This window comes from Lemur catta, chromosome 5, assembly GCF_020740605.2.
Source record: "Lemur catta isolate mLemCat1 chromosome 5, mLemCat1.pri, whole genome shotgun sequence".
Classification (NCBI taxonomy): domain Eukaryota; kingdom Metazoa; phylum Chordata; class Mammalia; order Primates; family Lemuridae; genus Lemur; species Lemur catta.
Genome location: NC_059132.1, coordinates 90,339,709 through 90,411,797, shown reverse-complemented (window position 1 = coordinate 90,411,797; position 72,089 = coordinate 90,339,709).

The window sequence follows — 72,089 nt, the reverse complement described above, 5'->3', positions numbered from 1 at the left end:
CCTCACCAAGGAAACAATTCTATCTCACAAGTGCTGCAGCTGGTTTCTTCCAGTGCTCCTTCATTCATAGCAAGGAAAGGAGTGGCCGACTCATGCAAGGTTAGTTTAAAAGGAGGATCAATACTGCTCTCTCACCTCCATGAAGTCTTGAGCTAGACTGGCCAGGGTCCAAAGAGGAAAGACGCAAGAAGAAAAAACTTGGTTGTCAATGAGAATGATACTTAAAGATATCAGGTTATTTGGAGGTTTGCCAATGAGTGCATCACTAGAAGTTGGAGTTAGCATGGTTTTCCTCCAACATTATAGTTTGACTAAAAAACATACATATTGGAAAACAATAAACCAAAGATTTCTTTCCATTATCCATGTATAATCATCACCTACTCATGGATTGAATTATGCTCTTCCAATGTTGAAAGTTTTCTTGAAAATATGTGTACATTTAATATAAGAAACAAAAATAAATCATGTTTATTATGGTATATTATAAACTAATAGTGAATTTTATCAAAATTTTATTAATGTGAATAATTTAGATTCATCTCAACACTGTTTTTTTATTTTTTCACTGACTCCTATTAGAAAATCATAAAAACCAAAATTCAAACCCAGAAATTCTTTTAATTTATACAAATATATATTATTTTAAAAATATATTTGGTTAACCATTCTAAATAAAAAATGTTGAGTGCCAAAGACAATCTAAAAAATGTAAAATTCCATCATAATGTTAAGTGAAAACTTGACTGATACATGTATGTTTTTCTCAACTCATTAATTTTGTATTCCATAAATAATGTCCATTATGTGCTTGATGCTTTTTAAAACAATGACTATAAAAATAATGAACAAGATAAGCATGATTCCATCTCTCACGGGGCTTTGGCAAAATAGAGACTAAAGTTAACCACATAAATAAATCATTAAAATGAATAAAAATATTGTACAGGGTTTTCAATACTAATACATTTCTTTCTCAACTAACGTAATTCCCCACCAATTTGAGAATTACATGAAGATAATCTTAAAATATGTTACACATGTATTTTTTGGATATGTTGACATACATGATGTCTTCTTACTATCCTGTGTAAGGGTACACACGAGCTCCTGATATACTCTGCAGTTTATTGTAACAAAGAAAGCAGAAAATACGTAGATATGTGATATAAAACAACCTGGGTTGTTCAGTTAGGGATTAAGATAACTGAAATTCTGCATGATATAATCAGTTGATGATAATCTAATAAATATTTGACATTTTAATACAAGCTATTTAAACATCACCTTCAGGATTCTAAATATAAATTGTAGTAATTTTAAATTAAAATATCAGAGTACAAAAAATGCTTAATATCAAAATCATTTCTAGATGAAATGTTATATCATTATTTCGTTTGTTTTTTGTGACTAAAAAAAATTTATTTAGTCTCTATTATGCACCAGTCACTCTGTTAATCCCTAGCGGTAGAAATAAAACATTATCACTACCCACAAAGTGAGGATATACAATTAACTGAGAACTACAGAGGTTAAAAGACTTCTCAAATTTATGCAGCTGTGTCAGAAACTAATTTTAAAATACAGAAGTAGCGCATTTTCCTCTCTAATGCTTATTACTTATTACACATCATATATTTACCCCATCTTGTACCGCCTCTAAATAGTACATAAAATTAGAAAAAAATAGGAAGTAGAAAAATGAAACTTCCATTAAGCAGCAAAATTCCATTACCACTAGAACAGAAAAATGACTAGCAAGAAAAAAATAAATGCATAAAACCATAAAGTGATCAAAGATGTTATCAGTTTGGCAAGGCTGCCATAATAAAGTACCACAAAGTGGTTGGCTTAAACAACAGAAATGTGTTTTCTCACAGTTCTGAAGACTTGAAGCCCAAGATTAAAGATATAAACAGGGTTGGTTTCTTCTGAATCTCATTGTTTTGCTAATGGACTCTTTTTCCCTTTGTCCTTAACATGGTCTTTTCCTGTGTGTGTCTGTGTCCTAATCTCTTCTGTTTTTAAGGACATCCATCATATTGGATTAAGGCCCACACCAATGACTTCATTTCATTTTAATCACCTCTTTAAAAGCCCTATCTCCAAATACAGCTACATTTTGAGGCATTGAGGTTTCAACTTCAAGGTATGAATTTTGGGGGAACCACAATTCAGCTCATAACAAAAGATAAGCTATCTACTCTAGTTTGGATGTTTGTCCCCCCAAACCTCACACTGAAAAGTGATCCCCTGTTGGAGGTGGAGCCTATAGGAGGTATTTGGGTCATGGAAGCAGATCCCTCATGAATGGCTTGGTGTCTCCCTTGTGGTAATGAGTGAGTTCTCATTTTATCAGTCCTCACAGAGAGCTGGTTGATAAAAAGAGCCTCACACCTTCTCTCTCTCTCCCTCTCTTGCCATGTGATCCCCGCACACACTGGCTCTCATTCACCTTTTGCCATAAGTAGGAACAGCCTGAGATTCCCACTAGAAGCAAATGCTGGTGCCATACTTCTTGTACAGTCTGTAGATTTGTGAGCCATATAAACCTCCTATCTTTTTAAATTATCCAGCCTTAGGTATTCCTTTATAGCATTACAACAGGACTAAGACTGCCTGGCTTTTAAAATTAAAACTTGTCCCTATTAATAGAATTAAAAATATAAATAAAGATCATTGCATGTGTTTTTAAATCTTTATATACATACAAACCATGGTCACAGTAGACTCTACATAATGACAACAATATCTTAAGTTTTATGTTCCACCTTTATGTCCTAGGCATTTTGCCATGTTACACATGCTAACGATTTTATTGCTCAAAACAATTTTGTGAGTTTGGTTCTGCTATTATTCAGAATTTTTGACATGTAAAGTATACAGATTTTTTGTAACTTTCACAAAGTAATATAAATAATATGAAATGCAGCCAAGCTGTATATAGGCTGCTATGTCTGAATCCAAGCCCCAGTGTGTATTTACTACAAAATAAGGCTTCCTGGTAACTCATTATGCTGTATCTTGGTTGTGTTTGGAGTATGGAAAATAAAGTATAATGTAACACATAATGTTTTATACATCTAGTTTATGAAAATATTTTCAAATATTCTCACAAAATAAAAAAATATTTTATTTTCCTCTATCATGGAAATATTTGCTTTCACCATTACTTGTGCAACATGATAGCAATGATGAATTCACTAAGTCATATTCTGCATAAACCACTACAATATTTGGTTCTCCTGGAATCAGCTCGACTACTACAAATATACAGCCTAAGCAAAGATAAAACTTTTTACATACATATACATTTCATCTAATTTTCTTACATGTTTATAAAAAACCCTCAAATACTTGCAAAATTGGAAAATTCTTTTGAGATAAATCATTTAAATGCTGGCTCCATTTTTTCCCCACATAATTCTTTAGAGTAATTGTGTCAATCACGCCACAAAAAATGCAAAATGATTCTTAGGACCATGGACTTGTGGGTTTTTTTTCCAAGGCCTATAGGAATTAAAAAGACAGGCTTGAAAATTAAATTTTCTGATTCTTTTTGGAAAGCAATATAGAGTAAGTGTATCAGAGAGGATATTCCCCCTTTGTCCAATAATCTTAATTTTTAAGATCCAGACAAATACTCTGATGGTTGACTTGTTTAGTGGGGGTATTTTTCATATTTATCTTGTCTTAAAGTTTTGAACAAATATAAAACACAGAACATTGCCTTTTAAAATGGAAAACAATTTTAATTTTTCATACTCCAGGCCACTTTGCAAACCTGAATAGTGCTACGTGATATAGAATATTTTAAATAAATCATAATTCTTTGAATTTAGAAATATGAAGAGCAATTTTAGTAACCAAATTAGATGTCACATTGTGCTAAATATGCAAGAAAAAAATCTATGTACAGATGGTGAAAATCAGATCCATTCCCCACTTCACAAGCCATATCTATATGATGAAAAATATCGGTTCAACAAACTATCCATCTGCCATATTCAAACATCTTAAACCAAATAAATCAAATGTAAATATCTTGTGCTTAATTATAAGGAAATGTTTGACTTTTTAAAAATTATAAACCATATATATAACTCCATACTATAATTCTTTGTTGTGACCATTGTTGTAGTCATTATGAAGATCAATATATCCTTTTTAATTGATCATTCTAAAGCCATTAATTAAAAATGAAGGAAAGCAGTGCAATGAAATAAATAAATAAATATCTAATTTTTTCTCATTTTGCATTAATTTTATAAAATAAAAATTAAACAAAAGACTCAGTATTTAATTTTAGTATATAAAATACATGCAATAACTTTTATAAAGTTACTATAATGGTGTTTTTGTTACACATTTTTTAACCCATGTATGTGAAATGATTCACCAATACAAAATTGAGAAAAATAAAGTTTTTGTGTAATTAAATCATTTGGGGTAAAATAATATACTAGTATTTACTAAGTATTTTAGAATTTGCATGTTCATGTGTCTATCATTAGAATTAGACTCAAATCTAAAGGTAAGTTGCTGGATGATCTTGGGCAAATCAACTGAAATCTCAATGTTTCAGTCATTTCCCTTCATAAGTAAAAGAATTGGACATACTCATCTAAAGGCCTCTTCTTGTTTCAAAAGTTTTTTATCCTGTAATACTGTATATGATATGTTAGACCTATGTTTAATTGAAATAGATAGTTGCAAGTTTATAGCAAATATAATAATGTCATGCAATTTATTTAAATATGTTTCCTATTTTAAAAAGCATGCTTATTTATCTCTTTGTATACATGTATGATTGTTTCATTCTGAGTTACAAACTAATTGTATTACAGTTCAATGTTTGTTTTACTAATGCTTTAAGTATAACTGATGAAGCTCCATATTCAAATTAAAGCAAAGAAAAAGTTTTATAGTGCTAGTAATAATTTATATCAGGTGGCATAATAATGTTATCCTTAGCTGAAGTGGCAGCTCTAAATGACCATGATAAAATTTTCAAATTCAGTTGTAATTTAGTTTCCTCCTTCTTGCTCATAACGTAACTAAAAATGCCAACCACTTAAACATTTTAGAATCTTCTCTGTAACAAGGCAATACTTATAAGTGTCAATATTTGATGTGATAATCAATTTAAACATGCCAAACTAGGTAGATATTAAATATAATGTTAACCAGGAATGTATGTGATTACATACAATCAAATTCATATAATAGAATTTAACCATATTACCTTTTCAAAAATAAATATTTAAGCATCTTCAAATAATGAAACAATGGCTTGTTTTCTTACTTAGAGAAAAGTAGAAAAAATGTTTGCAAATAGTGATTCTCTCACAGATACACAGTTGACTGAATGAGGATCAATAGCAGCTATTTTCGGTAGAGATTCGATGTCGTTATGAAGAAATGGAACTTACAAAGAAAGCATAGCAGAACTACCAGAAAGGAGTAATGTACAAAAAGCAAATTTAATATTGTAATACTCTTTTGAATACAAACTAAAATAATCCAATTTTTTAAAATACAAAGTAAAGCTTGATTTTTCATTGTTGTTGTTTACCAGATAGTAACATGGAGAAAATAAAGTAAGAAACATCCTGGAAGGAGTACTAGAACTAAGAGGTCTTCCCCCTAAATATGGCATAATTTAAAATATCCTTATGATTTATTAATCATTATCATAAGTGTAGTTTCTGTTTTGAGTTTTTTTAATTAAAATAACTTTTTTATTGTATGGTTCTTAAAATATGATGACAAAATTGTAGCCTTATAACTTGAAGAGATAAATTTGATCTCATTTTCTTTAATCCTTCATGGGTGTCAATGTGCATCATTATTCCTTATGACAGAAGTCAAAACTGAAAGTAACACCATTTAAATTTGACTTCAGATACCAGTAAATAGTTAAGTCATCAGACAATATTATATATGGAAATAAATAGATTTTTGTTTTTTAGAACTTAGGTATGACAATTAACCAAAAAGCCACTTATCACCCATTGATTACATTCAGTATTCATGACTAATTAACTAAAAATAATATGTTCTAGATTTCTTCATTTCAAATTTTTTATTTGTATTTGAATTTTTATTTGTTTGCCTTTTGTACATTAAACACACATGTGTGTGTGAGAAGGGGGGAGAGGGAGAGAGAGACTGACAGTACCAACAGAGCAACTGGAATGCTAATACATTTAAACATTGCTGGTGGGAGAATAAAATGCTTCAGCCACTTCAAAAAATATGAAATTTTGTTTTATGAACTTAATATTTAATATATAAATGGACAATACTAACCTTAGGTATTTGTCCGAGAGAAATAAAAACATATTTCCATAAAAATATCTTCATACAAATGTTCACAACATTTATTCATAATAGTCCTAAATCAGAAACAACCCAAATATCTATTAATAGGTAAATGAATAACGTGTGGTTATATAAATAAAATGGATAAAACTAATTTTACACTCATCCACGCATATGAATTAAATAGAAATTATTCTGAATGAAAAAAGTCACACAAACCATATTGTATGAGTCCATTTTTAAGAAATGCTGGAACAGGAAAAATTATACTGAATCAAATCAGATTAATTGTTTCTTGGGTTAGATATTAGGTAATTGTGGCACAGTTGGAGTACAAAAAGGAACATAATGAACTTTTCTGTATAGGTGTAAGTTTTCTACATCTTGATTGAGGTGGTAGTTATGCACATGTATGCATTTTTCAGAAATAATCTGCTGCACATTGATTTTCAGGGAAAAGTCTTAGATGTTTGAAAAATCCTGTAATATAGCAATACATTTTTATATTTTCTGGAAAAACACCATTTTGAATCATGTGACTGTGACTTTAAATTTCTTTTTTAGTTAAAATAAAAAATCAAATTAAATGTCTTTAAGGAGTATTGTGGGATGGCAAATGTCACCTGAGCATTAATGAGATCTTCACCTTATTATAGTATATCACTTACCACCGTTAAAAGATTTTCCTCAGAGAAACATTTTACCAATTAGGAAAGAAAGATACATGTATTCCAAATCATATTTAACTCAAAATATTTGAATACTAAAATATTGATGTATCTACAAATATGTGCATATTTATCTCTTTTCAAACCTCATATGAAATTAATTCTCAGGGCTTATAATCTATTTTGGAGCTAGCCATTTAAATATTTTTGGATTTGAAACAATCATAAAATATTATATTAAATATTGGTTCTGACTTTCTACCAGGTAGACAATATGTCATGTTGCATCTGTGGCTTGATACATATTTTTTAAATATTTTTATGTATACATATAGTGCAATCCCTGCCCTCTAGTATTTTACAACTTGAATTGTCTGCCATACACAGCCAACCTTTATTCTAGGCCAGGAGAGTGTGCACAAAGCATATTTTTGTAACTGTGTACCCCATTGTTTACCTAACCACGCAATCATCCTGTGCCATTGGAAAGTATGGCACAAGTGGTGATGAGAATCTTTTTAACGGTCATGGCCAGTTTGAAAGACTGTGTGGAACATACTATAAGTTTATACAATAAAAAGGAGCAGTTAATAAAAAAGAAAAAAGTACTATGTAGACTAATCTAATGGAAAATATGCAAATCTAACAAGAGTGGTGGCTTTGAAGTTTCATGAAGAAAGCCACAGATAAATTCTCCACCCTTAACTATGCAATCTAAATACTAGAAAGTAACAATATATTGACCCAGAAATTTTATGTTAAGGCATAATTTCAGGTTATATTTGACAGAAAAAAATGAGGAAGACAAGTGAATCCTGAGGCAATCTAAATCAAGAAGCAGCAGTATTTATGGTTGAAATAGATAGGAAAGTAGGGTGAGAGATCAAAAGAGAATTCTAAGATTCCTTGCCTGTTAGAACAGGATGCTGGCAATATATTCTGCAGATATCAAAGTTTGGCAATGGAAAAGTACAGAGATGCCTCACTATCTTGTATTTAAAGAGATGAGGTTACAACAAGATTTTAAATCTATATTTAACTTTCCTTATTATGCATTGGTATTTCATATGATGATCACTTAAATGGAGGAAAATTTTAAAAATATTAATAAACTACATTATTAGTCATGTATAAAAATACAAAAATGTATGCTATTTAATAGGCAGATACATCTTATGTATTCAAATGTTTAAATGTTTTTAAGAAAAAATTTGCATGTGAGTTTTCAGGTAGAAAACTCACTCTCATATTTAGCAATTTTAAGAGAAAAACTAATTTTATGTTAGATTTAAAAATTTTAAATTCTATTTCTGAAATATTTTAAGTACATAGTAATATTTAATAATGATATCTAAGTGACAATATTATTGAACAATTACTATATGATACACTCTACATAATGAAATGTACATGGATTATCATATTTAATACTCATCAAGATTTTCGAATTGATAATCTCAATCTTTGTCATTCAACCCTTTTGAAGATACCCTTGATTTAGAGTTTGTTATTTTGATGGTGAGGGCATGCTGTATTTAAATAGTAACTTAAACAAATCTATAATTTGGAAAGATAAATTTGACAACATTACAGAAGATGTAATACATGAAACATGTTGTGACTATCTTCTCTATGGTTCCTGTCACTACTGCCAGTTTCATCATTTTCAGATTTCACAGTGCCTCATTCAAAATTAACAAATTATAATTTTATTGAATGTTTACTACGCAAGGCACTTTGGAAAGATGAAGAAAGATAGAAACGTGCATATGGCAGCTAACTTCATGCAGTTTAACCTGAATTTAAGGAGAAGACCCACTAACACATGAAAAACACAATTAATAGCACAAATGATGATTGATGGTTAGTGGCTCAATATGCCAGGTAAGCAGTCACTGAGTAACTGACATGAAGATTGTCTTCAAGGATAGCAAGACTTTGGAGAAATGAAGAGGAGATTGGAAATTGTGAGGAAAATTGTGTGGCTATAGATGATAGATACAGAGATAATCATCAATTGCCAAAGGAATGTAGGGAAAAGATATCCTAAATCAGTGCATTTTGTGATTCAAGAAATCAAATTTTAAAAAATAAGCAAAATGAAACTATCAGAGAAGAAAAAGGACATATTTTGTGACAAAAATGATCCTTTTGTGTAACCAAGAGCCCGGGGTATTCATTACTTAGAGACCTTATATGCTAAACGTGGGCAGAGTGTATCCAAATGTGTCGAGAAAGCATGTGAGCAATGGCATTCGTGGTTAACAACTTGCCAAACGTCACACACATAGTAAGTGACAGGAGCTGTGACTTGAACTCAGGTGGTTTGGCCTATTCTTTCTTCCACTCATCAGCAAAGCCTTATTTATTAATTTAACACTGTGAAACTTTAGACTTTTAAAGCTGGTATTGAATGTATGATATTATCTTTACTCACAGATATCTAAGAGTGTAATAAAATAGACTTGACTTTGTATCTCTTGAATTTGCTGTTATGGTTACAGTGTATTCCCTATCTGGATAGTAACTTTCAGATTTTGTTTCTTTTTAAGATTTTTAATCACCAGTTCTATCTGAAAATTATTTGAGGAATGAGGGAGTTGGAAGCGATTTATAAAAGTGGATGAAGGAGAAAATGCACAAGTAGAGATGAAGCTCACTATATACCCACAAGAAGTTGCGTGATGTGATCTCTGTACTGTTTCAGAGTCAGCCACTGTTTCAGAATCAGGTCCATGTTTGAAAAGAATATGCAAACTGGCATTATGGAAGATATTCATTAAGAAACTTCTAAATCCCATGATACAAATGAGGTTGTGCTTCATTCTTTTGGGACAGAAGTTTTTTGATATTTTCATAGCTTTCAGAAAAATAAATCTGTCAGTATGTAGAAATACATGGTCTTGTCAATGTGTTCTTTGCAAAACAGAAATATACTGAGTCTATTTGAAAACTGTATGGTTGAAGATTAAGAAAAATAATTCTATCTCTATAATTTAGTTTATGCTAAATTGCATACTTATATATGTGTTCATATGTAATCTAGATACTGCAGAACAACTTTTTGAAGTGTTCTTGTTCTTTTAGTTAGTTTTGATAATATATATGGTTAAAAAACTAGGTAGAAGTTCTCAGTCTAAACAGAACCAGAGTAAGAAACATATTCATTAGCTAGAGTTATGTAATTATGTCAGTGAGACGGGTAATATATTTTTAAACATGTGGTCATCTATGGAAATAGAATGGAATAGACAACTGTTTATTATCTGAGGCTGAAGATAAAATTCATGGTACTGGCCAGAGATTTTTTCTAAATATCAGAAAAAATAAGTCTTCAGGTTTGTTCGAATGGGAAGAAGGAGAAAGAGCAAAGTTACCCTCTGCTAGGTTCCTATTAACTTTTACTTGTTTAATGTAACTATTGCATTTAGTTTAGATTAGTATAAGAAAAACTCATATTTTTATTGATACTGATTCTTTCTAACCATAAGAATGGTATGTTTTTTTTATTTGACTTGTAAGGGTGACCTCTTTTTAATTCTCTTAATTAGTTACTATTGTTCTCTGCTATTATTTTCATGTGTTATATTACCTAGCCACTTATCCTTGTATGAATATGAGGGTCATCCGTAAAGTATCCAACCATGTAAACCGTTCTCCTTATATTCCCAATGGCTGGATACTTTCTTGATGGCCTTTGTATATTGACTTTTAAATGTTATTTTTTTAACCAACCATTTTACTAAATTCTATTATCTTTGGTAATGTTTTTTCAATAGGTTCTTCTGAGCCTTTCTGGTAAGAAATATATCATTTTTTATAACACTTTCCATACTACATTTAGTTGTAATTCCTCTTTTTTTTCTTATCTAATTTTATTGGTTAATACTTTCAAAGTCAGAATTGTTCCAGAATAAGAAGACATTTATCCAGGTCACATTTTTCACACTCCTAATTCTGTTTCATGCTGATGGATTCCCTGCCTGTTCTCAATATGGAAGGCATTTGGATATACATGACTTGAGAAAAATTTTGTTTGTCTTTAAAATAGTGTCATTCTATTTGACTTATGTGAGATTTCCACCGATTTTCCCTGTTTGGTACACTGAAGCATGTTATGAGACTTCTTGTTTCTAGAATATTGCCTAAAAGGAAAAAATGATCTTTACTGCTCTTTTCCTTTCAAAGTTGGCCAAATTGTATACTGTTAAGACAAGAGCAAGGGAGAGGGAATGGTCTGAGTTAAATCAATACAGGGATGGGTTGCAGGGGTATGAGGGGAAGGCTACAGTAGTATCAAAGGTGTTTGCTATGATTTAAATAAGCAGGAGATTTTCAGCCACTTAACTGACATGGATTAAATCTCTTCTTTTTGTCGGAACTTGCTCTGATTCAAAGATGAAAAAAAATCGTTGTGTCTAATAGCTTTTAGTCATGTCACTGTGGTTAGTGGGCTATGTTAATTCTTTCCAAAACCTATAAAGTTATTGAATGAATATATTTAGTTTATTATATTGTGTTTTTAAAGAAAGCTTTTGCCTTCATTGTTGTTTCAATGACATGTTTATTGAGGGAAAAGCATTTGTTCATGTTCCCCCATTATAACTAGGAATTATTGGTTCCTAAACTTTTGAATGCCTTCTTCAAGAATACAATGAGCAGTATTAATAGGGATAATGAAAAGCTGGCAATAAACAAATATCTAATAATAGAAAACATATTGTGTTCTTTATCTGCACATAATATTGGATTATATTGTGATTAAAATTTTTTATGAAGAGTTTATATTAAAAGTTAAAAATTCCCAGGTATGTTATTATGCACAAAAGAATCAGGATGCGGAAGTTTAACTTAAATATTTTACAAACTTTAAAATGTCTAAAAATATTAGAAATAAAAAGACAGTATATTGTTCTTTGCTTTTCTATTTTAAAAATTATATATAATGACATATTCCTCATATTAGAAAATAAAAAATAAACTTTTCACTTAAGTACAATGAGTAATTTCTACCTAGTTCTTTAACCATATATGTTATTAAAACTGACTAAAGAAACAGGAACATTTCAAAAAGCTATTCTGCAGCAGGATCTAGATTATACATGAACACCTGAGCCTATTACCAGAGGCTCCAGTGGGTGTGGGTCCTCTCTGGTCCCTAGGTAGTCTGGACTGCCTCCGGGACCTCAGTCAGTAGGGCTGGGCCTAGGATGAGGCTCCCTTTCAGGGTCTGCAGACTGAAGGCCTGTTACGATGTGTGCAGTTAAGTTTGACTTCATTAGGGTCTCTGGGACAATGCATGGTGTATACCTGGGTGGGTTTCTTGGCAGCCAGCACTGGCCCTGGACAATGACTGAGAGGGGCTAGAGCCAAACTACAGGGCCGCTTCAGGGTCCACAGCCAAGACTGAGGTTGGCAGGCTTGCCTGTAGGGTCGCAGATAGGCACGTCTCCTGGCTGATCTGTGGGCTGGTAGGACTGCTCTCAGGCTGCAGCTCAGAGGGGCTGGTGCCAACTTACAGTGCTGCTTCAACATCCACAATGGGATCTAGGTGAGCGGGTCTACCCCTGGGGTCACTGATAGGCATGTATCCCTCGGGGCGCCTGCGTGGTCAAGACTGTTCTCAAATTGCCCAGAGAGTGGCTGCAGCCGAGTTTCAGGATTTACTATGGGATTCACCTGCTGCATGCATCAAATTTTAATTTTAAGTTGTGACCCCACAATACCTACTGACTTACCACATATCTCATTGTCCTCTCATTTCCCTACACTTAAACTTAGAAAAGAAGCAAAAAGGGAAAATATATCAAATAGTTTTTAAAGATCTCTCCTCACCAAACCCCACTGTATTCTAGAATTAATCAAAAATGGCAAGGGTTTGCTAACACTTTTAAGATTTGATTTTGAGTTAGTTTTCTGAATATACTGAATATATTCAGAAAGAGTTGAAAAGGAATTGTGAAAGATAAAACTGAACAGTTTAAGTTGTTTAGATATAGAAAAGGTCTATGCAACTTCATTATGTTAGAACACGGTGTGCTCATATTCTGCAATTTAAAATGTACACTTCCAAACAAAGCAAAAATGCCTGAATTACTGAAAGTTTTGATCATTTATGCATCTAATTTACTCCAGCATCATACATACTTATGATTTTTTTTAAACTTCATATTTCAATGTAGTGCAAAAGTTCTGTATGTAAGACAGCTTTGTTTACTAAACCTACTAAATTGCCACCACAATCTTTGATTACTTAGTATCTTTGTAAACGGTATCAGCCCTTAACACTTGTCATAATATTGAAGATTCTATTTTATTGCTTTTTTTCTTTAGAAAAGCCTTTAAATAATGCTGGAAAACTTTTATGCTGTTAACCAATGCAAGAGAACTTATAAGGATAAATGTCTTTGTTTTGAAAATCAGTACACATGCTTTTATGATCCCTTTTTCAAGTTTAATAAAAGTACTCAAAAACTGTAAATAACAGAAGACAAGAAGTTCTGAACATTTTTAGGTGATATATGGATGTGGCTGAAGTATTTCAAAGATTGTTTTAGAACTTTATTTTTAGAGAAGAGATAACAGCTACACCAAGGAACTAAATGAACATCTTATTGAAAAGCAAAAAAAGGAAAAACAATTTCATAATTAATATATGGGTTTGCAGTATAACAATGGTGATTTACATATTGAAGTATAATAGCATTTGCTTATTTTTTTCAGAACCAAGGTACTAACTCATCATAAAATATGGTTTGACTTCTGGATATAATATACCTTCTTCATAAAATAATGTCCTGAATTTTATATGAGAATTTTGCATTATAAATGTGCTGTGTAAAGCATTCTGACAAAGATTACAATAAATCTTCCTTCAAATTTTACTCTGATGTATAATATATAACAATGAAGAATAGAGCCACATGAGTACAAAAGAAAAAAAGAAATATTCATCTTGTGTGGTTCTTTCACTTAATCTCTTTTAACATCTAAAGATGCAGATTTCCTATCTCCAATCAAATATATTAGGTATGCAATTATTGCATTTACTACTACAGTTTGACTATTTAGAAAAGACAAGTCCACTCTCTATTAAATATATGAGGAAAATACCTTTAATACACACTAAATGTATTATTCTTAATAGAAAAAGTCATATTTCAAGGTTTATATTTTTTATGAAATGTCAAAATCTCAGTACCTGCTAAAAGCAGAAATAGAAACGTATAAAATAAACTCTCCTGTATTATGAAAAATTACAAAAACTATCAATTGTTTTGTACAAATTTAGAAGTGGCAAATTTAAATTCAAATTATTTATACCAAAACTAATAAGTAATAAAAGGATGTACACACACATAATTTTTTTGAAATGTGTACACATCTATTTTATATTTAAGGTTACAACAATAAATATTAAATTATTCTGAATTATTAAAACATGTCATTAGGGCATACTTTATGTTTTAATATGTTATCATTTACTATAAAATTATATTTTGTTTGATTATTAATGAAACAATTTGATATAAACTTGCAAACAATTTACTAAAACAAGAAACTATGCCTACATAAGAAGACATGTGGATGGACTATGAGGTAAAACTCAACCTTTGTTTATAATTTTTCACAAGTAGCAATTAAAAGATTTAAGGAAAATTATCTGAAGTGAAATATTTTATCTATAATTTACATATATAATTTATATGCAATCAGCAAAAATGTTTCAATTTATTGCTAGTTATTTTCTAAAATGAAATAACATTCAAAATTCACTATTTTAAGATAATTTTAATGAAACTTTTTGGTAATTTTAAACAATCCACTATAGATTTTGAAATTTTAAAAAGTGAAATAAAACTTAAGCAATATACAGTAATGGAAAATTGTGTTCATTCTTTCCTTTTGTTCAGAATATTTTTCAAAGAAGTAATAGATAAATATATTCCTAGTTATTTTTTTTTGTTGTTGCTATTGTGAAAGATATTGAGTCTTTGATTCCTCTATAGGGAGAACGATGAAACACTGAGGAAGGAAATAGCGGAGGACATAAACAAATGGAAAATTGTACCACGCTCACGGATCAGCAAAATCAATATTGTTAAAATGTCCACACTACCCAAAGTGACCTACAGATTCAATGCGATCCCTATTAAAATACCAGCATCATTTTTGGCAGATCTAGAAAAAATAATTCTACACTTTGTGTGGAACCAGAGGAGAGCCCGTATAATCAAAGCAACCTTAAGCAAATAAATAAATAAACAAACAAAAAATTGGGAAGCATCAATTCACCAGACTTCAAGTTATACTACAAGGCCATACTAACCAAAACAGCATGGTACTGGCACAAGAACAGAGACATAGGCCAATGGAACAGGACTGAGAACCCAGATATAAAACCATCCTCAGATTGCCATCTGATCTTTGACAAAGCAGACAAAAATGTACATGGGGGGAAAGAATCCCTATTCAGTAAATGGTGCTGGGAAAATTGGATAGCTACATGCAGAAGACTAAAATAGGATCTGTACCTCTCACCTCTCACAAAAATCAACTCACAATGGATAACAAACTTAAACTTAAGGCACGAAACAATAAGAATTCTAGAAGAAAATGTTGGATAGACATTGGCCTAGGCAAAGAATTTATGAAGACCCCAAAAGCAATCACAGCAACAACAAAAATAAATAAATGAGACCTGATCAAATTAAAAAGCTTCTGCACAGCCAAGGAAACAATCATTAGAGTAAATAGACAACCTACAGAATGGGAGAAAATATCTGGATGCTATACATCCAACAAAGGGCTGATAACTAGAATCTATATAGAACTCAGGAAAATCAGCAAGAAAAAAATCAAACAACCCCATTAAAAACTGAACAAAAGACATGAACAGAAACTCTTCAAAAGATGATAGACTAATGGCCAACAAACATATGAAAAAATGCTCAACATCTCTAATCATGAGGGAATGCAAATCAAAATCACAAAGAGATATCACTTAACTCCAGTGAGAATGGCTTTTATCAAAAAGTTCCAAAGCAACAAATGATAACATGTATGCAGAGAGATAGGAACACTCATACACTGTTGGTGGGACTGCAAACTAGTACTACCTCTATTGAAAGTAGTATGGAGATACCTCAAGGAGCTAAAAGTAGAACTAACATTTGATCCAGAAATCCCACTACTGGGTATTTACACAAAGGAAAAAAAGACATTCTATGAAAACAACATCTGTACTTGAATGTTTATAGCAGCACAATTCGCAATTGCAAAGATGTGGAAGCAATCCAAGTGCCCATCAATACATGAGTGGATTAATAAAATGTGGTATATGCATAACATGAAGTACTACTCAGCCATAAAAAAATAGTGAATTCTTGTATTAACCTCTTAGATTATCCCGGATGGAGCTGGAGCCCATTCTTCTAAGTACAGTATCACAAGAATGGAAGAGCAAACACCATATGTATTCACCATCATATTGATACTAATTGATCAACACTTACGTGCACATATGAAAGTAACATTCATCGGGGATCAGGCAGGTGGGAGAGGGGAGGAGGTGATGGGTAGGTTCACGCCTAGTGGGGCAGTGTGCACTGTCTGGGGGATGGGCATGCTTGTAGCTTTAACTTGGGTGGTGTAAAGGCAATTTATGTGACCAAAAAAATAAAAGCTCACAATTTAGTAAACTTAACAACAATAAAAATAAATAAAAATTAATAAAGAAGTAATAGACAAATTCTTAACTAGCAATGATGAGAGATTTGGGATCTCCCATTATTTTTATACAACTTTAGAAAAGATTTAGTTATTTGAAACAAACAAAAAAACAAAGTAAACAAAACAACAGCATGTAAAGAACAAATTTACTCTCCTAAGTGTAAATATCTGGAAATATTAAATTTTGAAGATAATATGTTGAAAATGTTTAAATAAATTTAAATATAAATAACTAAAATTTATTAAACTGCTATCATGTTTCAAGGACAAACGATTCTTGCATGGATTATCTCTTTGATGCTTCACAGTCCAGTAAGTTTATTTGTACCTTATTTACAATTGAAAACTCTTACCTGTCTCTCTCTCTATATATGTCTCTGTGTCTGTGTCTCTCTGTGCCTCTCTCTCTCTCTGTGTATATATATGGATATATACATACAGATAGATAGATACATAGAAGAGCTATATTTGCTTTCAAAACCCATGTTTTTACCTACTGCAAGATATTTCCTCCTCTCACATTCTATGCTGGTCTAACGTTCCTGTGGCTTTTGATGCTATATCCTTGCATATCCATCTCAGTGTGACAAAAACCACCAAGAGAAAGCCTCTTAAGAGATCTTCCTACTTTCAATGTCATTTCCACTCACATCATCCTCTTCGTTACCAGCACACTGTTCTTTTCAAAATATAAATGTGAACATGTTCTTCCCCTTTTTAGACTCTGTCCGTGGCACTTCATCTTGTCTTCACCTTTTATTATTCCAAACTTGCATTTTCTAACATAAATATCTTAAAATGTTTCAAACCCCAGTATTCTCTTCCTTTCTCCCCTGCCTTTTCCTTCCATCTTCACTCTCACCACCCAATAAACAGACACATGACATGCACATGCTCACCATATTCTCCATGCTGTCATGGCAACACACATCTGTTTCTACTGCTCTCACTCCATGGATGTCTGGCTCATCCTCCACATTATCTTTTGAAGTATAATAGTTTCATTATTTTAAAAACCTGAAGAAGCATGTCTCCACAAGGATCTCTTGCTAGATAACCTATATATGATTAAGTGCCTATCTTTTCTTTATCTTTGATTTTCTGTGATTTGGATACAATATGCCTAGATGTAGTTTGGTTTTGGTTTTTGTTGTTATTTTTTTCTTGACATCTTTCCTACTTGCTGGCCTCAGAGCTTCCTGGATCTGTGGTTGGGTGTCTGATATTAATTTGGAGAATTCTCAGTCATTATTGCTTCAAATATTTCTTCTGTTTCTTTCTCTCTTTTTTTCTCCTTCTGCTATTCTCATTACAGATGTGTTATACCTTTTGCAGTTATTTCAAAGTTCTTGGATACTCTGTTCCATTTCCTTATTGCATCTTTTTTCTTCTTGCTTTTTAGTTTTGACGGTTTCTGTCATCATATCCTCAAGCACGTAGATTCTTGCCTTAGCTGTGTCCAGTCTACTAATGAGCCCATCAAAAACATTTTTCATTTCTATTGCAGTTTTTTGATCACTAGCATTTCTTTTTGATTCTTTCTTAGAATTCCATCTTTTTGCTTACATTACTTGTCTGTTCTTGCTGGTATCTGCTTTTTCCATTAGCGCCCTTAGCATATTAATCATAGTTATCTCAAATTGCTCATCGCATAATTCAATACTTCTGGCATCTGACTCTGGTTCTTATACTTACTCCATCTCTTCAAATTGTGTTTTTTGACTTTTAGCATGCCCTGCAATTTTTGTGCAAACTAGACATAATGTACAGGAATAAAAGGACCCAGGAATAGATCTTGTGAAGTTTTCTCCTTGTGCATCTCTGCTCTGGTAAGTTGTGATTCTCTTCATTTGCCTGTCTCTTAATAGTGCCTGACACTATTAAGTCACAATGGACTAATTTAAATTATACAATCAAGCGACCCCAAATTCAATATCTTGAACCATTTAAGGTTTATTCTTGTTCACACCCATTGGTAGTTGTCTGAGATTTCTCTTGCATTTAAGTTTTATTTATATTCACAGGGTGACAGACTCAAACATCTGGGGTATCACTCGTAAATCATGCACCAGCTTATAAAACATCTGTCTGGAATTGTCACACTTGTCAATCACTCGTATTTCTTTGGCCAAAAAGTCACATGACCATACTTAAATATAAAAGGAACAAGGAAGGGCCAGCCTACCATGTACTGGGAAGGAAAATCACACCTTCACTTTTTCCAATTTTGAAAATTTATCTATTAGTGTTGTAGGGGATAAAAAAGTAATATCTTTTCCTCACTCTTTGCAAGGTTCATAGTTGAGACACCTATAACCAAAAAGAGATTAATAAGAGAAAAACATAAATTTACTTTACCAAAATTTTGCATGATATGAGAGCTTTCAGAAAGGAAGCTCCAAAGACCCAGAGAAAACTGTATTTTTGTGGACACTTATGCAAAGTGTGATTAAAGAACAAAAGGGTATGATCTCATGGTAATAAACTGGGGCAGGGGTACTTAGCAAGACCTGTCTGTTCAGCTTCTTCTTGGAGTCCTTATTTGGCATTTCTTCCCTCTGGGTACAGGGCAGGACACCTGTCACACCAGAGTCTTCAGGGCAGAAGGCAGGAGAAGGTCAAAGAGTGACTTTTCTACTTCTGTGGTTTTCTCAGTTTTCTTCAACTTAAAATATTCAGTGTGCCAAGGTACCATATTTTTGGGGTATTATGTTCAGAAACCCAACAGTTTGCATCTTTAAAGTGACTCTATACCACAGTTTGCCTCTCTGCTTTGCTGTTAAGTGTAAACACCAAAACACAGTTTTTCAGACATTTGAGATCATTCCTTATTACTAACATTTATGTTCTCATTTTTAATTTTATTTTTAAATTTCCCCACGTTATTGTTTGATAATAGGGAATATTGAAAAAAATCTTAAATTATCATTTGAGTATGTACTTTTAGGTGTATTTGTCACCTCATTGTATTTTAACCTAAATCTGAAGAAATAGCAGTTGCCTCCAAGAATTTGATTAAAACTAATTTCAAAATGATTGATTAAGATACAGAGATAATATGCTACCATAGAAAAGGACACGACGAAAGAAGTAAGTAGATGGAAATGAACCATTACACCTAATAATGGAGGGCCCTTGGGCACTTATTTAACCTTTCAGGATGTCATATCATGATCTTTATAATAAGACAGTTGGATTAAATGATACCTATGGTGCCCTAACTCTAAAATTCTGATTTATGAGAAATGGTAATGAAGACATATCATATCATTGCAAATTGCTCTTACCTGCTTTGTTTATAAATTACTCATACATTGAATTCTCAGTGTCCCCAAGCCTACTCTCTTAACTTTTAACTCTTTTTTGACTAATTAGGCAAATAAAACTAAAATGGATTAGCATAACTGTGCAATTTTATGGTACACAGTTGCCTGGGAAACAGTATCTGAGACTATTAACTCTTCACATATTTTCTTTTAAAATATCTATCAGTTAAGAGAATGAGCACTGGATAGAGCATTTTAGAAATATTATTCAACAAGTACATTTTTAAATAATTCCTGCTAATTTTAAGTAGTCATAAGTTCCTGTTTCTAATAAGAATTAATTATACTAAATGTGTGAATTAGATTTTCAGTGATAGTTAAGTACATAATTTCTTTTCCAATTTTTCTTTCCAATCTTATCTAAATAATAATTGAAGGGAATTTGATAGATTAATTTTAGTATCAAGTGTTGGGGGAAATAATAGAAGAAATCATGTATTTAATTTTTTTATAAGTGATGTAAGTTTAATCAAGCAAAAGGAAATTGAGTTTTATCATTATCATTTAGCAAAGGAGTTTGAAAAGCATATACCAAAATTTAATTTTAAGATATTTCTTACAAATTTCACATTGACAAAGTATATTTCTGAGTATTTTTTCTTTTAGAATTAATCCCTGAGTCAATGTTTCATGTTATTTTGTTTATAGTTATTCTATATCTTCACATTAAAATTATATTTTTAAAATCTAAATATTAAATGCATTTATCAATGTGTATAAGCTTACATATTTGGGATTATATATTTTTCCTAGATAATTTTCCTCTCATATTCAGTATATTAAGAAGTTAAGCAGCTTCCCTTCCAAAGGTCCTACTCTATTAATTTATCTTCCTTAACTTCCATGCCCTCCATATTTCATAACATCAGAAGATCGTTATTCTATCCAAAATTCAAATAGACGCTGGGATTATGTGTTAAAATTTTTGTGACCTAAAATGTAACACTGTTTTAATTACTTTGTCTGTTTTGTTTGTAGGATTATACATGTAATTGCCTTGTTTTTTAAAGTTACAATTTAAAATTTAAAATAAACCTTAGATAATATGTTGATGAAGACTGAACTCTGGAACCATATTATGCAGGAAATCTTCCATAATGTCCAGATTGGAGTAAATGACCTTTCTTTTACTAAAATGTAGCTTTTTAATCATTACATATGTACTTATATACAGATACACACACAAATAACGAATATATATATATGTGTGTGTGTGTGTATGTGTACATATATATATATGAAAGGGTAGGGAAAGTAAGAATTATAATTCTGATGCTTTCATTCTTCAATATGTGTGTGCTGAGAGAGTCTTGATAAAATCTGAAAAAAGTGAACAATGGAAGAATTAAAAAATATGAACAATGACATTTGGAATATAAAATAAAATTGTGAAAACAAAGGGAATTAGTTTAACTGGATACTGAAATATGGTATAGTTTCATTAATTAAAATGATTCAGTAGTAAAGAATGTTTAGGAAAAAAGCGAGAAATACAACTGAAAAACAGAATCTGTATTTACTCTCTTGCTTAAAATTGTGTTAATTCTCCTGTTCTCTAACACATTCTAGTCCATAGGGATCTCAATTTATTTTTTTAATATTCTGTAGAGCATCATGCTGGTCTGCTGTCATGATGTTATCATGCTAATTGACTTGGTGGTCAGGAATTTCAAAGTTACTCTAGGTATTTTGGAAGATATATACAGGCAGAAAGGCAGGACTTAAACTGCGTGAGGATTTAGAAATCTGTTCCATTAGCAAAGCTGTTAAGGATTTAATGCTCTGGCACATGCTAGCACATCTCCTCTATGATAAAAAATAAGTTGCTGAAACTTGCACCCCTTTTATAAAATGAGAAGCATCGTGCTTACTGTGCCATTTTGACTTGGAGTCCTCCTGTGCTGCTTTGAGTAAAACTGCTCCATCCTTTTATGATGCTACTAATTTCTCATTGGACCCACAACAAGAATGGCCTTTTGAACAGGTTCAGGCTGTGAACTGCGTTGTAATCTGCCATGCAGCTTTGGCTATATGACCATTGACAACAGACTCATTCATGGTTGATAAAAGATGCTGTGTGGAGTCTACAGTAGTGTACGGTAAGGTCCTAGGTCTTCACATTCACTCACCACTGACTCACTGACTCACCCCAAGCAACTTCTAGTCCTGCAAGCTCTGGTCATGGTAAGTGCCCTATATAGATGTACCATTTTGTATCTTTCATGCCATATTTTTACTGTACCTTTTCTGTGTTTAGATATGTTTAGATACATAAATACTTACAATTGCTAACAGTATTCAGTAGTAACATGCTGTACAGGTTTATAGCCCAGGAGCAATAGACTATACCATATAGTCTGGGCGTGTTACTATATATAGATATGTCTATGCCTTCTAGTTTTGTATAAGTACATGTTGTAATGTTTGTACAAAAACAAGAACGTCACCTAAAGACACATTTCCCAAAACATATCCCTGTCTTTAAGTGACTCATAGTTGCCGTATTTTTCTTTCTTTTCTATCTTTTTTTTTTTTTTAGAGTCTTGTTCTGTCACTCAGGCTAGAGTGCTGTGGCATTAGCCTGTCAGCCTAGCTCACTGCAACCTCAAGAGATCCTCCTGCCTCAGCCTCCCAAGTAGCTCAGACTATAGTGCGCACCACCATGACTGACTGATTTTTTTCTATTTTTAGTAGAGACAGTGTCTCTCTCTTGCTCAGGCTGGTCTCCAACTCCTGAGCTTAAGCAATTCTCTCTCCTTGGCCTTCCAGAGTGCTAGGAGTACAGGCATCGCGCCCAGACTTGTGTTACCTTTTAGAGGAAGATTCTTGTGTCATGCTGGTTTTTGTATTTTTAATTCTTGAGGCCACTTTCCTCCCTTTGTTTCAAAAATATTAGGAATTTTAGTGCTCTACATATAGCTATTTCCGTACAGCTGAGATTGGAGTCCTTTAGACTCTTTATTTATAAATGCCACAACTCATCTCCTCCATTCCCAGTGTTTCCATCCTGATTAATTTGAACAATACACTGAGCAGTTTTCCTTAAGTCTGTACCTTACCCACTTAGAGCATGGTACTACACTAGAACTCTTAGATCTGAGCATGGGTGACATTGCATAGTCATGTGTGTTTTCATCTATGCATTTTCTGACTATTTTAGTGAACACAAATTATGATATTTACATGGGATGTTTCTTTGTATTACTCATCCATTTGAATGATTGACAAAGCACAATTCATGTAAATATTCAACAGAAAACTTTATTTAGATATTAAGCAAAAAATTCTACTGATAGGCTTTTTTAACAATTAGGATAAATTTTTATTTATTAATGTGTCAGTCTTTCAAGGAACTTATTGTTATTTGTAATTTTTCCTACCAAACAAGCCTAGGGTGCAGAGCAGATAATTTATTACCTGGTTTTGTTGAAGATGTTGTTCATGATTTTTAATTTTCCCATCTTATACTTTATAAATTGATTTGTTTTCATGATAGAATCGCTTTTAAATAACCATTGTGACTTTGCTAGAAACTGTAATACTTTTAAAATATGTTTAAATAAATATTTTTAAGAGAAGAGTGATGACAATAGGTGTAACGATGTTTTATTCGGATGTATAAACCTGATCATAAAACTAGAAACTCAACTGCAAACAAAGTTACAGTTCAACTTATAACTTGTGAACCACTTTGTTTCGTTAAGCTTGCTTTGGACCAAATTTGAATAAATTATGATTTCTGTATAATGAACTTAAAATGCCATCTTATCCAGAAGCAGCTTAGAGATTTAGCAGAATTTCTCACATGGTCATTGTACTTTAATGGTGTTAATATATCTCTTATTGGAATATCCTGTTCTTTTTGTATTTATTAATATAATAATAATACATATTAATGCAGTATATAAATTAGCAAGAAATTTTTTGTTGTTTTAGTCTAGTGGTTAATTCAACAATAATAAAAATAATCTTTAAGTTTCTAAAGTTTCCAAATGAGTTCAGAATTCCATGGCAACTGATTTAGTTATGTATCACAGAAATTAAACTTGTCTCTTGGGGTATGAATTTTTTTGAGTAACTTACTGCTACCACGCTCATGCTAATCTGTGGTACACTTACTTCTAGAATATATTCCCCAAACCTGGGTGTTTTTTTCTCTGTTTGCATTGTAGCATAGCTGCTGGAAGTGTGGATGGAATTCTTGAAGAGAACTCTACCAGAATAAGAGAGGAACATCAAAGTCTAAATACACAAGGAAAATAACATGTGTTTCTTGCTTTACAAGTTTTTTCCTGTTCTAATTTCACTAGGTGACTGTGATAGCCATATATCCTTTGTTAAACTGTTAGCCCATGAATCTACTACCTCTCCCTAAGCCTGCTTTCCTAGATCTAGTTTCCCATTTGAGAACAAACGTCTTTTCCAGGTGGCTAATATTTACCTAGGAGATGTTAAGCTCTAGGAGAAAACTTAACCTATCCACATGCCAGATTGGACAAAGTATGAAAGAATAATAAACTACTGTCCAATAAGACGTATAATTTTACCGTCTGTGTCATAGGGGTTATTCCATTATAAGACTAGAGGTATCTGATGATCTTAGTTCAGCATTTGTGGCTGAATTAAAATTATTATTTCCTTTTTTTTATATTTCCCATGAGTCATCTGTAGCTTTTATCCACAAAAAAATCAACACAATGTGGTTTTCCAAAAGATAATTTTAATGATTCTTTTGTAGATAAATTACCTCTAGAACATTTTATTTGTATTGGTCGCAATGAATCTGTTGGTACGCTGTGGAAAATCAGCTCAAATGTATTTTTGATGGTAAATGGCCTATGACCCTAATTAGTCAGCAAATCATTTTAGTCTATTTCCATAGTTATTAACACTTAATGAGAGGCTACAATATCCCAGGCTTTATTCTAGATACTTTATACACATTATTAAATTTAATCCTTATTTTTTAAGGTGAATATTATGCCCAATTACACATGAAAAAGGAATTGGAGGTTAGAAAAGTGAAGAAGGCTTTCTAAGGTCATGTATCTGGTAAAAACTAGGGGTGGCTATGCCTATGCAGTTGCACTAAACAGTATTTCAATTTTTCCCCTGATTGAAAACTTTAAGCTGTGTAGAGATAATAACCCTATTAGAATCCATTATGTGTTGACTAATAAAAATTTTTTAAATTATATCATTATAATTATATCATTCTATCAACTTTAGCTAAACTTTACTCTTTACTTTGTTTATATTTAGATTATCACCATAATCCAATAATTTGCTAAAAGATAATGAGATTTTTATGATGATAGTTTTTCTTTACATTTATTTCCTAAACTCGTTTGAGTTTAACGCAAATATGTTTTCTTGAAAAAAATGAATTTGACATATGTATTGAAAATACTTGGTACATAACTGGTAATACCATCTAAGAGTTTTATGATTGAAACCTGAATATTTGTAGCCATTTTGAAAAGGGAAAGAACATACATAATATATTGAAACGCCCATTGAAACTATTCCTGATTATCAATCAAGAATTATGGGACAATTATCAGATTCATTTAGTATAGTAAACTTAGTATTATGAATATGCAATTTGTAATTTAATCATTTTAAGGTAAGGTCACCACTAATAACATTTATTGACACATTATGAGAGCTATGTAGAAATGTGTTTCATGAAGAATGTCCAATATAAATCAATTATGCCCTACAGTTCATTCTTTTATTCATTTATTAAACCATTTATTAATTGTTTTTCTATTCCTCCATTCCTTCCACTAAGTAATTGTAGATATATTTTAGGGACAGATAATGATGAAAATTCCTCAAAAAGTATATTTCTATGCATACTTCCATAGACATATCAAGAAATTAGTTATTTGGTGATGCTTAATATCTGTTGATAAAATATAACCTGTTAGATGAGCTAGTTAAGAGAAGTTTTACATATGCACAATTTCAAAGGAAATGGAACAACATAATCTGGGATTTGTTCAACCTGAATTTGTGTTAAATTTCATATTCATGCAAGCATAACTATTCAGCAACAGATTCCAGCACAATATACACTTGAAATGATTAAGAGTAGAGGTCCGTCCTTAAAGAACAATGTAATTGTGCACACTTAGCCATAAGAGTAGTTGTTGAACCTCTTAACATCTACAATAACAGAAGGATTTCCTTCTCAAGTTGTGCATTGTTCAATTTATAAATACATTGGAGAACCTTAAGTGATTGATATCTTCGTGCTTCTTGACATTGTTAAAATACAGATCCAGCAATGTAAGTTTAAGGGTTACTATTGTAATAAATGTTATAAGAAACAATAACGTATTCATCATGATGTGCTAGTTTACACTCAGGCATCTGTAGGTAAGTCTTTGTTGAACTTAAGTGAACAGCCACTTTACTCTGCAGACATAGTCCTTAAAACTGAAAATCTCAATGTAATGTAATACTTTTTTCAAGTCATTGGAGAAGTGACTTAGAAATGACTGTTTTGAGTAAGGAAAAACATTACAGCCCTTTACTATTCTAAAGGACACTTGAATTCCTAGCTGTGAATTTAGAGGAGGGAATAATAAATTGTATGTAATTTATTTAGTATGGAGTAGAGCAAGTGGTGATGCTAATGTAACTAGGATTGGATATTCTCTTTTCATTTATATATGAATATGGGAGGCAGAATTCTTATGCTTCTTTCCTGCTTATTCCATGATCAAACCGTTGTTAGCATATTGTAGCACAATTTACATTTGGATATTGATGTCTACATAAAAGTACTTGAAAAAATTCAGAAGTAACACAATCTAAAGGAGAAGACAATCTAAATTTCATTTATATAAATAATTATTTTCAGACTATCAGAAGTTGATGTTATGTTTACTAAGTTATGTAATAAAATTAGTAGTTATTAATAATGTAGAATAATTACAAAAGCCTTGGTTTTGCAATCAAATAAGCTTAGTCTTAAATCAAGATTCTTCTACTTCTTCATGTGCAAGTAACTCCATGTGACTCATTTTCTTATCTAGAAATAGAAAAAAAATAGCTGTCTTATGAGATTACAATTAACATTAACTGTGATTGTATGTAAAGTACATCTTTGTCAAACCCCCTTTTAATAAGTGTAGCTTTCTTTTCTGACTGAAAATGAAGAATAACTCTCCAATAGTTCTGAACTTTGGTGAGAATGAAGTTTGGGAATATTAGTTACTACTTCACTATTATCTTTTATATCAACCTCTATGTGATTATAAGAAATATTAACCTGATTTCTTTCCAAAGAAAACATAGGCATTTGTGTTTTATACTGGATCATGTTTTTTTATAAAAAGAATAATGACTTATAGCTGGAAGACATATGTTTTGAAGTCATCTCTACTACTTTTAGTTATGTGCCAATTGGCACATCATTTATTACACTTTTAGACCCCTCATATGAAATTCTAGGAAAATATAAGATGTATTTAAATGAATATATTCAGAGTTAAATGGGAGTTTGAACAAAAATCCTTCTTGCATTGAATTTGGCTCCTTGGTCTTAAAAATAATCAACATCAGTATGAACTATTTTGATTAGGTCTGGTCTCCATTCTAATAAATTCTCTAACATATTCTTGTTAATGTGAAGGGTTCTTATAAAATATCTACCTTTCATTCTTATCAACAAATAAGCATGCTTCTCTCTAAAGTCTATTTTGTCATTAGTCATTCTGAACTAATATACAGATATCTCCAAGTATAAGTAATCCATTACACTATTCACAATTGAACAGTCTTTGCCTTTATATTTTACTAGTAGATATAGTAACAGTATTTTACACTAGTAGCTTAGACTAATGGTTATTCCTTCATGTCTTTGACAAGTAGTAACTCATTTTTTACTCAGGAAATATTTTAGTCCACAATAAATGTAAAATTTAATTTCCTCAATATTAATTATTTAGAAAAATATTCTAAACTACCACATCATGCAAGGTAATATCACAACATGTTTGTTTGTTTTTTGTTTACACCACAATGGTTTTTCCAAATATGTTTCTAACAATCTACAAAATGCCATACAGAGAGAAATCACATGATTCTATAAGACAAGTAGTAATACCTTCACCACCTAATGGAGTCTGGGTCTGAAATTAACAATGCCTGATACTTCCTTTTAGAAACGTACATATATTAATCCCCAAAGGGTAGTAGCTGTAAGTGAAACAGATGTGATTATTTTTAAGTCTAGTAGATTATCAAGAGCCCAGAACACTTTTTTGAGTGCACTCTATTTTTACGTGACAAATTTGAATCATCTCCCTGGAGTTTTAATTAAAATACACAGGGTAATATTGTTCTTCAGTATTGCAACAAGAAAATACTTAAATGCACCTAAGGTGCCCTTTTTGCTACACTTTGAAGCATAGCTCTTTCACTTCCAAAATACTCTAGTATTTCTTATAGTGAATTCTGCTTTTTATTAAGTTATTTTGATATGTTTTCTGTTCTGTACAACTCAATTTACTCAGTCAGTGAAATAATAATATGGAGCTTCCCAGATTCCAGTAGGGATATTACAAAATATATATTAAAAATGTGAAATTCTGAAATATACTAATTTGCAGTATATTCTCTATATTTATTCAATAATTTGAGGACTTTTCAGTTTCTAACTTCTTACATATCATTGCCAAAAGAGTTTGATTTGATGGATCTTTCCATTGTAATATAATTAGATTAAATTTTTAAAAAACACAAAAACTAATATTTACAACCATATGTCCTTCACTTTTATTTAATGAATAATGTGGGCTGCCATTTTAAGCCATGAATTATTCTTTAATTCATTTCAATGAAGCATAAATATTTAAGAGTCTAGTAGAGGTTCTGCAATGTTGAATACATTGTTACATATACAGAAAAAAAGTATATAACAATTCCTAAGTTCCTAGTTACCAATTGTACATTTACTAAAGCACTCAGAAATAATTTCAGGAAAATTATATGATATATTGCTAAATTATATGTAATGAAGTTCTAAAAACTATTGGGCAAAGATATGCATTATGCAACATATTTCGGTATCACTAGTAAATGTGTAATAAACTAGAACTGACTTATCCTTCTGACACAGAGGGAGTTTTATGAGATGTCATCTAGGTGGTATATTGTGGCACACTCTAAATTCATGAACTGTTTCATATCCAGATTGATATCAGAAGGACATGAAAATACAACACATGGGATATAAAATTCTTCATAAAACATTACAACATCATGAAGAAGGTTTTAGGCTGATTCTTAACTCCATGTAGAGTAATTACAATATTTAGCTTTTATTTGAAGCCACAAATGCTCCTAATGTATCATATTTCCAAAGTTTTGTTGACTTTATAAACTATATATTGTCTTTATCTCAACTGCTAAGTGTTTAGGCAAGGCTTTACAAATAAACATGAAGAAATTCCAAAAAGCAAAGTTATGAATTGATGAGTCATATGAATACTAAAAATCAGTAAAGATTCAAGGATATTGACAATTATTGTCTGGATGTATTACTTAAAGCATTTTGCAGGAAGTTCAGGCTAGCAAATTAAATTGGCTACACACACCTTAATTTTAAACAAATATGAATACACATTATTTACATTGCTCTAACAAGGCAAAAAGCAAAACAAAAGAAAACAAAAGATAACTTTGTATTTGAAAAAGTAATAGAGTTTTCCAATTCCATTAAATAACCACTTTCTAAAAATTTGGATGCAAATGGATAAACATATATTAGATTTGCTATATAAATAAAATTTTATATTGTTCATTTTAGAAAAAAAAAATTCAGACAATAACCCCAACCAATGAGTTAGCATTGACATGCTCGGCAAAATGAAACATCTTCCAACAAAAAAAATGTCTTGAACCAGATGGTTTCATAGCCAAATTTTAACAGACCTACAAAGAAGAATTGGCACCCATACTGTAGCAATTATTTCATAACACCAAGAAGGAAGGAATCCTCTCCAACTCATTTTACAAACCCAGTATCACCTTGATACCAAAGCCAGGAAAAGGCACAGCAAAAAATGAAAACTATAGACCAATATCCCTTATGCATATAGATGCAAAAATCCTCAATAAAATTCTAGCAAACTGAATTCAACAGCACATGAAAAAAACAATGCACTGCAACCAAGTCAGCTTCACTCCAGGGATGCAAGGATAGTTCAACATATGTAAATCCATAAATATGATTCATTGCATACACAGAAGCAAAAACAAAGATCATATGATCATCTCAATAAATGCAGAAAAAACATTCAAAAAAACTCAGCATGCTTTTATGTTAAAGACTCTTAAAAAAATAGGCATAGGTGGAACATACCTCAACTAAAAGCTGTGTATGACAAATCCACAGCCAACATCATACTGAATGGGGAAAAGTTGAAAGCATTCCAAAACAGACTGGAACCAGACAAGGATACTCACTGTCACCACTTCTATTCAACATAGTGCTGGAATTCCTAGGCAGAACAATCAGGCAAGAGAAGGAAATTAAGGGTATCCAAATGGGGAAAGAGGAGGTCAAACTATTGCTCTTTGGAGATTATATGATCTTATGTCCAGAAAACCCAAAAGATCCCACCAAGAGACTTCTGGAATTGATAAATAAACTCACCAAAGGCTCATCCTACAAAATCAATGTACACAAATAAGTAGCATTCTTATACACCAACAACAGTCAAGCTGAGAATCAAATCAGAGACCCATGATAGCTACAAAGAAAATACAATACCTAGGGATATATTTTACCAAGGAGGTGAAAGATCTCTGCAAAGAGAACTATGAATCACTGAGGAAGGAAATCGCAGAGGATGTAAACACTTGGAAAAACATCATGCTCATGGATTGTCAGAGTCAGCATTGTTAAAATGTCCATACTACCCAAAGTAATTTAAGGATTCAATGCAATCCCCATAAAAATGCGAATGTCATCTTTCACAGAGCTAGCAAAAATAATTCTATGCTTTATTTGGAACCAGAAAAGAGCCCAAACAGCTGAAGCAATCTTAAGCAAAAGGAACAAATCTGGAGGCATCACTTTACCAGACTTTAAGCTCTACTACAAGGCTACAGTAACCAAAACAGCATAGTACTGGCACAAAAATATAGACATAGACCAATGGAACAGAACAGAGAACCCAGATATAAAACTATCCACATATTGCCATCTGATCTTTGACAAAGCAAACAGCAATACACACTAGGGAAAAGAATCCCTATTCAGTAAATGGTGCTGGGAAAATTGGATAGCCACATGTAGAAGATTGGCCTAGGCAAAGAATTTATGAAGAAGACCCCAAAGGCAATCATAGCAACAGCAACAACAAAAAAAATAAATGGAACTTGATTACATTAAAAAGCTTCTGCACAGCTAATGAAACCATCAAAAGAGCAAATAGACAACCTACAGAATGGGAGAAAATATTTGTATGCTATACATTTAATAAGGGGCTAGTAGCAAGAGTTTACAAAGAACTCAACCAAATCAGCAAGAAAAAAATCAAACAACCCTATTAAAAAGTCAGCAAAATACGTGAACAGAAGCTTTTCAAAAGAAGATAGACTAATGCCAAGAAACATATGAAAAAGTGCTCAACATCACTAATCATCAGGGAAATGCCAATCAAAACCACAATGAGACATCACTTAACTCCAGTGAGAATGGCTTTTATCAAAAAGTCCCCAAACAATACATACTGGTGTGGATGCAGAGAAAAAGGAACACTTAATGCATTATTTGTGGGACTGTAAACTAGTGCAGCCTTTCTGGAAAATAGTATGGAGATTTCTCAAAGAACTAAAAGTAGACCTACCACTTGATCCAGCAATCCCATTACTGGGTATTTACCCAGAGTAAAAAAAAAAAAGTCATTTTATCAAAAAGATACTTGCACCAGAATGTTTATTGCAGCACTATTCACAATTGCAAAGATGTGGAATCAACCCAAATGCCCCAAAATACATGAGTGGTTTAATGAAATGTGGTATATGTACACTATGGAGTACTATTCAGCCACACACACACAAAAAAAATGAATTAAATTTTTTGCAACAATCTGGGTGGAACTGGAGGCCATTCTCCTGAGTGAAGTATTGCAAAAATAGAAAAACAAACTCCATATGTACTCACTGTTAAATTGGAACTAGCCAATCAGCACTCATGTGCACAGATAGAAGTAAAACTCAAGGAAATCATGCAGGTGGGTAGGAGGAGAAGGGGATGGGTAAATATATACCTAACAGGTACAATGTATACTATCTGGGTGATGGGCACACTTATACCTTTGACTGACGCAATACAAAAACAATCCATGTAACCAAAACATTTGCACCCCGTGATATTCTGAAATTTAAAATAAATAAATAAATAAAAATTAAATAAAAAAAAATCGAAAGCAAAGGGTGGCTACAGTGTTTTCCTCCCCAGAGTGAAATAGAATAACTACTACCATGCACTTTCATTCTTAGCTCCTTCTTCATTCTTGTTTCTCTAGTAATGGTTGGCTGATGCATTACTACCCACTGGGGCAATGCAGATAATACTGTTGCTGCAATTGCTGCTGCAATAGCATCAAAAGACTTCTTCAGGCTATTATTCCGGGCATAAAAGAGAGATACAAGTTCAATCTGAACCCCTGAAGAGCCTCTCTCCAAGGTCTTGTCAGCCGTAATCTCTCTGAAAGCGTCTGTTCATCAGGTCTAGCCTATAGCAAATAGGAAATCCCAATAGGAAGTCTGTTCAGGAGAATAGAAAAATCAGTAGAATTGGATCATTTCATGGCAATTCAACCAATGAATGAGGTAATTCTTCCATTTTTATCTATTTTTTAAACATTTTATTTGGTTAATAGCATAGCATCTGAATCTTTGAAAAGTCAGTGTGCTCTGCCACTTAATTTTTGTTAGTGAGCTTGCAAATTATTCTCTTTGAATAGAACAGGACTTCTGAAGACAAGGGAAATAAATTTGAAGCAATGAAGCTGAATCTGTAATGTATAGTTTAGTGCAAATAAATATAAATTCCACTTGGACTACCTATCTTTCAAATAATGAAAAATCTTTTTACTTTGTTACTATAATATAAATTATATCATCTGGTATTTTGACATATACTTATACTTGCCAATATTGATACATGTAACCAAAATTGATCATAAAATCTATTGACAAACTATTTTGTCCAAAACAATGTAACTAAGTTCTAAACAGACATACTTCGTAAGGAAAACAATTATTGAAAAGCACATGTTAAGAAATGTTTTATTTACATTTAAATAAATTTTATATCTCTAATTGTAGTCATCCAAAATAATATTGTTAGTAGTATAATGATTGTTATGAAAATAATAATAATATTTTGGACCACAAATGTATAAGATAAAATCTCTTTAAATGTAAATAATATATTTATTAACATATAAATGTTATATGTTATTATATTTTAGAAACTCTTTTTGATTTCCAAACTAAGGTAGAAATATTCTCTAAGTAATAGAAAAAGATACTACTAGTGTTTCTATCTTCTAAATATTTTTCTATTGTTCAGAATTTGTAATAACTAGTATGATGACTGCTAAATTTTAAGAATTTCCATGAATTTTTTCACCTGGAGATGTAATGCCTTTTCAAGCAGGTATATGAGGAAGGGTCACATGAAACTGTAGGAGTCCAGGGAGAAATTTATGGTGACTTCCCAGAAAAAGTTTCCATCATTGGAATAGCTTATACTGTGGATGGAATACTGACACACTCTTCTCATTTTATGGACTGTTTTTCAGTTCTAAATTTTATAAGTTATTAGGAAAGTGTATCTGGATATTTGAAATATTATGACTCAGATAAATGTGTGCATGTATTAAATAAATTCAAATTTATCATTACGTAAAATTCTTTTTTATCATGTATTATTTTCTAATCTTTTACTCCTTTATATTTTTATCTCTTTTCTCTCTACAAATGTTTAAACAGATATTGATGTGTATGAATGTGTAAGTGTTCTATTTGACCCATCATATAGACTGGGTTTGTATGGAGAATTTGACTTACTGGTAATTTGAATAAAAATGTGTTTTAGTTGTATAATAAAGTTATGTAACATTGTAATTGTTTTATTTGACTTTTTTAAAGATAACTTGTTATTTGGAAAAAAATTTTTACATAGATTTGGTAGCTAGTAAAATATGTAGATTCATAAATATGAACAATTTTGGATTACTGGAAAGTATATATTATTTATTTATGTTAGTGCTTTGAGTCAGACATATATCAATTACTTTTTCTAAAATTATTAAGGATGATAGAAATTCCAAGTTATTTAGATATGTTAGAATATGTAATATTTATATGGTATTAAATTGATAGTTGGATGAGAATTCAGCTTTCAATTCTTCCATAAAAATTATAATGTAATGAGAAAATATTGATAACCATTGGATTAATTAATTTTGATTTAGAGTAGTTCAATTGTACTTTTCTCAATAATTAAATGATTGTATAAATTTTCAAAAGTACTAGATTAATCATTTATTAAATATGTGAATAGAATTATCAGGTTTCATCTTTGATTTAAAAATAAACATAAACCATGTGATATCATTTTGTTATTTTTCACTGACAACTATAATAGGCCTCAATTCCAAACTGAATAACAGGATATTGTGGAAACATTTTATGGTTATTTAAGTTCTATGAATATTTTAGTAAAACTAAATATGATAAAACTTTATTTTTTCCTCTCAATTTATAATCTGTGAACATACCCACACATATTGTGTGCATCAGTTAGAAATAGGAGTAAAATCGTTTTCCAAGTAATATAAAACAAAGTGGCCTTAACATTTCTTTTATTAAAATTTGAAGACAGTAATAATCCAAAAATCATTTCTTATATTTCTATATTAACAATAATTATATGTCACTGTGTTTAACCTGAAATATGTCAATATTTTATAATATAAATATATAGGTCAATTCTATAAATTTCATATTCAAAGCTCTAAATTGTGTCATTATGCATTTGCAGAATATATGTATGATTTCATCACAGGCTCAGACCATTTAGTCTAAATATAACAATTATAACATTGATGATTGACCAGATAATGAAGACAATTTTGATTTTCATATAAAGTGCTTCGCCCACAAAAATATTAACCTTTATCCATTAAAACTGTCATTTGCAAAATAAATTTAAAATCTGGTTTACACATATATTTTGTTTCATTTTTTTCTGTGCTTTTATTGGTATTAACTCAGTCAAATTCTTTTCATAGATAGCTTTGCTCTACATGGCAGACAAGATATATAGAATAACTCTCTTGGAAGAAACTACCTAAGAAGTCAAGATAAAGTATAAAACAGCATGTCTTAAATGCATGGTTGAGCTGGTGCAGACCAAAAAGAAGAAAATTCTGAGAGACTGAAACTGACAAATTAAAAATGATTAAGCCAGAGAGAAGAGTGTGTTCAGAGCCTGGCAAATGGCCTGTGGCATCTATCAATATTTGCTGGTCTAGATATTTGGTTTTATTGGTGGTAGACAAGAAAGAGATTACTACATAAAGCCCTGATTACTGAAAATTTCATCCGTACTGTGTAATCAGGAAAAATGAAACAAAACAAACAAAAGTGAAACAGTAGAGGGAAGAAGTCTTTAACTGGGTTTGAGGAAGAGATTTGTACAACTTGTTTTGCTGGCGAGAGGAGAGGAGGGAGAACGCAAAACACAAGAAAAATGTTTGCTTCAAAGTCATTTAGGGTTGTTGGTTCCTATAGAAAACTGGAAAAACACAGGAACAAATAATCTTTAAAAGAATACACCCTCATAAAAGCCCTCAAAGAATTCCAAAAGCTAACATTCTATCAAGCATGAGCTAATAAAACATTTAAAAAGAAAATTAAAATACCATGTACCATAGCAATGATATAGTTTGCATGTTTGTTCACTCTAAATCTCATGTTGACATCTGATCCCAAGTGTTGGAGGTGAGGCTTGGTGGGAGATGTTTGAGTCATGGGTGAGGATCCCTCATCAATGTATTAGTGCCATCCTCTTGGTGATGAGTGAATTCTTGCTCTATTAGCTCACAGGAGATCTGGTTGTTAGAGCCTGGCACCCTCACTCTCTCTGTCTCACCACGTGACACACCAGCTTTCCCTTTGCCTTCTGCCATGAGTAAAAGCTTTCTGAGGCTCTAACCAGTAGCAGATGCCAGCGCCATGCTTCTTGTACAGCCTACAGAACCGTGAGCCAAACAAATCTTTGTTTCTATATTACCCAGCTTCCATTTCCTTTATGGCAATGCAAACACACTAACACAAGTAACAGCAAAACATGTAGGCAATAGAGAATCTAGACAGATGTTCTCCTATATATTCTGATGAATAATCTATGTACCACTACAGTGCCTTGAGTGGGGAAGGATGACTTTTTTAATAAATGATAATCAATTGAATTTCTATATGGAAAAAATAAACTTTGACTCTTTCGCAGTGCATAAAAATCAATTCTACATTGATTGAGACCTAGAAGTAAAAAAAAAAAACTCTTCTAGAAGGTAATATAAGAGAATATCTCTATACCTGGAGTTAGAAAACAATTTCTTAAATATAACACAAAACAGTCTAACCATGATCAAATGTATAGATAATTTGGAGATTATTAATTCATGAAAAACTGTTTGGGAGGAAGAGACAAAAAGAGAGTGATAAACAAAGGAAGGAACAGAAAGAGACATAGAGATGGAGATAAATAGGGATAGAGAGACAGAAAGAGAGAATTTCTATAAGTAAAAAAAATCAATGAAAGAAACTAAATAACAATTTACGTAAGACTATATAAAGAATTCCTACAAATCAGTAAGTTAAAGGCAGATAACCCAATCATTAAAAAACAGTCACAATCCTTGAAAAATCATGATGGAAGAGAGCATATCTATATGGTCAATAATCAGATGAAATGTTGCTCAATTATTTAGTCCTGGGGAAAGTTATGGAAAAATGCAAATATAAAATCACATGGAGATAATACTACAGATCCAACAAAATAGCTTAAAAAATAAGTAAAGACAGGTGTTAGCAAATTAGTAGAACAGCTGGAACTCTAGTGAATAGCTAGAGGATTGCAAATTCCTACATCTATTTGGAAACCAATTTGGTAAACCTAGTAATCAATTTATTAAAATTAGAATTCACATATCCTATGGTTCAGCAATTTTACTCTTTGCTATATGCCCAGGAGAAATGCACACCTTTGCACAATATGACACAAGAATATTCATAACTTTATTCATACAATATAATATTCCATCAATAATAGAAAGAAAAAATAAGTATATTTATAAATTATAATACCATATTGCAGTAAAAGTAATGAATTATAATGGGCTGTGACATGGATGATACTAACAGATAAAAAGTTAAGCAAAATAAGTCAGGCATCAAAAAATACACTCTCTCTCTCTCTCTTTATATATGTATATATGATTTTTTGTTTGTTTGTTTTTGAGACAGAGTCTCACTCTGTTAGCCAGGCTAGAGTGCCCTGGTGTTGGCTTAGCTCACAGCAACCTCAAACTCCTGGGTTCAAGTGATCCTCCTGCTTCAGTCTCCTGAGTAGCTGGGACTACAGGCATATACCATGATACCCAGCTAGTTTTTTCTATTTTTAGTAGGGACAGAGTCTCCCTCTTGCTCAGATTTTTCTTGAAACCCTGATCTCAAGCAATGCTCCCACCTCAGCCTCCTAGAGTGATAGTATTACATGCATGAGACACCATGCCCGAATATTTTTTCATTCAAACAAAGTTCTAAAGTAGTCAAAACTAGTATCTGTTTATGGAATCCAAATAATGATCAGCTTTCAGGGCATATTCACTAGGAGAAGCAAGAGAGAGATTTCTAAGATTCTACTATTGTATCTACATCTGGGTAATGGCTATACAGGTATATATATTTATAAAGATCATCAAATCATGCAATTTTTAATTTTTCATGTTATTCTATGTAGGCTATATTTCAATGTAATTAAAAATGGAAAGCAAAACAACCATATTAGGGAGTCAGCAGTAGATCAACAAACAGCATAACCAATCAGTGTAGACTATAAAGTCTGGAATTATCACACACAGATTATAAAATGTATATTTCACATACATTAAGAAAAATATGAGAGAATGATGAAGAAACAGATTATCCAGATCGTACAATGACACTTATTGAGTCCACATATAAGCACATATCCTAAGGACCTACTGCAGATTTGTTTAAGGAGAGACAAATAAGAATGCAAACAGCAGCAATATATATATATTTTTTTGAGACAGAGTCTTGCTTTGTTGCCCGGACTAGAGTGAGTGCCGTGGCATCAGCCTAGCTCACAGCAACTTCAAACTCCTGGGCTTAAGTGATCCTACTCCCTCAGCCTCCCGAGTAGCTGGGACTACAGGCATGCGCCACCATGCCTGGCTAATTTTTTCTATATAGACTTTTAGCTGTCCAAATCATTTCTTTCTATTTTTGGTAGAGATGGGGTCTCACTCTTGCTCAGGCTGGTCTCGAACTCCTGACCTCGAGCGATCCATCCATCTCGGCCTCCCAGAGTGCTAGGATTACAGGCGTGAGCCACTGCGCCCGGCCAGCAGCAATATTATAATAATAAATTGATAAACAAATAAGCATGGAACAACCTAAATGTCTCTCTACATAAAATTATATAAATATATTTGTTTTGTTTATCCAATGTATACCATGAAGACCACTACTAAAATATAAATATTGATATCAACGAGGATAAATCTAATTAATGTAATGGTGAAAGAAACTGTTTCAGAAGAGCACATATCATTTATAAGAGGTTAAAAACTTGGAACTAAAAAGCATAAGGTTTAGGATATATACATATAGAGCAAAACTAGAATATAAGAAAAATAAAAACCCAAAATTCTGGACTCAAGGATCTGAGAGAAGCACAGAGTATAACTCAAAGTTTGATGACATAATTATTTTTCTTAAGTTTGATCATGAGTACCCTTGTCTTCATGTTACTATTATTCTTTTTACCTTTCACATGTCTCATAAATATTTCTACATATTTATTAAAATTTATTTAAAATGTGTGTTGAAATCAATGGAATGACAATCTCATAATGCAGGATATTTACTTACCTTGAATGAAGAGTTGGGGAAAGGGAGGATGGCAATATGATTAGAGAATAAGTAGCACACATGTGGCTACAAATGTTTTGATAATATTTTAGATTTTGACTGAATGAAGATACAAAGGTGTTTTAAAATTATCATGTGTGTTTCATATATTTATACCTATTCATTTTATATAGCATTTGTATGATATAAAATATATTTAGAAATTTCTATACAATGTAAATACATTACCTACATTACTTGTTCATTGTTAAAATTAAGTTGTCACCATGAGTTATAAAAATAAAAAATTAATAAAATTTTGTATTTCTATGAAAAAATATGAGATTTGTCAAATCATGAACAAATAAAGGCTGTTGTTGATCTTAATGGGTCAAGGGTGCTGGTGCTCAGTTATGAAGGTTAATGAATTTTCCTTTTTATCCATTGTATGTACAAGACCAATACACTTTTGTAAATTTTATCTCATTGGATCCTGTTTGTGCTAAAATTTATAATGCTAATTAACATTTTTTGAAAGGTCCAAATCATTGGAATGAGTGGATATGTATTATAACACTAGGATAAGTAAACAAATACTGCTTTATCGCCATGATTAAATTTTAAATGAACATCTAAGAAACTTTTTAATATTTGGAAAATATGTAATCCTTTTATATACTAATAATTTTTTATCAAGTATGTTTCTATAACATAGGGGAACAAAGTAATTTTTCTGGTAAGTAGCAACACAAGAGTAGAAACCATAAAGGATTCCTTGCATAAATGCTGCCAATATTTGCAACAGCTCAGGATATTTTTTTGAAATAGGCTATAATTTCACTAAACATATGATGCTAACACTATTTATACAGATTTTGTTATGTTGTATATGCACTTCAATTGTTGGTATTAACTACCAATATGAATGATTACACACATTAAAGAGTATATCTCCTCCTTAACAATAAGGGAATGAAAATTTATTCAACATGTACAGAAAATATTGTAAGAAAGTTGATGTGATACCATATCAATTTCCTATCAAATGATTAAAGGCTATGAGTGATGATGAAATGGTTAATCATATTGAAAGGACAAAAAGTACATTTGAGGAGGTAAATTTAGAAATAGAACAATAAAGACAGGTAGTATATGGCCAATGGACATCAAAATACAGCCTTGGCTCTAAATAAAAAGAACAAAGTGCTGTACGCCCAATGCCTGTGATTTCTTAAATTATCCATCACCTGTGAAAGTGTCCCAGTGCCTCAATGCCTTGTTCAATTGTGCACCTTCCTTTTCTCACTATAAACCCCAATATTGAATTATTCTCTTTTTTTATGCTTGACTCACAATTTAGGCTTGACTTTTGAACTCATATCCATTTTCCACTGTGCTATATTTTAAGCTATTCATCCTACTCACTTATTCCACAGATATTTTTAATGAGAAAAAAGAAACTATGCCAACTATTTGAGGCAAAATAATGAGGGAAAGTTGCTTTGCAAGGCCATTTAGAAACAATGCAGGGCCTGCTGAGAAACTGGGAGAAAGTCGGTGTGATGTGAATGCAGACAGCAGGATGGAGAATAGCACGGAAGCAGAAGGGTGAGACCTAGAGGGGCAAATGTATTTGACCTTCTAGGCTTCTTTAAAGTTACTGTTCTTCAATTCAAAGAGAAAGGGGGATATATTGAAGCAAACTTTATCAGAAAGGATGGAGTAAGATTATCAGATTTGTATTTTGATAAAATTCTATTTGCTGCAGTATTGTTGTGGGTTGGAGAAAAGCCAGAGTAGATAAAAGAAATTAAATTAGGAGGCAGAGTTAGTGTCAAAAGATGAAAGTTACTCTGAAAGGATAGTGCAGTAAAGATTCTTAGTAGAGAGCAAATTAAGAGAAGTTAATATCAGCAGGGCTGGTGTTCAATATAAAATGGTGGGAGTCAAGGCATTGAAGTCAAGTCCCCTATTACTGCTTTATGAAGTGGAAGGTGATGTCATTTACCAAGAGAGGGAAAGAATGGAAAAGAATTGAGCTTGATAAAGATGATCACTAGAGTTAAACTTTAAATACGTTGAATTTGAGGTACTTTTGAAACCTGCAAGAGGAGAGTGCACATTGGTGTCACTTAACTGAACTGGGTCCATTTGCCTGAGCTCAACGGAAATCAAACACCAAAGCACCAGGTTTTTGCAGTGAGAAAGATTTATTTCCAGACAACCCTGCAAGGAGGCAGGAGTCAGGCTTAAATCTGTCTCCTCAGACTGGGTCTGTGTAGGGTTTTATAAGCATAGGATAATGAGCATGATCTGATTGGATCTTACAATGAGGTGATGCCGGGAGGCATGATCTGCCAAAACTCAATCTGATTGAATCCTGAATCCTGCCCTGTTCCTTGGTCTGAGCACTCAGATTTCACCGGTGTTGTACCCTAGGCTAATCTGAGCACGCTCAGGTTACATAGTTTGCCATCTGGGGTCCATGGCAACTGAAAAGTAACTCACTGGTTTATTATGCACAGACAAGGTTAAACCAGATTGGGCTGGTTCTGTGGTTACATAGTTGGATTCTTTAGTCTCCAGGTAAGCTAGTAACTGAAAAATGCTCATTGTTTGAGCAGAATGGAGGTCTTAGAAGGGATTAACAGGAACTGCTTCAGAGAAAGGATGGCACGAAATTCAGATTATAGTTTGGAGGAATGAAAGAAAATTGAGAAAATGGGGTCTGAATTTAAGTAAACTTACATGGAAGTGGCTCATTGTGAGAGGTTATTAAGGGTATATCATTGAAAGCTGTTTAGATGTCGATTAAAATGATGTGATTAAGAAACGGATTTTCAAGACATAAGATAGAAAGGGATAATGATTAGAAGCTTCCTATGACTGAAAGAGAAGTTCAAATCCAAAGTTCTGTGGAAGTTTTAGCCTCTTCCCTACAGGGAAATTTTTTTACTATAAGACGAGCAGTAAGGAGAGGGTGGGTTAATACATGTTTAGATTTGTATTTGGTAGCACAGTGAGGGCTTCTGTTAGGATGATGTGATACCTGGTTCCTCTGGGAGGTAGAAGCTGAGACAAAGTTCTCAGCTGGCGTAATGTCTATGGAAAATAAAAAGAGAGAAAACAGTATTAGATGGGGAGCACCTGGCCACGATATATGTAGATCAGCCAGTAGTCCCTAGCCTTTTTGGCACCAGGGACCTCAGGGACCGGTTTCATGGAAGACAATTTTTTTCACGGAAGGTGTGAGGTGAGGGTTGGGTGGGGAGGAGGCAGAGCTGGGAGGGGACGCAGAGCTCTGTGGCTGCTTCCTAATGGGCCACAGACCCATACCAGGTGTTGGGGACGGAAGGATCAGGCAATGTCTCAGGCAACCCAACCAGGAATTTTATATCACAGACTCCCTGTGGAGATGGCCAGTTGTTGGCTGTGGCCTGCCTGGAAAGAGTGTGGCCCCAACTCAAAAGTTGAGTCTGAGCCGGAAGATACTAATAGCTGGAGGCTGTTACTAATTGCATTCCTTTCATTCAATTGAACAGAAAATTCTTTCTTGAGGGGAGATCTAAGTGACTCATCTCCATGGCTGTTATAGTCTGTACTTGGCATCTCATGGATCCTCTTCTTCATAAATGTTTAGGGAACAGCCCCTTTGGGGATCCAAGGGGCCTCTCTTCCTGAGGAGAAACTTAAAAGAAGAAGTAATAAAACAAACTACTCTGCAACCATGGCAGAAAATGGAACAGGAGGGAGTTCATACTTTCTCTGGTGTAGCCTCTTGCTTATATGATCCCATTAAGTGATTAAAGGCTTTGCTGTTACTTCCATCTTGGCTTGTGGCTTTAACTGGCTACTTATACCTGGCAGCTCAGCTCTCTCCAGCTCAGCTGAGCTCCTGACAAACCAGCTCAGCAGCAGGGTAATTAATTAAGCACATGCCATTGGGAAGAGCCAAAAGCCAAAGGATTCTGCAGAGCACTTTTGGGAGGTGCTAGCAAGTCTGCCTCACGTTCTAAAGAGGTGCTAGTGGATCTTTTGCAAGAGTCTGAGAGTCCCTGCAGAGCGCTTCACCAGTGAGTTTTAGGGAGTGCTAGAGCAACCAATGGGGCGCATGGCAAGCCATGCCAGTTGGTCTTGGGACGTGCTAACAGAAGGAGTGCGGCATTCTTGGAGGATGCTAGGAGATTGTGCATATATGCACTGTTTGGTTCCAAGGGCTATCTTTGGTCCTTCCCTCTTGTCCCTGAATCCTGCCTAAAATTCCCTTGGTGGGTCAGATTAGAAATTTAATGGAAGGATTTGAAAAAAGCTAGGGAAGCAGTTCCCTATAGCCATGCTTATGTCCTTCCAACAACAGATGGGAAGTAGAGTGGGTACCCCTGGGAGCTGAGTAATTCTAAGTAGGTCCCTGGTTGTTAGTGATAAAAACCTGCAGGGCAGCTGGTTGTTGAAACTTCAGAAGAAAAAAGAGAGAGACACAGAGTGTAGAGCTTTCAGAATCACTTTGCCCAGTGGCTCTAAAGAGGCCTTAGAGATTTAGTTAGACCCGTTGCAGAGGTAGTCTTGCTACCCCTAGTAAGAGATAGTGGCTCAGTGTGGGGCACATTACTACAATCACCCTTCTAAGTGTGCCCTGAGAAGCCCCTACCAAAGCAACAGAACACAAACATCAACAGCAATGGCAACAGGTGCTTCACCCAGTCCCCCGCCTTCTTCCCACCACTCCAGAAAACTTATGGCCAAATCCTGACCAACAGCTCCTGTGACTGAAAAGGATTCCATTCCCTCAACACCTCCCTGTCAGCCTGGGGATGGGTGGGAGGGCTCTGCCAGTCTTTGTCCCGACCTCTCAACTTTCAAAAATGATCTAGACTAGAGGAAGGACCAGAGGCCCTATGCCAGGGTTAGAGTTCAATGGGGACATAAAAGAAAATTGCAATTCTTGGTCCTTTCAGATAACAGTGCACAAATGACTGTGAAAACTGCAAACCTTGGCACCAAAGGGAAGAAAAACAGTCGATGCTCTCTGGTTTGAGGGCTGAAGCCACCAGCACTGGGACTTTTGCCCAAGCCTAACTGTGGATGAGTCCCTTCGGGTCCTGCAAACCTCTACCGTTAGGGCCTCTGTTGCTGGGTATATCATTGATATTGGTGTATTGTCTAAATATACCTCTATAACTTTTCTAAATTTTTCACTTGGTAACAATAAAGAAATTGACAACTTATATTTAATATCATTAATGCTATAAACTCTAAAGACAACTAATGAGAATTAAACCCTAAATTTGAAAGCAGGAGACTCTAAGATTGATATAATTTCAACATAGCTACCCATGATATGTACACACAGTATTCCATTCTTCATTGACTCAACATACATTTATTGAGCATCTATAATCTTTCATATTATACTGCAGACTCAATCTCTCCTATCATGCAGATTAATTTCTAAAACAAACATTCAAAAATACTTACAGATAAATAAGTAAAATTTGAATGATGTCATGAAAGAACATTAGAGATAAAAAGGGCCAATATATCTAAGAGCCTAATACAGTTGGTTACTGTTTAATGTATTCATAATTTGAAGTGAGAACAACTAGACACTACTCACTTTTATAAATATTATGGATAAAACAGTGTACAGATGATTTACATATCTGCTTATTGAGCTTAGTATATTACATTAATTAAATAACCAGACAAATAAATAAAATAGGTTATAAATGCTACGGGCTTCAAATGATGTTGTGAACATAAAATAAAAGAAGTATGTAAAATTAAGGAGTACAAAGAATATGAGGAAATGGTGGGCAAGCAGAGATTTAAAAGAAATACAAACATTGTCTACATAAACAGAGTTTAGGAAAAGTCCAAAGAGAAGGGAAAGTCTAAGGCAATGACTGGTGTCAGGAGATAACATTGGCCATTAGAAGAATTAGAGAAGCCAGAGACACAAGTGAGACACAAGAAGAGTAAAAGCTGATAGAATTAGGTAGGGCCCAATTGTACAGGTCTTTTTAGTTCATGTTGTAGATTTCGGTCTTCATTTTTAGAACAGTGTGAACCATTAACATATATTACACCAAAATTGTGGGGTCTGGTTTTGTGTATTGAAAGTTATATACTGGTTGACTTGTAGAAAACAAATTAGAAAAAGCCTAAGTGGATGTGTGTGTGTGGGATGCTCATTGTGAATTCAAGTCTTGGTCCAGAGAAAAGGTCTGCATCTAGCCTGCAGATTCGAACGTGTAAGTTTTCTGTGGTATAAATGGTAATTAAAGCCAGGTGCATGGATAAAGTCATCTATGGGCAAAGTGTAAAATAAGAATAAAATAAAAGCAAATCTAAGACTGAGCCTTGAAAGACAAATGCTGTGTGTGTGTGTGTGAATGGTGTTTCAACAGTGCGTTAGTTGGGGGTTGGGGGGGCCAGGGGTTACTCAATGATAACCCAGAAAAGTCACTCAAGAAAAAAATGAAAAATCATTAAACTATTTGACCACAAAATGATTATGAAATGTAGAATATGGAATGTATAATATAGTGCATAAAATGCCAATATAGAAAGGATTAATGAAATTCTTTCTAAAGAACAAGCCTAAATTGAAGATATTTTGGATAAATGTATGCCGATAGAGTTTACCATCAATAAACCAATTGTAAATGATATTCATAAGGATGTGTTTCAGTAGGAAGAAAAAGAATCCCAGAATAAAGTCTGAAATGCAAGAAATTATGATTATCAAAAAATAACAGTAATTGTATAGGTAAATATATATAGCCACTGAACATGTAAAATAGTAAAAGCAATATACAAATCATTGGATTAAAAATAGAGAAGACAAATATCTGAAAATATCATTTAGGTCAATAGGAGAATCAGCAGAGTTACTATGTTTTACTCACTTAAAAACAATAATACAGTGTATAATTTCTAAGTGAGTAGATAATAAAAATGAATTAGGTAAAAACAAAGTCATAAACTAACCAAATGAAGGCAATGAGGAGTGAAAAATGACCAAGAAGTCTGGAAACACTAGTATATATGTTAAATTAACAAATTCATAATTCTTAAAAAGTCATATTTATTTGGAAATTAAAAATACTTCTAAATAAACCATGCATCAAAAAATTATAAAAATTTGAAATTTTTATCTGAACAATTATAATATTACATATTTAATTGGGAAGAAGGAAACTAAAATTATACTTAGAAAATTAAGCCCACCACTTAAGATGATTTTTAAAAAGCTCCACCAAAATTAAAAAAAATACTAATTAATGAACATAAGAACATGAGACTAGAAATTAATTTGAACATATTATAGAAATATAATTAAGACCAAGAAAGCCAACACCTTTTTCCTTGAAATTAGCTGTTAAAATTGGTAAATATCTGGCAAAATCCATCAGAAAATGAGAAAAGGCACAAGTACATAAAGTAAGTTGGGAGGGAAAAGTTTCTAGAACATGGAGCTTATGAAAACATACTAAATAAAGAATTTTTTAAAACTTGTATTATGTTATCCTCATTAAAAACAATTAAACAGTGGTTTAAAATTTTCAAAGGTTTAAAAAGGAAAGACTGAAAATATTTCATAACTTCTCAAGAAACAGATTATTTCATTTTCACAAAAAATTTTTCCAGAGAATTAAAAATAAAAGTGACAGTTCCCATAATACTTATAAACTAGTATGAAGCTAATTCCAAAACAAGATAAAGAAGAAAAAAAAAGGAAGATTGTAAGCTAATCTCTCATGAACAGAAATGTAAAATCTGTAATAAAATCTTAGAAAATTGAATGCATCAGTGTATATTCAAAAATAATAAGTCACGGCCACAAATGGGTATCTTGGGGACAAGAAGTGTTTCCTAGCAGAATGTCATATGGAAAAATCTTGTGTCATGGAAGGCTTCACTCCTGCTACAGAATGCTGAGAAGGTGCATGCTGAGGAAAGGAGGTGTTGATGTTGTTCCCATTTTCCAGGGCACAGTTATGGACCACTTGAAGCAGGACTGTGTAGTGTAGGAATTACTCAACATCCATTTCCATGAGTTACCAAAGCCAGGAATAGAGCGTTTGTTCATGTTTCAGCCAGGTCTTCTCCTTTGCTGGGCTGGGCTTCCTCTCTAAGACTAATCACCAGCCCAGTTCCAGTCCTGCAACCACTCCAAATCTTTTTTTTTTTTTTATTGACACATAATTGCACATTTTCATTGGGCACATAGTGATGTTTTGAGATATATAATGTACAGTGATCACATTGGGGTAATTAGCATATCCATCATCTCAAACATTTATCATTTCTTTGTGTTGGGGACGTCTACTATCTCCTACTAGCTATTTGAAACTATTAATACATGTTGTAGTCAACTCTAGTTACACTACGGTGGTAGAGAACACTAAAACTTATTTCTCCTATCTAGCTGTAATTTTGTATCTATTAACAATTCTCTCCCTTTCTCTCCCTTCCCTCTACCCTTCTAAGCTTCTAGTATCCTCTGCTCCACTTTTTATTTCTTTTTGAAACCTTCTTTTTCTTTATGCATTGATCTTCAGTTTATTAGAGAGGAACACCACCTTTACTTCCCTTTGTTCCCCGCAAAGGGTTCTCCTTTATTCCATCCCTTCATCCCCACCCTAGCGGAATTTTTTTTTCCTTCTCCTTATTGCCTATTTAACATAGAACTCAAACCATTAGCCACTACAAATTTTAGTTCAACTTCTCTTAAAAGCAAGGAAAGTTAAATTTTAACTTGGAAACCCTCCCAGGAGATGAAGAAAAAATATGTTGAATGTCATTCTTTCACAGAGAAAAAGATCCTGAAAAAGGTAACTTTTTAGCATGTCATGTAAACATGGTTTCATGCACATTAATTTCTTGCAATACATACATTATGAAACAACTTACTGCCATTTGAATAAAACATCTATCTTTTCTTGACAACCTGAATCACATTAGGTTTTATAAAAAGTCTGATTCTAATCTGTCACTACCCAACAGACATTTTCTGATGACAACTTATTTCTAGGCAGATGAGTCCATAGTGCAAAAACTAGCTCTCATTTTAGATAATTTAGAATCTACTAACATACAGAGAATAGAAAAAGCTCCACAAAAGGATAGAGGCATTTTTAACCTGAATTGTTGTAGAAAAACCAAAGAACAGTCTACGGCCATACCACCCTGAACGTGCCCGATCTCGCCTGATCTCGAAAACCAAAGAACAAACATTTATTTGATTCAGTACTAAGAGCATTTAAGTAAATCCTAGGCCTGACCATGTGGTTTATGTTGGCTGGTTAAAGAGTTTTAAATAATCTGGGATATTTCATGTCATGATTTGACTGTATTACTGCATAAATATGCTATGATAAAATATGCTGAAAAATGAAACACCATTTCCAATAATTAGTGGAAATAAATTGTTTGGATTGTCTAATATTTAATTTCCCAAACTCCAAACAAATGATTTACTAATTAATTCCAAATAGTCTCGTCATGTAGATGGTAACTTTCAGAATGTGTACCTAAAGTTAAGCTCTACAAAACTATTTACTAAGACTGCAAACTGGCATTCAAGATAGATTGTATTGACATTTTATTTAGAGAATAACTTTTTCTTATTTTGTCTATACATACCTATATCTTCTTTATTAAAATATCATCTCAACATGGTTCTCTATATACCTATAGAATTTTTGGTTAGCTTTACCTAATATGGCTAGATATAGTCCTTGGATAAGGAAATCTCATTTTTAAATAGATATGTGCCTATGTATGTATGTCTACCTATTCCTTCACTGAACTCCTTTATCTTTATCATTCAGTATCCAATAATGTTTTGCACATGATTTCTAAGAAATAAGAGAATAGGTTTTTAATTTTCCTGAATCTTTCCACATACAAATAACCTTTAATAAAGTATTTACAACACCTTTAAGAAAATATTTATATAACCATTAGTTTTAAACTACATTTATTTGCCATTATTTTAATTTTAATATATCAAAAATCATTTCTCTAATAACAGAATTATATCATTGTCATTTAGTTATATAATGTAAAAATATTTATTTAAATTCATGTTTAGAAAAAAAAATTAAATATTTTCCAACCAAGAATAGATTTCCTAATATTGTAAGAAAAAGAGTCAGACAGATACAGATAAAAAGCACAACTGCTAACGGCGCTATCTTCAAGCAGAGTAACGATCTCAATGGCGGCTGTCCATGAATTTTAAAGGAAGTGAACGAGAAAACCAGTGAACCTTTAACTGACATTTTTTAAAGTTCACTAGACTTGGGAGAGATTCTAGAGGATTTGAAAGCAGCAAACATGACTATGTTATTTCAAAAGGGTCAAGATAGAAGCAAAAAAATAATATTAGGAGAGCAGTGAGTTGAGAAAAGTCTAACTATACAGCTGCAGGCTGAAAGAATACTAAAAAAGAATTCTTTTAATTTAAAATAATTAGCAGCACAAATACTCTCATTGGATAAAGTACTTAAATAATATAAACTCCATCATAAGAAAATATAGTTTTATATTTGAAGTCAAAGCTGATATTAAAATAAACCTTGAATGGTGGTAAACATTGAAGGAAAGGAAAATAAAATGTATTAATATTTGAAATGTTTTGAGAGGGTAAAAGGAAGAGAAGAAAAGAAGCATTCCTCAAATTTAGAAAACATCGTTTTAGTATAGCACCTAAACTAGGGAAACTAATTTGCAAGGTACAAAAGCACACTCAACTGAATTTAGATAAAGGACGGTGTTGTACCATAAGATCACGTAATGACTCTCTGTGTCCATTTGCTCTATAAAACTTTTCTTGCTGTCTGTCTCTCTCTTCATGTCCAATTATTCTTCCTTTCATTCCTTCCCCCTCTCCCTCTTTCTCTCTGTCAACTTGTGTCCTTTAAGGCTTGTGGCTCTTACTGTCTCATAATAGCAAAGTGGGTTTTGTTATCACTAGCCCAGTTCTGACCTTGACTCAATATGATTCTTAGAGCCAGTGACTGTCACTACCTAACCATGTGCCTTTAATTAAATTATAGAGTAGATCAGTTGACTTAGGTTGGGTAAAGTGCCTATTGCTTTGTCAGTAAGGTACACTGAAAAAAAAACGAAAAACAGGCCATCTGATCTCCTACATCCACACCTTAATCAGAGGCTATAGCAGTACACTCCAATAAAGGGGTGCTATAGGTCATCTAGATATTCTGGGTCATGAATTTTGAAGGCCTTGTCTGAAGACTTTGGAGACCTTGTTCAACACAAGATCGTGATTAGAATAAGGCTCTAAGTCATAGACATTTTGTCTCAACAACAGAGCAAGAGTGTATCTATGTACTGTCCTATAGATAACAAAATAATTGCTGCAATTATCACTGAATCTTATTACTACTGCTCTGGATAGCTGAGGATTGGATCTATTATGATTATTATTTTACATTTTTTAAGAATTAAAAAGGTAAGACCTCACCCAGTACCCACAATCCAAGCCACCAGTGTTTCCTGCCTGTATTGTTCCAGCAGCTGCCTAACTGACTTCTTTGCTTTATTCTACCTTCTTATTGTCTTTCTCGACAGAGGGACTAGAAAGAGACTTAAAAGTTAGGTTGAAATGTGCCACTCCTCTGCTCAAATCTTCCTTCTTTTACTTAGAGGAAGCCTAATTCCACTTAAAGCCTGTGAAATTAAGTAATTCAAAATCTAAGCTGTTGGAACTTTAAAATATTTTGAGCCTTATGAGAATGTGGTTATGGGAGCTTCGTCCTCTTTTTTTCTGTGATTAGCCTTTTTCCTTACCTACACTGTTTCGTAAAATGTTGTAAATGACTGAAGGGCTCCAGGAAACCTCCTTCCCTCTTCACTGTTGATCTTCATCATGTATTAACTTCCCTCTTACCTTTCTCACACAAAGACTTCATGACTATTGCATTGTCTAAGATGAAATATTAAATACACTCTTTTAAACTGGGCCAGAAATGAAAACAAGTTGTAAAGAAAAGCAAGCAAGCTGTATGGAAAAGAAAACAAACTGTAACTAATTAAATTGTCATAACTTATAACCCAGCCTTGCATAGAAGATATTAATCCTAATAAATTTCTTTGTTTTCTGCTTATATAAGCAAGACCTTAACTTTTAACTTTAGAGCACTGAACCAATTTCTCTGGAGTCCCTGTTTCCTAGACAGCTGTTTTCAGTTTTTCACTTGAATAAACTCTTTGAAAATAGATTCTGATCCTTTCAATGATTTCAGGTCGACAAGGCTAAAGCCTCTTACTCCTTTTTTTCCCTCCTTTTCTGACGACATCTCATACTACTTTTCCTCTTTCTGAGTTAGTTCCAGAAATTCCAGCTTCCTGATTGTTTCTCAAACACTACAAATACACACCTGCCTTATCTCCATTTACAATGCCTGTTCCATTTTCTTGGTACGTAATTGCCCAGTATCCATGGGGCATATGTTCCAAGACCTCTATGTGGATGCTTGAAAACACAGATAGTAGCAAACTCTCATACCCACAACGTATGCTATACATGCATACCTATGATGAAGTTTAATTTATAAATTAGACACAGTAAAAGATTAACAACCAGAACTAATAATTAAGTTATTATTAGTAAAGTATTATTAAGTAAAATAAGAGTGACTTGAACACACAAGCACTGTGATACCACGACAGTCAACCTGATAACTGAGATGCGCTCCAAGTGACTAATGGGCGAGTAGTATACACAGTACGGATGCACTGGACGGAGGGTGATTCTTGATGCCCGTCCTGGGCAGGACAGCATGGGATGACTTGAAATTTCACCACACCACTCAGAACAGCAGGCAACTTAAAATGTTTGAATTGTTTATCTCTGGGATTTTCCATTTGATATTTTTGCACCACAGTTAACCGTGGATAACTAAAACCAAGGAAAGCAAAACAGGATAAGCTTTTATTCCTCTCACAGTATTTACCTCCTTTAGCATACTATATGATTTATTCACTTGTTAAGTTTACTTTTATTTTCTATCTTACATGGCTGATGCATAAGCTCAGCAAAGGTAGAGATCTTTTTCTTCCTCTTTTCAGTGATGTAACCAGGAGTATGCTTGATACATAAAGGTAATCTATGTGGATTTAAATGAATAAATCAATTATGTGTTTACATTTTAATTTTTTTACATATTAGGAATAATGGTACTTCTCAGAAATGATTTGCTTTTACTCTGGAAACCCTGTAAACATGAAAATTAACTGTCTAGAAATATTAGCTTCACATTTGTAGTTCACTGTAAGCAAATATATAAAATTTAAATATGAGAATATTTCTCATTAAGTATCATTTAGGTTTTCATTTTAATATCTTATTATAATTTGTTTTGCTTCCTTTTCATGTTATTTATTTATTTATTTATTATTTACAACACTTTTGGCAGTCTAAAACTCTTTTTAAGCTAACTTGGAGAAGTAAATATATAAAATAGAACCCTTTAAGGTCTTATATTTGCTGTTGAGGTTCATTTTCTTTGGCTTATAGGCCTCATCCAAGTTTCATTTATCTTTGTGACTGTGGCCACCATGACAAAAAGAGGAAGATACATTCTTCAATATGGAGTTAAAGAAGTAAAATAAAGACTGAGGAATTTATTATGAGGAAAATTATCTGGTCTAAATTTTCAACTCTAATCGGCATAGTGATTGAAAATGTATAAATAAAGCTATAAAATCAAATGTCTTGGAGAGGAATGAGTGAGCAAAATGTTGTCATAGTGTCAGTCGCTAGTATTTTGAAACAACAACAACAACAATAATGATAGAGATGATTGGTGCAGAAGATAGCAATACATCTCAAAAATGCAGTGAAAAGAAATTAACTTAAAATTTTAACAAAAGAAGTTATATATATATATATATATATATATATACACATAAGTTCATGAGTTTTATAAAGAAGTGAAAAAATGGGATTCATCCTTAGAATTCAAAATTATTCAAAAGATATAAGCCCAACATGAGGAAGAATGTGTCTACTGATTCCCTGCCAGATATAAATCTGAAAATGGTAGCACAGTCAAAAGCACTGGTGGAAAAAGTGAAAAAGAGCTGATATTTTCTTAAAATGCATATATTTCAGCTTTTTATTTTTAACAACTTTATTTAGATTTAATTCACATTCTACACATTCCACATTTACAGTGTAAAATTTAATATTTTTATTGTATATTCACAGAGTGGTGTAACCATTAACATACTCTAATTTTAGAATTTTTTGCACCACCCCCTTGAATATTGAAATCTGACCTTATTTGTCTTGCTCAAATTCCTTTGGGAGGGGCCTGAGGAGTCACGCTTTACAAAACATAAAATTTTCTTGAAACTGTCTTTTTGACTTAATACAATTTGTCTTACATCTCACTCTGACTCTAGTTGGCATTTCATGACAGATAGCAAACCTCCTTTCTTAACTTCAGCATTCCTTCCTACTGACTCCAAATTTTTAGACAAAGATTCTCTTTTAACCAATTGCCAACTAAAGAATCCCCAAAACACACCTATGAGTTATAAACTCCAACTTCTTGATGTCGCAGCTTTTCAGGCCAAAGCAATACATGCTTTCTATGTATGGACTTATGATTGTACCTGCAATTCCTATCTCCCTGAAATGTATAAAAGCAAACTGTAATCTTATTGCTTAGGGCACGCTTTCTCAGGACCTCTGGAGATTGTTTCCTTGGGACACAGTCATTCAAACTGGCTCAGAATAAACCTCTAAATATTTTGGCAGCATTTGATTTTTCCATTGTCACCCCAAAAGAAACCTCATACCCATTAGCAGTTATTGTCACCTATCTACCCCCACCATGCCCTAGGCAACCACTAACTTATTTTCTGTCTCAATAGATTTGCCTATCATGGGCATTTCATGTAAATGGAGCCATACAATATGTAGCTACTTGTAAGCTGATAGACATTTGAGTTCTTTCTATTTTTTTTCAATTATGAATACTACTACAAAGAACATTCACAGATGAGATTTTATATGGACCTATGTTTTCCTTAGATTTATAGGTAGGAATGGAATTGTTGGGTCAAGTGGTAGTTACATATTAACATTTTGAAGGAATTCCAAATTGTTTTCCAGAGTGGCTGCACAACTTCACATTCTCAACAACAATGCATGTGGATTCCCATTTCTCCACATCCTCCCCAACCTTATTATTGTTTGCTTTTTGATTATAGTAATCACAGTGAATGTGAAGTGGTGGTTCCTCATTGCATTTTTGATTTGCATTTCCCTCATGACTAATGATGTTGAACATCTTTTCTTATGCTTATTGTCCATTTATAGATCTTTTGGGGAAAAATGTCTAGTAAATTCTTTGTGCATTTTTAAATTGTGTTACTTTTCTATTTCTTGTTGGGTAGTATGAGTCCTTTATGTATTCTGTATACTAAGTCCTTAACACATATATAACTTGCAAATATTTCTTCCATTCTATTGGTTGTCTTTTAACTTTTTTAATGGTATCATTTTGGGCACAAATGTTTTTTAATTAGGTTATAGTCCAATTTATTTACTTTTTTGGTCACTTGTGCATTTGGTATTATATGTAAAAATCCATTGTTTTACCAAAAGTCACAGTAATCTACTCTATGTTTTTTTCTGAGAGTGTCAAAATTGTAGCTCTTAAATTTAAGTTTATGATCCATTTTGAGTTAATTTTTCTGTATGTCAGTTAGGAGGTCCACCATCATTCTTTAGCATATGAATCTATAGTTGTCCTGGCACAATTTACCAAAAAAGAGAATTCTTTCCCCATTAGATTGTCTTGAGACTGTGTCAAAAATCAATGGACCATAGTGTATGGCTTTATTTCTGGATTCTCAATTCTATTTCTTTGATCTATATGTCAATTCTTAATGCAAGTTTCAAGAGAAGAGATTAAACAATTTTTAAATGCTACTGTAGTGGAGTAACACACAAATTGAGAATGGAAGTTAATACAAGAAGGTCCTTGATGACTGTTGATTTAGTGAAAACTTGGAATAGAAGCTGATCATTATTGGATTAAAAAGACAGTGATTAAATAAAGACAATAAACATAGAAATAATTTTTGGTTTTTACTGGAAAAGAAGGAGAGACAAATGGTGGATAAGAAGAAAGTGGTTTTGTTACATTTTTATTCCTTCAAATACTTATTTAGAGCACGTAAATATGATAATAGTCTAATAGGAGGGGAATTGTAGATCTAGGCGTTGAAGTCATGTGTAAAAGCGTGAGAGGGAATTTTGGAAGGAGAATTCTAAAACTATCACTTTATAATAAAAGATTGTAATTAGTAAGCCATCTTGCTATCCTTTTTTAGTATCCTTTAGCTTGAAATATTTCAGAAGACAAAGAAAAGAAAGAAGGAAACAATATATGAAAACAGAAGAAAAAGATAAAAAAAAAATCCCTATAGAAGAGCACAGGAAGGAATAATGGATTCTGCACTGGTACCTACTTCCTTTTTTTTCTGGGAAATACAAGTACTTTTCTTTATACAAGCTAAATATTTTGTAATAATACCTTCAGATGAGGGATCCACTGATGTCTTCACAAGCAGCTTTTTCTATATAAAGCCTAGGTAATTAGGGCCTCAGGTTATGTATGAACATCTAATGGCCCAATTAGTCCTTCAGAGAAGCTAGTTTTATTGTCCCATTGTTTCCTCTGCAGTGTTTCCAATTTTAATGTAGCCTCCCTATTTAGAAAACTCACTTTGTGCTTTAAGTGACTCCATTTTAAAATTAAGGAACTCTTGTATCTAACTACGTCTATATCTATACCATCTATATCTGTATCTATATATCTATATCTATCTCTATCTATGTCTATATATATTCTCCTCATGCTCACACAAAGCATAGCTAAAACAAGGGCAATATAGATGACTTCTGACAAAGACACCCATTGACTAAACTTCAGTCAGGCTCTTCTAGGCTCTCTTCTCCATGAGGCATCATCCTTCCTAGATCTGCATAGCCCAGTTTTAGCTAGACTCCTGTTAAGTCAGTTTAGCCAGAATCCCCAGCTCTTGATAACCAATCATTCACAGCATCTAATTAAATTCTTCACCCCCCACAGTCCACCCAGGTGACCCAAGTGATGCCAGCTCACCTGGCCTGCCTTCAGCAAGAATTCTGTTTAGTCAGTCTAGCAAGAATCTCCCCCTACCCTTGATGTTTACTCTTCGTAATTTTTCATCCATGGATCTTCTCAACCCTGTTCCTTGCCTATGCATCCCTACTCTTCCTTGTTGTATTTGGAACTGAGCCTATTTCTATACAGAAGTCTCTTTTCCTCACTGTAATATGTCAAGAAAGGCAGACTCAGTCTTTTGATTTCACTCGTAAGAATGGGCCTTGAGCCTGGGACAATTCTTCATCAGAAACTTAGAGCCCATACCGCCTGTGAAGGATTGTCACCTCGAGTAAGAGCATCTTGCTCTGTTTGAGACTCAATGTTTGCTCTGCTTAAGTGTGTGTGTCAGTGGCCCTCAGGCATGCTCCAACTTTCAGTCTTTCAGATTCCGTGAACTTGGATCCTTCTACTTCAGCCTGAGAGGGTTGTTCATAAGCCAATTGCCCTGCGTAGGCTGGGGATGAGGTGGGGTGGAGGGCTGGGGCCCTGCTAGCCCTGGGGGACGAATGCACATTATTATACTGGACTTGCTCTGTCTCTATAAGTTAAAGTATCATTCAATCCAGTTCTTGAATGTGTTGTGCTTTCCTTGGTGACTCCAATACCAAGATGCAAAGGGCAGAAGTGTTTGGACTTCTATTCCTTGTGGTTGGCATAGTGATGATCTTTGCTATCCTCTATGTAGTTGAAATCCTTTGATGTTGGTAACCAGAGGACCATGTTCTGCAGGACACAATAGTTCTTAAATTAAATCTGTTTTCATTTCTTTAAGTACTGTCCTGCTCTGGTTTTCTTGAACACTTCTTTCAGTTCGAACATATTCTTAAGGTGAGGCTCATTCATATGCCTGTATAAATGCTCATACATGTTTACCATCTTGCCAACAAAATAATTTTGAATATAATTGAACATTTTCTGGCTTTTACTTAATAATAATTGTATTATTCATTACTTTTTTTGAGACATGCTATAGATTTATTTCAAAATATATAATCCCTCTCTCTGCTGTTTTTATTTGCAGCAATCCCTATCCCTTTACTTTGTAATATTATATGATCAATTTGGCCTTAGATATTTCTACCTTTTGCAAGATTTTTAAAATGATTTTCTCTTATATTTAATCAAATTATAGTCATTTGGGTCCATATTTTATTATCAGATTAAAGGAAAAATGTTTTATACTATTTATACTTTCTATTAATAAAAGAAGTAATATAGTTTTAGAATACTTCTTAAATTATCATAACAATTATGGTGACATTCTCTTCAGTACATTTTATGTAATATAATCATTCCTCTTTACATTTCACAGTTTGAAATATCTTAAATATTCATATTTATTTGAAATATAGTTCAGAGAAATGCATGAATGTGTTGGCATTCTTCTTGAGTGTGCTTTATTAGCAAGTGCTATCCAAACACCTAACTTAATAACTAAAACTATAAACGATCTACAATACTTATCCTCATTTTCAAACTTTCCCTTCTTTCATATAAATTTGATAGACATTAAAGAAGAAAACAAATTACAAATTACAATGCGTCTGTTATTTATATTGGTAAGTTACTTTATAACAAATATGTTGACACAGAATATCAATAATTCACATATTCTCTGGACTTTTTTATTTGATTTTTTATTCTAGAAAAACACCCAGATTGATCTTCTATCTTCTGTGCACAATATTTCTTTGCATGTTTCTTGTTGCAGTATCTTTCCTCAAGTCAAAGGCATTCTATTCTATTTCTATTTAGACCAATACTGCTGCCCTCTTTAAGATCTGGTTCATTTCATCCAAATGACTACTGGAGCTAAAAAGGAATTGCCAATTTACTAATCTCCTGCTCTACCCACTCCCCACCAGTTTCCCCCAGGTCAGACTTTGATTGGATGAGAAATTTATGCATTTTTGCACAAGTCTAATCAGAATGCATGCAGAAAAACTCCACTGCACAATGGAAATGACTGCAAAAGCCCAGAGTTTATGTAAATAAGGGGGTGTTTGAGGCAGCCAATCTAGGACTCAAAAAGCTTGATTTGAGTGTGCCCAAGAATAGCTATAGAAAAGCCTCCCTAGTTTGCATTTTAGCAGATGAGCTCTCCTTGCGATTTTTGCATCAAGTAAGTTAGTTCAGCTCTTTAAAGAAACACAAAAGCATTACAGAAAACACTTTTTTCAAAGGTACAACCAAAGACTGCTAGCTAATTAAATTAATCCACATTTTTTTAGAGCTTTGTAATTACTTATAGAAATTGAATGTAAGTGCTTTCTTTGTCAGGAATCAATTCAATCATCATTTAAATCACTTAAAAGAAGCTACCTCTTATCCACTTCTGACACTGACATACACTAGTCAGTCAATTGTAGTAGATGTTAATATATCCTATCTCACTTCTGTTTATTTTTTTAATGTTTCTATACAAAATATTAGGTAAAGTGAAAATAGCAGTTTTCTCAGTTTTTCTTTTGCATCAGCCAGAACCAACTAAAAATGCATATATTTCAAAGGATGTATTTGGAAATTATAAAAAAATCGCATATTATTCTAAATTATTTGGTACTCTAGATAGAGCTCACTATTAATTTTGTTTTATCATAAAACTATTTCTCAGTGCTCTCCAAGACTTCTTTTTCCCCCTCAGAGATTGATCAATTTGAGGACATGTATTTTATCATAATTGCCACCATCTAAAAAGATTGTCTTGTGAAGAAAACTTTCTCTTTTAGCCACCATGCCAATAACAGTAGTATGGAAAATGCCACACACATCCTGAAGATATTCTATGCCCTAACTTTTGGAACCTGTAAATCTGATCTTATTTGGAATCAAAGGCCTTTGCAAATGTGGTTAAATTAAGATCTTGAGATGAAGTGATCATCCTAGATTGCCCATTTGGATAAATATTATCACAAGTGTCCTTTAAGAGAGAGGTAGAGGGAGATGAGATATGCTCAGAGGAGAAAGCGATGTGAAGACAGAGGCTGATTGGAGTGAGGAGGCCATGAGCCAAGGGACATAGGGAGTGCCAAGAACTGCTGGCAGCCACCAGAAGCCAAATGACACAAGGAAGAGACTCTCCTCCAGAGCCTCCAGAGAGAGCATGGTCCTTGTGACATCTTGATTTGGGAATTCTGGCCTCAAGTACTGTGAGAGAATAAATTATATGTTTTAAGCCATCAGGATTTTGGTAATTTGTTACTGACATCCTAGGAAATTCATACACATCCCAAGGTCTTTCTCCTCTGACAAAGGCCTGGGCATCTTTCTTCTCCTTCACATTCCTCTGAGTATCAAGTACCCAGATTAGTAAGGTTCAGGTATGCCGCCATACCTGAGTTAAACTGCTTTCATTCTTTTCTTTTTTTCCCTACTTCGAAGAAATCTGAGTTTAAAATCTGAGATTTAAGTTTTTTTGTGGAGGAGGGAGTAAAAAACCAAATGAAAGTTATTGGCCTGAAACTATTCAGGAGTGATAATTTTAGGAAAATAAGATTTTGCATATCAGACTTTTGAGTTATCATATTTATCTGAATTGGAGTTTGAGACAAAAGCATCAACTAATAATACATGCATCAAAATATTTACTTTCTTTATTCTGCATATAATTTCTACATTATCTTGCAAGTTGTGATCAGTCCAATGCAGTATTCAGATATTGTTATACCTTTTGGCCAATTACTAAATAAGAATATAGTAAGAATAAGAAACATAAATAAATATTATTCATATTCAAAATAAAATTTAGTAGGATATTTTAGTGAGTTATTATTATGATTCCTTTAGGTTTTATTACTCTACATAGGTAAAGCAAGCCTTCTACAAAAGTTTTCTAGTAGTTTGGCTTGTTAAAGTTGAATTAAAAAAAAAAAGATAAAAAAAAGCCCAGTTCAAAAGCGACTCCCAGGTGTATGATAAAGTATTATTTTACCTGGCTCAGAAATTGTTCATTATAAAGGTGAAGCAAACTCTTAAAGAACCAGTGCCCCGAGCAAAAAAATAGAGAGAGAATCTTAGGCCTACAGCAGTTCAGCAAATTGATATATCTGAGGGCCCTGAAGTAGTTAGTACTTGATTCAAGGCAGAAGTGGAGTTTCTCCACTCTTCATCTTCAAGTAAAGACGAATGGGCTTTCATAATGGACCTTGCTCTGACAATGGGAATAAATGACTGTGATAGCCGAACACTTTCAAGGAGACCCAGAGATTCAATATGCAAAGTTTTTCATTTTATCATTGCAAGTGAGGCCTTGGATTATTACTGACAGCCAAGATGCAGTTAAAGTAAAGGTCACACAGACTATTGACAATAATAAATTTTAAAATTTGGTATCTTTTTGCTGAGGCCTACGCCAAGTCATTTATCAAAAAAAAAAAAAAAGAAAGAAAGAAAGAAAAAGAAGTACTTTGCTTTAGTCCATCTTAAAAAAGCATGTGAATTGTCCAGATTTTCCATATTATTTATGAATAAATGTAAAAAAAAACTGTGGTTTTTAAATTGTGTTAATGAAAGCATTCTCTAAATTTCTTAATAAGGATATTAAATCCTATAAACACTAAGAGTACAATGTAATATTAATTAGTATTAGTATTTTGATCAAAGTTGACAATAGATAGTGAGACGTTTATTCTTTATTATATGTGCTTAAGGTTAATAGATCCTATAATTTTTCAATTAACTAATTGCTTACTTATTTTAATTATTTATTAAAAGTTTAGCCTCAAAAAAAGACAAAATATAGCTTTTAACCTCACTTAAACTGCTAATTTAAGTATTTATTATTAAACTGTATGAAGAATTAGAAAATGATTTGTCTTTTTCTCAAAAATTATCTTCTTAATGTAGCAATATATTTCTGTCAACAAAATTATTTATTTCCAAAACTGTAATTCATGACAAACTTTGTTTTAGCTCTTTATTTTTACAGGTATCAGTTTTCTTCTCCATTTAGTTTGCCCTTTACTTTTCATAAGAAATAATAAAAAAAATTTTAATATTCCAATTTCCTACATTCTTCAATCTTACAATGTATATATTTTCTGATTTTATTTAATATCGGAAAAATCCATTTGACTTAAGACTTATTTATTTGAAAGAAAATATTAGAGAAAATAAACTTTTCAGTTTTGTAAGCAATGAATATAGCATGTGAAATATTTGATTCAAATATAAAATATCCCCCCCACAAAAAAGATTGGCTCTCTTTAGTAACGTAATGAGGACAACATAAGAGGTGATAGAGGATATCATAGAAATCACAAAAGTTGTAGATAAAGTGTTGCTTACAACCAATATGTAAAAGCGTACTTGAAAATAGATACCATCAGTTCAGCCCTGGGCTTCTCTGTTTGCATTAGTTTCCCCTGATGCATAATTACTGGCTTCCCTACAGGGAAGATTGTCAGAACTATTGTTTATTTATAGGGTCTGAGTTGTGGTCATAAAAATTGTGTAATGAAACCAGAATCTGGGGAGCCTCAGCCATCTCATTGTGTACTCTGTCATATTTCTTTGGCACATAAGTGGGGAATATAAAGAAGAACTTTTCAAGAAAAGATCCACTCCTAGCAGGGACAAAGATTAATAATAATAATCTGTGCTCCCAATTCTGGCAGAGTACTTTGAGAGCAGTAGCAGAAGATTCAAATATATCTTTACTGTGTAGATTACAGGTACACAGAGCATTTGGAGAATGTTTTCTGAAAATGTAGACCCTCGGCACTCAGGCTATGTGTATGATATGACACCTGAGTTTAAAATGTACATTTTAACAATCTGTTGCCATTTAGATTTAGAAAGTGGCAGAAAACAGTTTAATACTCACCATAATAAACCTAAATTAATCACCTTCAGGGTGATTGGCACAGTGTCATTTACTTTGGGTGATATAAAATATGGAAGGAATATTCTGCATGATATAATCTGTGAAAATTGCAAAAGATTTACATGGCTAGATCTCTTTAGTTTTATAGACACTATGAACATAAGCACTTCAAATGATTTACTTATAAAGGCATATTATAGCAATGAATTAAGAAATGCTGTACTAGTAATTATAGCTAATATTAAAAAGCAGAAAGATTGCACTGATATAAAATTTTCCTATGGAAAGCTACGTAATAGATTATGTTCCCTGGTGCAGTTCTATTCTATAGGTTGATTTGATGTAATTTAGTGGTTGCATACAAAAAGATCATAAATATAGAAAAAAGTAATATAGACAATAAAGAATTATTCTCATAACTGTCATAAAATTAATAATAACTTGTATTGAGCATTTATCTTATACCACGCAGTTTCTTAGCTCTTTATAGGTACTAACATTTTCAGCAACCTATGTGCTAGGTTGATTATTAATTTCTCTTTTAAATAGAAGAAAATGGAGGCATAGAGATAAACTTTGCCAAGTTTATAGAGATATAAGGGGCAGGGCCAGGGTTCATAACAAGACAACTTGAATCCCGGACTACAGTACACGGATTTACCTGTGAATTTGTTAAAATACCTTGAAGTTTAGAAACTTTACTATAGAATGTTGCTTCATCAATTAAGGCCTGGTATTTCAGTTGAAGAATTGGCATTTCAAAATGACTGATGAGTAGAATGTTGATGATAGTGTTGAATGCATACAGAATGGCATAGAATCTAAGACAGAGTTTGAAGCCAGACAGATTTTAAGATTTTAATGTCTCATGTTTCTCCCTTTACTCTCTGTGTAACATTGGTTAAGTCAGCCCCTGTGAGTATTAGTGTCCTCCCTCGTACAATAAGGGGGTTAATACATCGTTATAGCCTCTTTATGAGGGTTGAGCTTTAGGCAAACCGCCTGGTGATTAGCCTTTTTATAAACATGGCAGCTATTTTATTAATAATAAAAATTGCAGTTTAATGTTGAAGTAATTTATTATTTATTGCAACCATATGAACACCCCTCTCCTAAAATACAACTCGTAGGGCTGTAAACCCCAACATTTTCACGTTAGAATTCATATTTTAATTTACTGTAAAATTTCCCTGCATTGTTACACTTTTCACTTAAAAAAGCTTTGCCCCTATTTGAGGGCTGATGCTTTCTTTAAATTACGAGCATCACATAAGTAAAGTCTACACTCTTTAGCTATAAAATTTAGATATATCAAGCTCTAGTGAAGCAATAAGAGTCACTTTTTCCTGGTAACTACACTGCTTGAACAATTAGCTATGTGGAATAATAACACACACAAACATCTATTTCATTTTATAGTAATCTGATACACAAAAATATTGTAATTCACATTTCAAGTTTTGAAAAGAAATGTGTCAATACGATTACTTGTTCTACATGCCCATGTTACATGGTCAGAAAAATTTTATTTGAGTAATTCAATAATCACTTATTGAATACAAGAATATGATAGACTTTAATTCTTATACAATATAATTTGTTATTCTGATATATAGTGAGGCTGGATTTATTAACAATGTTAATGATAATAATGATAATGATATGATATACTATTTATTTAGCAATTACTATATATTAAGAATTCCAATTAATTCTTACAAAAGTCCTATAAGCTAGGTACTGTTATTGCATTTTTGCAGATGAGAAAAATTGAGGGTTAAAGAAATTAAATATCCTGTCCAAAGCTAGCATCTGTATGTCAGTAGTCAGCAATATCCACAATTAATTTTATATATACTCTCTAATCAGAATGTTTAGTTGTTCTATTCTCATATTATTTGGCTTTCTCCATCTGCAAAAGGGAATAATGGCATTGGGTTTACCTAAAATATGTGTACTATTTATTTAGCATCACCATTGTAGTGTTATACCATACTATGCTTATTAAAGTGTGGGTGCCTTTGCCCCATATCCCTCCATGTCATATGTTATTTCACACACATTATTTAAACTGAAGCTATATTTTTACCCCGGATGAAAAAAAATTTTGAGCTAAGATGAAGAGGTATGTGAGCCAAAGTCATATGTTGAAGGTGGAGAGGTAAAAACACTCACATGGAAATAATCTGTCATCTCTGCAAAGAGGGTTCTCCATTTCTGAAGAGCCCTTTGTAAGACATGGTTTTAGGCCGGGCGTGGTGGCTCACTCCTGTGATCACTCCTGTGATCGTAGCACTCTGGGAGGCCGAGGCGGGCGGGTCGTTTGAGCTCAGGAGTTCAAGACCAACCTAAGCAAGAGCGAGACCCCGTCTCTACTAAAAATAGAAAGATATTATATGGACAGCTAAAAATATATGTAGAAAAAAATCAGCCAAGCATGGTGGCACATGCCGTAGTCCCAGCTACTAGGGAGGCTGAGGCAGGAGGATCGCTTGAACCCAGGAGTTTGAGGTTGCTGTGTGCTAGGCTGATGCCATGGCACTCTAGACCGGGCAACAGAGTGAGACGCTGTCTCAAAAAAAAAAAAAAAGACATGGTTTTAAATACATTTTAAGGGAGGATGTTTTAACGTAAAAATAGGTTTTATATCCACTAATATGTCAAAAATAAATGCTATATATTCATATGTTTAAGAGGATGGTGACTCAACATTAGTGAAAATTTCAAAGAAACTGTCATTTCCAATGACAATGGAGAAAAAAATGCCATAAAACTCAGTCTTCAAAAGGAAACGATATATAATTTATTTATTTAAAATGTAATTATTGAGTGATTATTTGGTGTCAGGCACCAATTTAAGTACTTGGTTTACAACAATAAAGAAAACAAAAATCCCTGCATTTTTGGAGCTTGTATTTAAACTATCACATTTAAAAGAAAAAAAAATTACTATCATGTTTTGGTGCATTTTTAAGTAGTATTGAAATCAAAACTTTGACCCATGAGATTGTTTTTTCTTCAAATGCTCTTCCTATTACTTAGGCAAATAATTGGGAATATATAAAATAAAAATATAAGTATATAATAATTAAGTTTACAGACAAGGCCACAGTTGGCCCTTATATTTTATAGGTTTACTCCTAACCATAAAGTTTTTTCTTGATTTTTGAATTTAAATACTTTAAACTATTTTAATTTAAACTATTAATTTGAATTAAATTAAATTAGAATTTAAACAGTTTTCAAATTTAAAGACAGAGATACCTAGCAGCAAATATGTTGGAATCCCATTGAACAGAAATATAAAAATATTAAAATCCACACAACAAAACACCTTATTAAATTTTGACTGTTCTTAACACCAATAAAATAGTCACACATTAAAACTAGTCATCAAAAAATTCCAGTTTGCTTAATTTGGGGACAAAGAAATCAAAATATATTTTCAAAGAAGCTACACTTTAAAATATGTATTTGTTTAAATTGTGGTAAAATATATGTAACAAATTATCCTTTAGCCATTTTTTAGGCATTAAATACATTCTCACTGTTGTGCAACCATTACCATCATTCCTCTTCAGAACTTCTGTCTTCTTGCAAAACTGAAACTCTGCACCTATTAAACAGTAACTCTTTACCCTTCCTTTCTCCTAGTTTCTGGCAGCCACCATTATATCTTCTTTCTCTATGAATTTGACTAATCCAAGTACCTCATATGAGTAGAATCGTACAGCATTTGTCATTTTGTGACTGGCGTGTTTCACTTGACATAATATCTTCATGGTTCAACCATGTTGTACCATGTGCGCAGGGAGTTAGCTACGCTCCCCGCAAAGAGGTTTTATCTCTTTCATCGGATCAGGTCTCTAAGTTGACCATGCCAGTTTGCAGGGAGTTAGCTTCGCTCCCCGCAAAGAGGTTTTTCTTCCGATCAGGTCTCTCAGGCAGGGGCCATCGCAAAGGATGAAAAAATAGTAGGAAACAGAAATAATAATAATAATACACAGAGCCAAAGATATAGTTTATAAAGTAAAGGTTTATGAAAATAGATAAAAGCAGGGTATCCGGATGGGGATATTTCCTCCCGCTAGAAATATCTCCCAAACTGAATATCCACACAGGTATTATATAGGGTAGGTACAGGCTCCCGTTGCCAAGGGCAACGGAATTCACATACTAACAGGCAGTTTGCTTTAGGGTCAAAGTCTTATACAGATCCTTTAACTAACTCTAACTAGGGGAACAATGAGTTGTAAAATCTTCTTGGGGCAAACTTTTAAGTTTTCTGATAAGGCTATTACTTCAAAAAACAGAGACATCTTGGCTCCGGTGATTGTGTTCTTGGAGACAGAGATGATTTCATAAGTCAACATGAGCTGTGCTTTGTGTTAATTACTTTAACCTCATGGCTCCTTCTGGGCCCGGCTTGGGCATTAGCATATCTCTCTGATCAGCTCTCATCTCCGGGGGTCCTTGCCAGCTCCGGCAACCCATGGCTCTAGGAAGAGGCCTGCCTTGTCTTTCAAAACAAGTGAGAACCATAGGCCCAGTTTACAGCTGTCTCTTTGAAGTGCAGCTTTTACTGACCAAGGAGACGCCCTCCTGAGACAAGGCAGCTTTGGAACTAACACATTTCTTTTTTCTTTAAGGCAAAGCCTTATTTGACTTCTGAAATCAAATCTTGTCTCCAGAAATACAGGGGGCATTTCTATGACTCAGTATTCTTAGGCCCAACACATGTGCCATAATTTCCTTCCTTTTTAAGGCTATGTTTCATTGTGTGTGTGAATATAAATATAACCATAAATATAAATATACCATAAATATAAATATGAATATGAATATAAATATAAGATACCACATTTTATCCATCATCCATCGATGAATACCTTAAGTTGATTTTACTTTTAACTATTAACATTGCTATGAACATGGGTTTACAAATATCTATTCATGTTCCTGATTTCAATTATTTGGATATATACCCTGAAGTGAAATTTCTGAATCATATGAGACCTCTATTTTTAATTTTTTGAGGAACTGTCATCCTAGTTTCCACAATGGCTGCACCATTTTACACCATTTTAGATTCCCATCAGTAGTGCACTAGTGTCTAATTTCTCCACATTCACACTAACACTTGTTATTTCATGTTCTTAGATATATACAGATACATGAAGAGAAACAGAACCCTTTCACACTGAAATAATTACTCTAAACATTTTATTTTTATCTTATCTTCTTCTATCTGCTTTTCATTTGTGCAGTTTACATTCCATTAAGATTATACTTTTGAATAATAACTAAAACAGAAATAATCATTTCCAGCTCCCAATTGCATTTGAATTTCTTATATGTTTAATATATTGGGAATTTGATATTTGAATATTATTTTCATAATTACTTTATGTTCTTTTTTAAAAAGTTGAAATTAAAATTTTAGGAACTCCTTTTAATGCTGTTTATTTACAAAATGTCCATTATATATTAATATTATTCCTTCAAAGTGGTAGATAAATGGTAGGTTTTGCTGTAACAAAACAGTGGATGGCAAATAATACCTGCCACTGTGTAGCTGCCATTTCACATATTTTGTAATCCAATAATTGCATACTCAATAAGATCTCTAAAGGTGAGGAAATAATTACTCAAGTTCCTTGGAAATGCAAAAGGCAATTATGTCGCTCTATGCACTGCTGCATTTCTGGAGATGAAAAAACTTTTGTACAATAACTCTCCTAGCACCTGAACCTTCAGTAATTCTCCTAGCACTGTTTCCCCAAACAAGTCAACGGTTTAATCACTTTGAGCCAGTTATGGAAGATTCATTGTTTTTAGACGTTACTAATGATAAAAAGAAATTCATTCTAAATTATAGATTACAAGAATTGATGCAAGGCACCTATTTCCTAATTCCCAAGATACTGTGGACCAGAAATAAAGGAAAACTTTTAGAAAGTGGTGCAGGTATAGCATTCATTTCCTGGTTGCACAATCCATAATGAAAATACATGATCTTTCTGGATTCTTAAGTTTATATATAGTTCAACCCAAAAGGTGGGGTTATGTTGTTCCATGACTTGATCACTCTTGAGATGTTAATGTTCCATCTCTCTATTAACAGCAATACATCCTGCTTAATTAGTTCTCAGTAGTTGGTTGGTGGGCTGGTCAGTTTGCTTTCCTGTGTTTATTTTTGTTTTTGTTGTTGTTGTCATGGGTGTTTTCTGCATTCATGACTTCCTTTCATCTTTAAAATAACCATTTTAGTATTTGGGAACATTCTTCTATATTGAATTCTCCATACTCCTCACACAGAAAAGTAAGAGCTAAATACCCATTCTCTTTTACAGTTAAGTCATGTGTGTGTAACTTAATTTCCCAATCAGAACCACCCACATGCAAATCTAATTCAGAAGTGAGCAATGTGATAAAACACTATTCTGTAATGTTGATTTTTGCAGGCATGATAAAATATCAGTCCTCAGCGGTGGTATATGTAGCTGTAGTGGCCACAAATTCTCAGTGGTAGCAAACCTGATTCACAGCTGGGGGACAGGGGGCAACATCAGTGCTAGCAACAGTAGCAGATGCTATAAGGCATCATTTACCCTTCAGTTCTCAGCAGTTATAAAAATGTACGTAATATCATTTAATAAATCAATTAACTTATTAAACCATCTAGATTTGATTTGTGGATTTTCCTTCTTACTAAGAACCCCGGGTACTGTTTGTATATATGTTTGTTTTGAAGAATAAGAGAATCTGAGTAGACTATTTTTTGAATTGTATGTATGGGACTGTAAATGTACATGAAAATAAAATTTCCAAAATATAAAATTTAGGGAACATGACTATACTCCTTCAAAACATCGTAAGCATTGATCCCTTTCCTTCTAGCATTTATATGTACTATGGTCTGAATATTTGTGCTCCCTCCCCCAGATTCATATGTTGCAATCCTAACCTCCATAGTGACGATATTAGGAGGTAGGGGTCTTTGAGTGGTGATTAGGTAGCTTATAAACCACAAAAATTGATTTCTTATACTTAGAGAGGCTGAAAAGTCCAAGATCAAGGCACCAGTAGATTCAGTGTCTGGTTCATAAACATCCCTCTTCTCGCTGTGTCTTCACATGGCACAAGGGGTGAGGGAGCTCTCCAGGTGTCTTTTACCGAGGGATTAATCCCTGACCAAAGGCCATACCTCCTAATACCATCACGTTGGGAATCAAGATTTCAACCTATAAATTGTGGGGGCACACAAGCATTCAGTCTGCAGTACTCAGGAAGAGCAGATGATGTTGCAGATCAAGTCAAAGGCCCTCTGCTGTCAGAATCCTTCTTGCTCAGGGGAAGTCAGCTTTTAGTCTATCAGTGTTCTCGACTGATTCGATGACGACCACCCACATTATGGAGAGCAATCTACTTTACTCAAAGTCCACCAATTTAAATGTTATTCTCATCAAAAACACTATCACAGAAACATCAGGAATAATGTTTGGCCCCATGCCGGGGCACTGTGGCCCAGCTAAATTGACAGACAAAATTAACCATCACACTGGACCAGTCATAAGCAGAATTCACCGTAAGTTTGAAGCCCCAATTTTTTATATATTTTCATCAGTACAACAATAAAATGGTTTGAATGAGGGACCAAATGGGGTCCACAAGAACTTAATTTTAGTGATTCAGCCAGTGCCAGCAGAGCCCAAATTTAGTGAGTGTGACTGGTAAGTAGAAAATGTTTTATAATGTTTTTTTGTCCTTACTATTATATTATGCATATAGGCTGATGCTATTTAGCCATCGTATAAGAGCAGTTATTATATTAGCAAATATATATTGTGAATAGAATCATTTAACTAACTGCATGAATCTGTTTTATGGCTTCCCTCTGAACTTCAGTTATGATCTAAACTTGAAATGGCTTAAAGTCCTTTGGGGATCTGGGACTTGTCCACCTGCAACCTCATATCTTGTCACTTCTTTCATTGCTTTCTATGTGTCATCTAACTTCTGGAAGACAGCAATTATTATCTAACTCTAGAGTTTTGAATGCGTTTTTCCTTTTGCCTAGAACACACATTGGCACTCCTTACTGGTAAGCACCACCTACTTTGTTCATCCCAACATCAAGCGCTATTTGTCTTGATTGAGGGGCCCAATTCAAAGCCTCATTTAGTATTTCTCTCTCTCTTGTAGTCCCTTATATATCTATAGCTTTTATCACCATTTCTAATATATGTTTACCTGTGTGTTTGTTTAATGTTCTTCTGCCAGGCTATTTTGATGGCTATTGTATTTTCAGAGCCTGGCACAAGATATGGTATATAATAGAAATTCAGCAATCACATTTAACTAAATTATACTGAGGTTTTAACCAATTAATACAACAAGATGTTTTATATTATATATTGACTGATGAATAAGTTGCCTAATTTTGAGCTATATTAAAAATATAAAATCCTACAGTTGTTCCTGTTAAACACTTCTTTTCAAATTAATAATCCAAAATGTGAGTAATATTAAAATTTGAATTCTATCATTCGTGTATCTAATATCTGTCCTAGATTTATGCCAATTTCAAACTTAATAAAAATGCTCTTTATGCAATTTTCTCCACTCACATGTATATGCAAATTAGAGACTTCCAGTTGAAATAATTTGGCAAATTCATTCACTGAGTTCCCTCTCTGCCTCAAATAAATAGTATTAAAAAGTAAAAGATAAAAAGATAACAAAAAATTAACATCTTTTTGAAATAAAATAATTAATTATGTGTGTGGTCCAGAAAGTACAAACCCACTGGGCTCAGGACCTGATTCTGGATCGGCAGATGGTTCAAGGAAGATGTGGAGAATAAATATACTTCATGCAAGCCAAGATACTAATACCAGGCTCAACAGTAAAACCAGAGCTGTGATACACAAAGATATAATGGATAAAACTTTTCAGAATAGAAACAATAAATAAATCCTCAGTTTGAAAGTTTATTCTAAGTTATGGAAAAGATAAATAAAACAAATCAATAACTAGCTACTTGATAATGAAACTATAAAACACTAAAAACAAAAGGAAAATTCTTAAAGATACCAGAGAGAAAAACAGGTTTTCTACAGAATTATTATGATTTGATCACAGAAGCCATTCTTCCCCTTTTTCTTTTCTCTTTTCTTTTTTTTTTTCCTTTTTTTTTTTTACAGTAACAAGGAGAACAGAATGAACTGTTTCATACTATATGCTTAAGGAATATATATTAAGGTTCAGAATTAACTTCCGAGCTAAACTGTTATATAACAGTTTACATAAATTTTGCTTTTTCATTTGTTTCTATGAATATAGCATAAGTAATAGCCTGAATATCTTTCTTCTAAAAGTACTTACAAGTGCTGTATGAACATTGTTATCAAATATAAGTGAGAATGAGAGCCCCTCCCCAAAAAAAGGATTCAAAATAAATAAAAAATTAAAAAAACAAAGGATTAGAAGCCAAGTGTTTGATGGGGCCATGTGCCTAGGTTGGTAAAGAAGAGGCTGGCCTTTCAACAATGGACACAGGACCATTGATATAATGACCAAATAAATAGCTCCTAATTAAATTATATAAAACAAAATGTAGAATTTTTAAAATAAACATATAGTTTGTCATTCGAAAGCATGCCAATGTAATAGATTATTAAAAAGCAATATAATCAGTTAAGTGGATTAAAAAAATTATTAATATATATATTGACATCTATTCATGATATAAAACCCTTATAAACTAGTAAGAAAAGCTTAGTAAACTAGAAGAGAACTGCCTTATCATCATGGA